Source organism: Nicotiana tabacum, chromosome 12 (assembly GCF_000715075.1).
Source record: "Nicotiana tabacum cultivar K326 chromosome 12, ASM71507v2, whole genome shotgun sequence".
Classification (NCBI taxonomy): Eukaryota; Viridiplantae; Streptophyta; class Magnoliopsida; order Solanales; family Solanaceae; genus Nicotiana; species Nicotiana tabacum.
Window position 1 is genome coordinate 10,500,254 of NC_134091.1, and position 72,089 is coordinate 10,572,342.

At 34.4% G+C, this 72,089-nt stretch overlaps 3 protein-coding genes across 4 annotated transcripts; 1 reads left to right on the top strand and 2 right to left on the bottom strand.

Moving 5' to 3' along the window:
• Positions 1-13,254: 13,254 nt before the first annotated feature.
• Positions 13,255-14,678, bottom strand: LOC107812807 (bZIP transcription factor 44). The gene has a single exon (XM_016637979.2). It carries the CDS (start codon positions 14,090-14,092, stop codon positions 13,613-13,615), a length of 480 nt encoding a protein of 159 aa, XP_016493465.1. The 5' UTR covers positions 14,093-14,678; the 3' UTR covers positions 13,255-13,612.
• A 15,729-nt stretch (positions 14,679-30,407) lies between these two features.
• Positions 30,408-36,629, bottom strand: LOC107789353 (mitogen-activated protein kinase homolog NTF3). 2 transcript variants are annotated; one of them, XM_016611149.2, is made up of 3 exons: positions 36,151-36,629; positions 34,696-35,122; positions 30,408-31,403 (listed from the first exon to the last, which is right to left on the bottom strand). In XM_016611149.2, the coding sequence occupies exons 2-3, from the start codon at positions 35,116-35,118 to the stop codon at positions 30,708-30,710; spliced, it is 1,119 nt and encodes a 372-aa protein (XP_016466635.1). In that variant the 5' UTR covers positions 35,119-35,122; positions 36,151-36,629; the 3' UTR covers positions 30,408-30,707. The 2 variants fall into 2 exon arrangements, with proteins under 2 accessions (XP_016466635.1, XP_016466636.1); XM_016611150.2 differs by having other exon boundaries at positions 34,696-35,138; positions 36,151-36,615.
• Positions 36,630-48,893: 12,264 nt separating this feature from the next.
• Positions 48,894-51,955, top strand: LOC107789351 (alcohol acyltransferase 9-like). Its single transcript, XM_016611148.2, has 2 exons — positions 48,894-49,448; positions 50,843-51,955. The coding sequence occupies exons 1-2, from the start codon at positions 49,020-49,022 to the stop codon at positions 51,791-51,793; spliced, it is 1,380 nt and encodes a 459-aa protein (XP_016466634.1). The 5' UTR covers positions 48,894-49,019; the 3' UTR covers positions 51,794-51,955.
• Positions 51,956-72,089: the final 20,134 nt, after the last annotated feature.

Genomic DNA, 72,089 nt, shown 5'->3' on the forward strand with positions numbered 1-72,089 from the left:
TATGCTAAATTCGATCCGTGCACAGCCCTACGTATGAGGCATCTGACCAATGCTCAATTGCCGGAGTGAGCTCCAAAGTGACCTTCATGTACTTCTTCAAGGAGGCGCCGCATCTGATTTGGGCTTAAGTATTTTGCCAGAGGGCCGCCATGCGTCCTCTTGTACAGGTCGTTATGAATGATGATGTATCTGGATGCTTGCATTCGCAGTTTCTTGGCCTCTTTTTTATCATCTGGAGTAAGCCATCCTACAAATATGTAATAATACGGTTGCTCCAGTCCCAAGTTAGGTTTATAGTTCTTACCTCGATTTGATCTATCGATGAGTTGAGGAGGTGGACCATATTTCTTTGTCCAGTTTAAACATTTTTGGTGGTTGTGGCTAATTTGGCGAGACCGTCCGCCTTGATATTTTGTGCTCGGGGGATCTGGTCGAGTTGGCATTCGTCGAACTCGGGTAGCAACTTGCATATTTTGGTCTGGTACTTTTGTAACCTTTGTTCCTTGATTTGGAAAGTCACTACGATTTGATTGACCACGAGTTGAGAATTGCAGTACAGTCTTAACCGCTTCACCCTGTATATGAGGGCTAGTCTTAATCTTGCAATTACGACCTCATACTCGATCTCGTTGTTAGTCATATCTGGGCATCTTATGGACTGGAGAATCACTTCGCTTGTCGGAACTTCGAGTACGAGTCCCAGCCCAGACCCTGATACGTTAGACACGCCATCGGTGTACAGGACCCAGAGGTCCTGTGTTTAGGGAGAAGCGTGGACAGCTTCTTTTTAGACCTCGGGTATTATTTTTGCACTAAAGTCGGTGACGAAGTCTACGAGGACCTATGACTTTATCACCATTTACGACAGACATGTGATATCGTGCTCGCTCAATTCGATGGCCCATTTGGCCAACCTGCCTGATAGCTCGGGTTTATGCAAAATGCTTCTTAAGGGGAAAGTCGTGACGACCGAGATGTGGTGATATTAGAAATATGGTCTAAGCTTTCATGAAGCTACGACTAAGGCTAGAGCCAGTTTTTCGAGATGGGGGTATCTTGTCTCGGCGTCGACTAGTGTTTTGCTAATATAATAGATGGGAGATTGCGTACCTTTATTTTCTTGGACCAGGACCGTGCTCACAGCTACTTCGTACATGACGAGATAGATGAGGAGGAGTTGTCCCGGTTCTGGTTTCGAAAGCAACGGTAGCGATGATAAGTACACCTTTAACTCCTTCAGGGCTTGGACACACTCAGGGGTCCATTGAAGGCCGTTATCATTTTTGAGTACCCCGAATAACTTATGGCACCTATCAGAGGATCGTGAAAAGAACCTTTAAAGGGCGGCGATACAGCCAGTCAACCTCTGAACCTATTCTTTATTAGTCAAGTGCCCTGGTATCCCTTCGATGGCCTTGATTTGGTCGGGATTGACCTCGATACCTCACTGTGACACTAGGAAACCCAAGAATATTCCTGAGGCCATGCCTAATGTGCATTTTTCTGGGTTCGGTTTCATTCTGTATTGCTTGAGTATGTCGAAGGCTTCTCTCAAGTGGTCGATGTAATCTTCTTTCCTTTTGGATTTGACCAGCATGTCGTCTATATAGACTTCCATCATTTTACCGAGTTGGTCTTTGAACATCTTCGTCACCAACCTTTGATAAGTTGCCCCTGCATTTTCAGCCCGAAGGGCATAACCCTGTAGCAGTATGTCCCCTGGTGGGTGATGAAGGTGGTTTTTTCCTGATCCTCTTCCTCCATGAGGATCTGATTATAGCCCAAGTAGGCATCCAAGAAGCTTAGCAGTTCGTGCCCGGCCGTTGCATCGATGAGTTGGTCGATATGGGGTAATGGAAATGAATCCTTGGGGCAAACTTTGTTCAGGTTAGTGAAATCTACGCACATCCGCCATTTGCCATTTTTCTTTTTCAGCATGAATACGTTGGCGACCCACTGGGGGTACTTCGACTCCTTGACGGAGCCATTTTCCAACAATTTTTCCACTTCTTCGCGTACTGCATCATTAATTGCGGAGTTGAACTTACGCCTAACCTGCCTCACCGGGGGGTAGAATGGATCGACGTTCAATTTATGCGTGACGATCTCCTTTGGGATACCTGGCATATTTGCATGGCTAAAAGCAAACAACTCTGCGTTAGTAGTTAAAAATTCACGAAACTTACCCGGTTCCTAAAGTTTGCAGCCGATGTAAGCTTTCTTGTTGTGGTCATTGTTGTCTAACTGAACGGGGTCAAGGTTCTCTATGGTCGATCCTGCAGCCTCGACTGTATCGGGGTCTCTGATGACGTCCTCGCTATCATCGCATATTGACCTCGACCATGTTGATTGCTATGCCTATTTTTATTTATCCTTGGTTTGTTGGGTGGACGCACAGTCTAAGGCGATGCGGTATCATTCCTCGGACGTGCGTTGTTCCCCTCGTATACTGAATATTTCCCATGGAGTTGGGAACTTGATGACTTGGTACAATCTGGAGAGGGTGGCTCCCATGGTGTGTATTTATGGTCGCCCTATTATGGCGTTGTATGTTGTATCCTAGTCCATGAAATGGAATGTGGTTTCCAGAGTGACGCCACCTGCTAGGACGGGGAGTGTGATCTCGACGGATGTTCGCTCAACTGCATTATTAAAGCATGTTAGTGTGTGCAGCGCGGCACTATCTTATCCTCGAATTTCATTTGTGTAAGTACTCGAGGATGGATAATGCATGTGCCGCTCCCATCATCTACCATAATCCGTCTCACAACGGCATCTAAAATTCGTAAAGTGATAACAAGAGCATCATAGTGAGGGAAAGTCAAATCATTGGCATCCGACTTATCGAAGATGATACTTTCTTCCAGTTCATCATACCGTTCGTGGGTGATCGACCATTTGAGCTTATGGGTTGTGGTGAACTTCACACTGTTGATGGAGGCGTCGTCCCCACCACCGATGATCATGTGGATGGTGCGGGCCGGCGAGGGCAGGCAGCTATGATACCAAGTCCCTCAATCCCTCTCCTGGCAACTGTTTGATAGCGAATATGTCGTTTACTCTCGCCTCTGCCTTCTTAGCCCCAGCATGGGCCGTTACGAACTTGTCGGTCATTTCTTTGAATGTTTCAATGGAACATGTGGGAATCTATGAATACCATATTAATGCTCCTCCATTGAGGGTCTCGCCGAATTTTTTCAACAAAATGGAGGATACTTGTTCCTTGGCGAGGTCATTTCCTTTCACGGCGGTGACGTAGTGGGTCACATGGTCTTCGGAGGTCGGTTGTGCCGTCATATATTTTCAGATAGAGTGGCATTTTAAAGGTCTTTGGTATGGCATATGGGGCGGCATCGTCACTGTATGGCTGCTCTACAAACCGACCGGCATCTCTCTTCGGCAAGAGCTTAGGAGCTCCCGGTATTTTATAGACCCTTTCTTGGTGTTCTCTCATTTGGTCCCGAAGTACCTTGTTCTCATTTTCCATTTTCTCCATCCTTTTCAGAATGGCTGTGAGAGTGTCATCACCTGCATTGTTAACAATATTGTGGGTAATACCTATCGTTACAGGAGGAGGAGGAAGTTGATCATGTTGCTCGTCTACTGGTGGTATAATGCGAGTCCTTACGCTTTCTGCAGCTGCGTCCCGAACGAGCTTATGGAGGACGCTGGTTAGCGTATTAGTTAGCCAAGCCTCAAGGAGCTTTTTTTTACTGCTGGTGGCATCACCTCCATCACTGATGTGGAGGCTCCCTTACCAAGAGATTTCGTGTAACGACCCGGCCTGTCATTTCGAGAGTTATAGCCCCGTTTCTCCTATTTCTACTTATTTGTGTGTTGTTCAGCGGTGTTGAGTTGTTTTGAATTGGTAGTTTGGGTTCGGAGTAGTTTTGGAGTGAAATGAGGCACTTAGACGCTTAGTTAGAAAGCTAAGTTAGGAAAAAGTCAATCGGAAGTTGACCTATGAGGAAATGAATTCGGATTGGGATTTTTATGATTCGGTTAGCTTTGTTGGGTGATTTTAGACTTAGGAGTGTGTCCGGAATGTAATTTGGAGGTCCGTGGTAGAATTAGGCTTGAATTGGCGAAAGTTAGAAATTTGGCGATTTTGGTAGGCAGTGAAAAATTAGGTATCAGAGTCGGAATGGAATTTCGGAAGTTGGAGTAGGTTCGTAGTGCCATTTGTGACGTGTGTGCAAAATTTGAGTTAATTCTGAGTTGATTTGATATGTTTCGGAACGAGTTTTTGGAAGTCAAAAGTTCAAAAGTTCATTTAGTTTGATTTGAGGCGCGTTTCGTCGTTTAAATGTTGTTATGCATAATTTGAGGCCTTGAGTTGGTCTGTGTTATGTTATGGGACTTGTTAGAATGTTCGTACGGGGTCCCGAGGAGCTCGGGTGAGTTTCGGATAGGTTTGGGCTGCGTTGTGCTCGTTTTTAATTATATTTCGACGTCGTTTCTTCTAGCATAAATGGTACCACATTAAGCAAATGAGCTCCGATTTCTGTTTTGATTGAAGAATTAGATCCGTATCATAATTACGGAGCCATAGCAAAAAGAATCGTCGAATTTGGGCATCGTATGAGGAATGTATGGTCATTTTACAAAACAATTAGGTTGCCAGATTTTTCAGATTAATTACGCAATTGCCACTGAATTCGTATTTAAAAATCTGCACTATTTGTAAATATTAAAACCTACATATCTCCTTCATTATAAGGTCAAATTGAGTGATTCAAAAGCCTAACTTGACTGACATTTTACAAGGAATCCATTGGAGGCATAAAAATCGAGTTTCGGGATCGTTGGCATGAGAAACGAGGTAGAATAGCTAGCAGAAAAATATATAAAACGAGGGTTTGTTCATTCGGTCATATTTTGAGTTGGGGAGCTCGGATTTGGGCAATTTTAGGGGCGATTTTCACCATAAGGATTGGGGTAAGTGTTATCTACTTAGTTTTGGTAATATTTCATGAATCCATCTTCGTTTTTAGGATTTGATTGATGATTTTAAAGTGAAATTGAGGGAGTTAGGGTTTTAGTTTTGGAGAGTTTAAGTGAGGATTTGAGGGACCAAACGGAGTCCGATTTTGATGAATTTTATATGGTTAGACTCGAGAGAGGACGAGGTTATTATTCTGCTATTTTTGACTAATTTTGATACGTGGGCCTGGGGGGCGGGTTTTAGCCGATTTCGGATTTTTGGAATATTTATGTAGTTTTTATTGTAGAATTCGATTCTTTAGACTATGTTGATAGTAGTATTCTGATTTTTTGTTAGATTCGGAGCTTTTGGAGACTGAGTCCAGAGACGAGGGCATCCCGGAGTAGGATTTTACGATGTTAAGGTAAGTAACAGTTTTAACTCTGGCTTTGAGGGTATAAACCCAGAGAATTTGATATCGTGTGACTGTTTGAAGGTGATACCCATGCTAGGTGACGGGCGTGTAGGTGTATACCTCGAGGGATTGAGACTTGGTCCGTCCCGTGAGGCCTCATGGCCATCATCTGTGTTTACGTAGTTACTTGTTGTTGAACTTGTCTGCCTTCATGTTAGAGATTATGCTTAGGCTTTATTCATGCTCACATTATTTGTACTCAGTCATAGAAATTATTGTACATGTTTACCTCAGTCTCTATTATTTGCTAATATGATGTGATACTTGATGTGGGTTGTGTTCCCTTATTTGTTGATGATGGTGAGGCTAGTGAGGTACATGATTGAGTGAGGTCGAGGGCCTGGTTGTGAGGATAGTAATACCATAGCCCGCGAGTTATCCGCGTAGCACGTGAGTTGACCGTGCGGGTTCAGGTATTAATACCATAGCGTGTGAGTTGTCCGCGTAGTACGTGAGTTGACCGTGCGGATCCAAATATTGATATAATGGCACGTGAGTTGTCTGTGCTTAGCGCTTGGGCTTTGGGAGCCCCTCTGGAGTCTGTACACACCCCCAGTGAGCGCAGAGTGTTGAACGTTGAGTATTGAGTGCGAGTGCTGAGTGATGGGGTGACATTGCTGTGAGGTTGCATTTACTTTTGCTGTTGCTGCATTTACCTGTTAATTTTCCTTGTAGTCTTACTAATTTATGAAATTACCTGTCTACTCATGTTTGTACTTAATGGTGAAAATAATAATTGGATTATTCTGCTTAGCTCGTCACTACTGCTCAGTTCCTTAGTTATTTCTGTTACTACTAAGTCGGTTGTACTCATACTATACCCTGCACTTTATGTGCAGATCCAGGTGAGTTAGAAGGAGGCGATCATTGAGTTCAGGTCGGCTATATTTGGAAACTGCAAGGTAGTTGTTAGCGTCCGCAGGGCCTTGTTACTCCTCTTGTCATTTCTTCTTTTGGACAGTTAGACAGTTTATATATCTTAATTCATAGTTTTAGATGCTCATGACTTAGGGATACCCCGATATTTGGGGCTCGTTTTCGTATTTTCTATATTATATTTAGAGTTGATTAAGTTTATGAGAAATTCAAATGTTGGTATTGTTTGATTAAATTCTTATAATCGATTTAGTAGTAATATTTTGGGAAATAGGCTTGCCTTGTAACACGATAGGCGCCATCACGACCATGGTTAGATTTTTGGTCGTGACATTTCGTGATGTTACAGTGAGGCGAGGGTGACCCGCCTTGCCTGGGGGAGGCATTGGGCGTTGCGTCCTCGTCCACTGCTTCAGAGCTCTCATTGATGATGCTCATGAGGTTGGTTGGGAGGTCGTTCATTATTCTCACTCTTTCTTCTCTGTTACCTGCCATATTAGATATGTGTATACAAAGAAAGGGAATCTTGTTCTTGGTCCTTTTTTTTATGTTAGCAATCCGTGTTAGTTGTAGATCTAGAGAAAACTAAAAATTTAACTTTTTTAACCGACGGCGCCAAATTGTTTGACCAAAAAATATTAACTTTCGGTTAAATCTTTATATTTATGTAATATTTGGTTAAAACTAGTTAATAATAATATTCCTAAACGTGAATCTTTAAAATACGGATAATGGGGGGTTGATCCAATGAGGGATTAATAATATCGTGCATTAAATATTTCAAAAGTATGAGCAATAATGGAGGAGTAACTAGCAATAAATAACAATAAATGATATTTAAGTAAATAGAAGGAATAATTCACCCAATAATGAATGAGTTAGATGATTGTTCCTACTGACAAGGATGCGTGACAGATAAATCCTAGAATATTCGAATTATCCTCGGATCTGATGGAAAAGTATGGAATAATATGAGCAAGAATCTTGATGAAAATGTAATGTTTGTATCTTTGCTATAGAGAGAGATTCTTCTTCTGAAAAGTATTCTTATCTAGTGCATATCACATGCCTCCATTCCTTATCTTTATTTCCTATTTATTTCGGACATACTCCCAATAAACCCTAATAGTACAAGTACCAAAAATATTCAACGGAATATTCTCTTTAATATCCTACCCTAATAATCTAGTCGTTACAGCTATTTCTGCAATGCACAATATCGGCCATCTGTTGCTTCTCGCCCACGGGCTTTGCCATCTCCTAGACGACCTCGGCTGACTCTTTCCTTAATAATGTATTACCCTAAATATTCTAAGGCAAATTTTGACCTATACAGTAACTAAGGGTGTACAAATAAAACTGACAAATCACACCAACCCGATAATCCCAGTCAAATCGAGAAAAAAAACTCGAATATGGTTTGGTGTTGGAAAAAAAAATCCGACCATATTTGGTTTGGTTTGGTTTTAACTAAAAAAAGTTAAATCGAAACCAAACCAACCCGACATTATATGTATAGAAATTTTAAATATATTTAATACATAAAAATATTTATTGTAGTATAATTTATAAATATTTCTTAATCTTTTTCATAGTTTTATCTTTTAACGTATTATTTCAAGTTTAGACTTATAATTTTTGGATGCTCCAATAAATTTTATAGTCCATAAATGTTAGTAACTCAAATAAATCCTAAACCAAAATCAAATCAATACTAATGCTAATAAAACATTCAATTCAATTGTACTATGAATGAAAATAGTGTTGGATATCTATTTTTAGTTTTTCCATGGTTTAGATAAAATGTATAACTTATTTTTCTTTTAGTGGTTAGTCATCTATATAATAACATATTAGTCGTAATTTTAAATTATGTTTGTTTTCATTATGGCTTATTAATAATATTTATTTTATGCAATTTTATTATCTTTATTGTTGAATATTTCAGTACAATGTCATGACTCATCTCATATTTATGTTATTTTATTGAAAAACACCTTATATAGTTCTGTCTTACTAGGATTAAAGAATTATTTGGAGCACAAATTTTATGTTTTGTGCTATGAAGACTTTATGGGAAAAAACTGGAAAAAAAAACCCGAAAATCCGAAAAACCCGACTTTTATTAGTTTGGTTTGGTTTGGTATTTAGATTTAATAACCCGATACAATTGGTTTGGTTTAGTAATTAGAAAATCCGAATTAACCTGACCGATGTGTACCCCTAACAGTAACTCCAACTTATTCCTACATTTATTGGAGCTGACGCAATTATATTTAATTAACATTGCTTTTTTATTTTAATTTTTTTATATCGGTTTCCCTGAAGGGACAATTAACACAGCTTTTATTTGCAATTCGTCTCTTCAAACCAAAAAACCTGGCGGTCATTTATTCAACCTTGCAACCATGTTATAGTTTATAAATAAACAATAATATAAAATTTAAAAGAATATACTTCAACAAATCAAATTTAAAATATTAATAAAACTTTAATTAATATTTATCCACTTTTATCCGTAACAAGTACCGATCACATTCATGGAGAGCATCACTTGGACAATTGTTTTATTTCTCAAAATAATTAATTAAAAAATCAAAACACTAAAAACATAAACTTACTGTCTTTGATACACAAAACAATGGACCCCACGCTAATCACTTACAAAAACAAATTTGTATAAAATTTTCCAATAATTTCATCTAGACAATTAAAAAGAACAAAACAAAAATAAAACAAACAATTTTTTATCTAAAATATAACTAATGGATTAAGAAATAAATTGGCAATTTAAAGATTTTTTGAGGTCGCTGCCTAAACACATCCCACCAACTTCAGAAAAAGCATGAAACGCACCAAAAATATTTTCAGCATTTTCAGATCATAGGTTAAATTAACATTTCAACATCACATATTACCTAACTCTTGAAAATTATTGTCTTTTCATGGACATCACAGAATATCATGTCGAATATGCCTATTTACGTGTCATACTGCAGTTTGTCCTACTACTGAAATGATAAGATTAGAATTGTATATTTGTGTCTTAGTCTTAGGAGATATGATTAAACTGAGAAGAACTTAAAATTATTTGTTACACTTTGTGTTTCAACTTATTTCAACAACTCAAAGAAGAACTATTTAGGAATTTTTCATCTTTAGTATTAATAAAATATTTAGGAAACAAAAATTAAATTAGGTCATTATTTATGCTAATTTCTTATAGTTGTCCATCCCTCTCTACTCTACCCTTTGGACCACTCTTTAACAATAGTAGTTGCATGTCATTACCATGCCTCCCAACCAGACAACTTTACTTTAACATAATTTAAAAATTAAAAAGAAGTTCAATTTAAGCTTAATTAAATGTTTGTTGCCATCAATTATCTTGTTAGATATAAAATATCCATCTTGCTCTTTCATTAAACATATTGGTCATTTATTAATCTCTATAGCTTTTAGCTGGTTTATAAAGTCATTCAAAGCAAGTTAGGGATCCACTAATTAATATAATGAAGATTAGACCAAGAACAGTGACACCAAAAATTTCTTAATTAATCTGAAGCGTGCCCTCCTTTAATGGCTGGCCACAAGCTTCATCATTTCATAACCATGATATTAACAAATAAAAGTTCTTTAATATTAATGTTTTCTTTATTTACACATTGACGCAATCGTTTCCCTGAAATAGAAAGACTAGTTGCTGCTTTCGTCACAGCCAGTCTTTCTAAGTACATTAGTGAATTTTAAGAAATTCTTGATGGTATATTCTATAGTTTCTACTTTCTAAATATGTATTTGTCTTGTTAAAACGTACCATTTTTGTTGGTAGACCTGCTTTTGCTTTTATATATATATATATATATATATATATATATATATATATATATATATATATATATATATATATATATATATCGTTGCGGCGTGCAGCCCAATCCATATTTGAAAAGTCAAATAAATATTATGTTGAACTAATTCCTCCATTAGTGAATCTCAAGAAGTTCAATTGATGGTTATTTTAAAATTTCTAAATATGTATTTGTCTTGTTCATAATATGACGGTTAAATATACGCACGTTCATAAAGACTAGCACGTATATAGATGAACTCATATATATAAAAGTTATAAAGATTTTGGCTTATTGAGTGCTTATTTCCTTAAGTTTTATTTGATTTATAATAAAGGGGACGTAGACAAATGAAGAAGGATATACTCACTCCGTTCCAGTTTATGTGAACCTATTTCTTTTTTGGTCCGTTCCAAAAAGAATGGCCCCTTTTTAAATTTGAAAACAATTTAGCTTAAACTTATAATTCTACCCTTAATGAGAAGCTTTTATAACCACACAAATACTTTGGGCCCCTTTTTAATTTGTTTAGGACCACAAATTCTAAAAGTCTTCTTTTTTTTCTTAAACTCCGTGTCCAGTCAAACAGGTTCACATAAATTGAAACGGAGGGAGTATGAGTTATGACAGCCACATGAATTCTGTACGTAACGCTATATTAAGAGCAATTATTTGCTCAATATTATGCAGGCTAAGTGCATCTTTAAGACATTAATCAACATTATTAATTTTCCATCAGTGAGACGTAATGTCTGTTTAAAAATAAATTACCTTTTGCTTTACTTCGGCATCCCACTTAATGATTGTAACTTCGAGAATAAAGCAGCAAATTACAGAATGTTAATTTGCTTGAGCACTAAGCATGCACTCTCATGACTGCTCAATTAAGATGAAAAAGAAGTTAATTAAAAGGCAAAAAGGAATTATTTAGAAACATTATTAATGTTAAAACACAAACATTCTACTCTATGATTGAAAGCAAGTAACGAATTATATTTAGTCATGTTCTCAAAGTAACTGAATAAGCCACACTTTTTTTTTTAAGGGGTATTATCACTTTTAACCCGCGGCAGAAACTATTTATATTAGGTAGTCGAAAAAGTGTATAAAATTTGTATAATTTTTATGTATAACATACAAAATATATATATATATATATATATATATATATATATATATATATATATATATATATATATATATATATAAAATATATACATTTTTCGACTATTAGTTTGAGAGCGACTATACAATATCATTTTTTCTTTTCTTTTTTTTAATCTTCATCTACAGTCTGTCACAATGGCGAAGCCATATCTAACCGCGGGTTGTCAACCGAAAAATTGTACTGTATTACTAGGTGAAATTTTAATTTTATACATATTTACTATACGTTGAAGCCCTTTAGATTTTCAATGTGTTTAAATTTTTTATATTTTGATTTCTTGAAAATTCTGGGTGACGACATAACCATATCTCCAATCATGAAATCTTTTAGAAAAGATATCACGTGTGAACAATATTTCCTAACGCTATATAAGTAACTTTGAATCGGCTTGGTAAATAGTACTGTACTAGTAAATATACAATCAATGCTAAGTTCAAGCAGTATGCTCTCTGACTCTTAGTGAAGGACAAAGGACTACTTGATATGTATGTAGCTGCAAGATTTTTAAATTAGAATACGTCTTTCATTTATTATATTTATACCACATGGTTTTGGTACATTAAGCCTGTTGAGGAGTATTAAATTATAACTTAATTTATTGCTTAAAGAAAGTACACCACTAAACCTTCAAATTAATATCAACTTGTATATATTATGATTATAACTCAATGCATGCTTGTTTTGAATTGAAGGTATATCGGACACAGCTTTTCTGTCTGCACAAGATAAAGCTAAGACTGCATACACACTACCCTCACCGAGATCTCACTTGTACAATTATACTAGGTAGTGTATTGTTATTGTTGTACATACCTTTGGAATTCTGTATCGAAAAAATTTAATCACTCAATGCTTATTGTTAAGTGAAAAAATTAAAGTGAAACACGTATTAAGATTAGGAATGATGATATCCGGGAGAAAGTGCATGTGGCTCCCATTGATGACAAGATGCGGGAAGCGAGGCTTAGATGGTTCGGACATGTTCAGAGGAGAAGCCCAGATGCTCCAGTACGGAGGTGTGAGCAACTGGTTGTGGAAGGCACGAGAAGAGGTAGAGGGCGACCTAAGAAGTATTGGGGAGAGGTGATCAGGCAGGATATGGCGAGGCTCCAGATTTCCGAGGACATGTCACTTGATACGAAGATGTGGAGGTCGAGCATTAGGGTTGTAGGTTAAGAGATAGTTGAGTCGTGCCTTACTTCGTACCATTGTGGGACTAGCCATGTAGGATTTTTGTCTAAGATAGCTAGTGGCAATGTTGTGGCTTACTATTTCGCTTTTCAGTACATGTCCTATTTACTCGCTATCGCTTTTGCTTTGCATCTTTCTTCTAGATTTCATGGTGTTCCTATTTTTCTTATGATTGTTGTGGTGATACTAATATTTACTAATATTGTTTCCCTTTGCTTTGTATTTTTCTTCTGGATTTTACGGTGTTCCTATTTATCCTATGATTGTTGTTGTGATACTAATATTGTCTCCTTTTTGTCATTTTGTCTTTTTATTTTTTGAGCCGAGGGTCTTTCGAAAACAGTCTCTCTACTCCTTTGGGGTAGGGGTAAGATCTGCGTACACACTACCCTCCCCAGACACCATTTTCTCAGATCCCATTAGTGGAATTTTACTGGATCGTTGTTGTTATTGTATTAATTAACTATTCATAAGTGATAAAGAGTATATGTAGAAGCCACATGCCAAATTATCATTGATTTGGTGCAAAAATATCTAACTCTGTGTAAATTCTTATGAGATCTTTCATCTTTGTACTTTTTCCAGAGCCATAATGAAAGAGGACAGTAACCGTATTTGTTTGGATCTTAAAGTAATTAAGAATTTCGGAAAATTCTTGGATCTCAAAGTATTAAGAAATTGAAATATATTATGATCATCAGAAGCAATCTGGAGAGGTAAGAAAAATTGGAGAAAATTTAAGGGATCAGATTAAAAAACAAAAGGAATATAGTACATAGAAACAAGGCAACTTGCATTTATTAAAAAGAGAAACATAGTGCATTCACAACCATTCATTCCAATATATCAACACCTACCCTTTTTACATGCCCAAAAGACCAGTCAACCCATCTTAAACCATTCTAATAGTCCTAATAACTCATAATATTACTCAGATCTAATGCTCATATTGCTTAAATAATAAAACCAAATAATAAAGATACTAATAAAACAACCCTTCCATTCTTCTTTCAACTCATCATCACAACCACCATTAATTGAACATTACCACCATTAAAAGAAAACAAAATCTTGACCAATTTGTGCCCTAGTTAATGGTGATAATTATTCCTAATATTTTTTTTAAATCAATACTGATAAAGCATATCAGCAGAAGCCATAATTGGCTGATTAACATACATCAAATTCCATGGATTATTCATCATATCCTCCTGATAATGATGATGAGTTTCAAAAACTCCGTTATTATTATTGTTGTTGTTGGAATTGATGTAACTGAGGATTTCATTAAGAGATTGCAACCTTTGACTAAGTTCCATCATCTGAGCTCTTAAAACAGAGTTCTCTGCTTCAACATTAGCGTACTGTTGACTTGTCAAGTTGATGTTGCTAAGGATGTTGTTGTTTTCCTTTTTCAGCTGCGCAACTTGGCCAATTAAATCATCAAGATGTTTCTGTTTTCTCATCCTTGATCTTCTTGCTGATTCACGATTTGATTGCATTCTCTTTCTTTTCCTTTCATCTAACATTGAAACCTGCAAATCTTCTTCAGAACCTGAGTTCAAAATCTGAGTAGATCCAGTTGAATTTCCACTAGATGTAGCCATCACAATATTTCTATATTTACACCTTTAAATTTTTTAGCCTCTGGTTTATTTTCTTGGGCTGTTGAACAAATATTAGTACCAAGAAAACACAGGACCAAGTAAATAAAAATACAAATTAATGGTAAAACTAGATATAATTAACTATATAGATAACTACGGGGAATTGATGATCTCTGAGAAAACGTAGAACCAGTAGAGGAAACAAACAGAGAAAGATTGAACAAGATGAGTTCTGCGTCTAAGTGAAGAACTGATTATAAAACCGGAACGAAGGATTTCACTAAGAACAGGAGACATGAATTTGGTTCATGAATAACAGCTCGATATTTAGCATTAATTTTTCACACCACAGAAACAGAAAGCCCTTGACAAAATAGGTAAAAAGATTGGATCTTTAATGGGTTTCAGCCAAAAAGACTAAAAACCCAGAAATGAAATAGCTTAAATAGAGCAGAATAGCGGAGAAAACAAGAAAACCAAAGAAGAAGATATCAGAAAACAGAGCAAAAATAGCTTAAGAAACTCAAAATGTAAGCAAAGGAGAGGAGGAGGAGAAGAGGAAGGAATGGTCTTTGAGGTTGTAGGTTAATTTAAAGGCAGAAAAAGGTAGGCAAAAGGAAAGAAAATTATTAAAGAAATAATTAAACAAGTGGGAAAAAATAGGAGGTGGGTGGGGGAAAAAGTGAAGGGCGGGGAATCTTCAAGGACAGTTGACGGTAGTAGTTTTTGGTAGTTTAAGTTGTATGTACTTACCCTATAAATAATTATTTAGATCATTAAATCACAAATAAAGTAATTATAGGTAATTTTTATGACAAATTTTAATTGATTCTTTTGATAAATATTGTGATTAATGTACTCTCTCTATTTCAATTTATGTGAACCTATTTAATTGGATATGAAGTTTAGAAGTCCTTGCATAAAAGTAAATTATTTTCAAATATGGAAAGAGATCATTCTTTTTTACACGAACTAAAAAGAAAATAAGTTCACCTAAATTGAAACGCAAAAAATATTATTTTTCATTTTATGTGACACTTTTTTTCTTAATTTACTTTTAGAAGAATAACATTTCTTTCTATCCGTGTATATTTTTTTTATCAATGTATATATTCTCTCCGTTCTAATTTATATGATATATTTTTTTATTAAATTATTATATATATATATATATATATATATAAACAATTTAATTTTAAATTTATTATTTTATTTTATTTATTCTTAATAAAATAATATATTATTATAACTACACAAATATTCAAAAATCTTTTAACACCACATGGGGGAATTTGTGGGGGTCGAGATGAAAGATCACAAAGTGTACAAATACAGCTGTGTCTGTTGTCTATTTATGAAATCAATGAAGGAGAAAAGTACTGCAGAATCTGACGTTTAATATTTACTTTGTTTTCACCACCCACACAACTTTGTCTCCTTATGATTTCACCGTTGGAAGATCTTTTACTTTAACTGAATGCCGCAAGGGAATCTCTAGGAATGGAAGGTAATACTCCCTCGTTATTCATTTACCTAAACCTATTTACTTTTTATTTCGTACAAAAAAGAATAATTTTTTTTATATTTATAAATAATTTATTTTTATTTAATAATTTATAGCTACACATAATATATGTGTCTCATTTTACATCACATATTCAAAAATTCTTTTTTTTTTCGTAAGTTTCGTACTCAGTCAAATAAATTTACATAAATTAAAACATAGGGAATAATATTCATTTTCACAACAAGGTAGCAATGCTGGAATTTTCCTTTTCTTGGTGAAATGTGCCATAAATAACGAGGAAAAGGAAGAAATAATAAGAAATTTCCTTTTTACCTGCTTATAGTATTTTTGAGTACCTGTTTATAATTTTATATTGTACAGTTAAGTGTATACATTATTTTCAAAAGAAGCATTAATTATTATTTAAAAATGGTGAATATTTCTCAGGAAGAAAATTAAAGACAATCAACTTAGGCAGGAAAATTTAAAAGAAATTTTCCACTTGTTTCACGTTAAGTATTTATGAGTGTCCATAAAAATTTTAAAATGCATGAAGACCGTGCAATTTAAACTTTTAAGTGAAAGTTTGGTACGCGGAATAAGGTAAAATAAGGTGTGAGATTAATTTATTCTATATTTGGTTGAATGTATGAATTTATCACATCTTATCTCATTAAACTTAAGATTATTTTATCTCACCTCCAGGTGAGGTAAATTAGTTTAGAAATTATAATTTCAGAACTATAATCTCAAAATAATTTAGTATGCGTATCAAATATCTACTTAAGGAAGTAAATGTGCTTCACTGATTATTGTAGCGGCACTCGGTAAAGTTCAAAGTTCATGTTTGACACTTTTTAAAACTTTAACTCCGTTTTGGATCATGTTTTGCTAGATTTAGAATCAAGGAACTCTATTTTTACATGCATAAAGTTTTAAACGTAAATCAGTGGGCAACTGGACTTTGTGTAAACATCATTAGCTCCATAATCCATTAAATGAAGGAATATCCATAAGAACCAGACAAAAAATACTTCATTCGATCAATATTATTTGATGTTTTTGTCTTTGGCACATCTGTTAAGAAACTACTTACTTACTCTTGGAAATTAAGAAGAATTTTGACTAAATAGCTTAATTAAATCTGTATTTTTCTAAGTTTGTATTTGTGACGTTGGAAGTATAAACAATCAAGGATAAATTTGAAAATTTAAAATTAATACCATCTTGATTATGTAAAACACCACTTATTTTGGACCGTGTATATAATTTTCTTTTTGTCATTTAAAGATCATGAGTACAAATGTTTTTTGTTAATTTTAAGTCAAGATCATGCTAGACGTTTTTCATTTACGTATTGTTTAGTCTATACCTTTTAATCTTTGTTAAATACTCAAAGTTGAATACTTTGCTTATAATGTACATGCTTTAATTAAGGCCAAATACCAGAGTACACATAGTCAAGATTTCAAGAAGATGTAAACATTGACTCTATAGTTGAAAACATGATCCTAAACTTTAGCACCATTTTGGAGCATGGTAAAGTCAAAGTTCATTAATTACCCACGTTGATGAAAAATGTTAACATTTCTTGTATTCGAACACTAGAAATTAACCTCATTATAAAAAATATTTTCTGAAAAAATGACTTTATGTCACACCAAGCACAACCTATGTGCACATCTTATTCTTTCCTTATATTTTTGTTTTCTTTTATTTCTTTAATTTTCCTTTGGTTTTTTATGTTTTAACGATACCAATAAGAAACAAAAATGGAGGTCAGTATTATTTGATGCCGAGAAAAAACAAAAAACATAATTGTAGAATCAGGATAAGAATTTAGAAAGATCACCAAATATACATTAACGAGAGAAAAGAAAAAGAGGAATGAGCCCTTTTAGAGACCAAAACTGTTCAAAGATTTATGAAGATCAAGGAAATAAAAGTGTAAGTCCCACCATTTAGCTATGTTGGTGAGAGGTCAGTTTTAAGCACGTTGTTTGTTTGTTTGATAACTTGATATGTTTATATGAAAGTCGTGGCTTTAGCTTTGCTTTGCAAATCTCCTTTTTTTGCTTGGGGTAGGGGACCTTCCTTTTGTTTAATTAATTTTACCAGATATTTATTATTTTTCTCCAATATAAATATATGATAACTTTATCCATTAAAATCTAAACATATAAGTAGAAATTACCTAATACTAATATTTTCACTTCTGTTAAATTTGAACATAGATCTAGTAGGCGTTTGGGCATAAAAATTATATTTTATAAAAAATTATAGTGTTTGGAGTTAAGTTGAAAAATTGTATTTGAAATTAGAAATTATGTTTGGACATGCATTTCATTTGAAAAAAATATTACAGTTTTGTGAGAGGGAAAAAAGATTTTTTCTTTTTTTGAAAATTTTGAAAAAATGGTCAAAACCACTTTTTGGTTTTTGAAAAACTCATTTTCGAATTTTTTTGAATAACTTGCAAAATTTCATAGACAGATATATATTAAAAAAAAATTCAAAAAAAAGATTTTTTTTTTTTTTTTTTTATGGACAAACGAATCCCTATTTTTCTCCTCTTTTTTTTTTTTGCTTTGGGTGGGACCTTCCTTTAACAATTTTTTTTTTTTAGGAAATCGCTATTTATCGCTTTTATTGCTAGTCACCATATAGTGGTCTATGACCTAAAAGTTTGTGGTTGGCTATCGATGTTTGTTATGATCTTCCTATTTTACCCTTCTTCTTTTTCTTTTTTTAAGTTTTACCTTAATTTTGGAAGTATTGATGCCTCATGAATCATGATTGCACTTCATTGTCTAAGATAGTTGTTTCTTTGTCTCCATTATATTTCAAGTTTACGACCTCAAATTTATTGATAAGAATTTGTACATTCACAAGGTTTCAAAGCTGAATTGTCCTTATTTCATTTTTGGATTCAATTAATATATGTCTTTCGCCAATATAGTCCCTCCATCATCAAATGGCTAGTTAAGTAGTATAGAAGTATCAAATTTGTTACACTAACGGTTTTTATTACTTAGGGTGTTCAGCAAAACTTTAACTGCAACTATTCTTTCCCATATGCAACTTAATTCCCATTTCTACGACCAAACAATAGGTGGGAAAGGAAATCTAGAAGAAGGCACATAAATGCAACCGGAAAAAAGTAAAGATTTATTCAAACCATATTTTTACTTTAAATTATATTAATTTACTATTGTTACGTGATCAAATGCTTGTGTAAAAGTACATGCCAAATTAATGTTATTTACCATGAAAAGTGAGAATTGAAAATATCACTCGAGGAGATATTGGCAGGAACAAAAGGAATTAAAGAACAATACCGACAAATCATGCAGGATAGATCTAGCCTTCATTAATATTTTTCAGTTAGGTATGCAAAAAAAAAAAAAAAATTACATAACTTGTAAATTTGTAATAAACACACATATATAATATATTGTATATTCGTAGCTGATCTTTGATTTGTGCCACCCTCGTGAAAATGCCATGTATCGGAGCTAAATGATAGTGATAAAGCACTTTAAAGGACAAACATGGAAAAAGTTATATACATAGTGGCGGTACATATACATAGCTAAGACAAGCAAATGTGGGCAAATATATCTACACATGACTTGATCAATAATTGCACGATACAACTTTGTAAAAACAAAATCATAGGTCGATTTTGACGAGGAAAAGAAACTTAACATGCTGGGATTAGTTGTATACCTTTGATTCAAATTTTATATTTATTTTAAAATATTTATTAAATATATATAAATTTTTAATTTTAAATATCACTATTTTTTTGAACTCATAAATTTTAAATTCTCATTTTAGTAACGTCGAGATTGCAAGTTCGAGAAGAATGACATATCAGTGGTTTACTACTGTCAAAATACTAGCTTAGATTCCTATGCTTTTAAAGGAATATGCTTCAAGCCTACGTTTTCTTTTTTGCTTAGCTTTAATTGATGATTTAAATATTCCAAAATGACAACCTACATTAGGTACCACTAATTGTCAAGAAGACAGGTTTTCGTGCTTGGTTACGCGGTGATTTTTTAATTCAATATTGGACCTATTAATTTTCTTTTCTTTTCCTCTTTCTCCTTTTAAAGTAGTACTCTAGCCTTCCTTTTCATTGTACGTACCATGTTAGGAGAATATAAGAGTTGCTTATCTGACAAAAAATAAGTCAGAATATGTAAGCTTATACAGAGAAAAGAAGCCCCTAAATAATAAGAATCTAACAAATTTATGTGAACATGTTTGACTTAGCACGAAGTTTAAGAAAAAATAAAATAAAAAATAGAATTTGTAGTCCTAAATAAGTGAAAAAGGGACCCAGAATATTTGTATGGTTATAAAAGCTTCTCATTAAGGTTAGAATTGTAAGTTTAAGCAAAATTGTTTTCAAATTTAGAAAGGGGTCTTTTTGGAACAGACCAAAAAAGAAATAGATTCACATAAACTGAAACGGAGAGAGTAAATGAATTTAGCTTAATGCACCAAGTTTTTCTTACCCAAATTTAAGTTCTACACACTAATTACACCATCAGATTAAAACTGAGTAACAATAGTAAGTAACTTGGATAAATTAACTAATATGACAACCTTAAAAATATAATTATAAATGATATATTCAATTAAATTGTACTGATATTATAAAACTATTTGCATTAATTGTGTATGTATATAACTTAAATCTTTTTTACTTTACTTTTAAAGGTATCATTTCAAATTTACTATGAGTAATTCTTTTTATTGGATAGAAGTTAATTAAACTCAATAAATAATTGCTCTCATATTGTTTTTCCTCTCTCTTTTGGAGCATGATTAAATATTTGTTTCTTTCAACAACAAAAAATTTAAAACTGAAAAAAACAGGGTGGGTGGGGAAAATGCTTTTTCTAGACTAAGTATAGATGGTCGGTTTGTGGGGTCAGAAAGGACCTACCTGCAAAGAGAAAAATAGATGGTGGCTTCGATTTCTAAGTACTTTTTGATAAATGGGACCCTGAACTTCAACAGAGTATATATTCAGTACAGTATTATACAAGAGTAGGCAGAGATTTCACATGGGCATGAAAAGCAATAAATAGTAAATAGGGGCCCCGAAAAGATTATGAGTAACTTTTAACTACCTCTCATTTCAGATAGTATATAAGGAAACTTTTTCGTTTGCTTCCTCCTTGCAACTTGAAGCATCTATTTAGCTTTATGTCTTTTCCCTATTTTTGCATAATTGTGAATAGGGGTGTTCATAAAAACAGAAAAACCGATCCACTGACACACCGTATGCCAACATTCTAAATACGGCTGTGATTTTTTGTAGAGTAGATAATCCAAATTTACCCACCGCATCAACGCGTTATTCGAAGTACATATCATGACCTTTAATTGCATCAACAATTCGAAGGAACAAATTTCAGGACATCCGATATCTACGACGAAATTGTCCCTCATTAAATCGGGGATTATCTGAAAAATAATCGAGAAATAAATTATTATCAGCACCTTCACGATCTCGATTGATTACAAAATGACCTCGAACAGAGCCAACGCTGGTAGGATCATTATTTTGATTTTCTCGCAAACACTACAACATATAATTGTTCATCTGAATTGTTTGCATGTACAATTGTATCTCAGTTTCATTATCGAAAATTAAAGGTGATGATGAGGAGAAGGAGGAGGAGGAGGATGACGCGTAATTTGAATCATCATTATTATTAGATGAACCTTCCATATAGAAATTCATTTTCAGAAGACAAAAACAATGCTCCCTCTGTTCCAGTTTATGTGAACTTATTTCCTTTTTGGTCCATTCCAAAAAGAATGACTCATTTCTATATTTGAAAATAGTTTTGCTTAAACTTCAATTCTACCCTTAATGAGAAGCTTATATAATCACACAAATACTCTCGGCCCCTTTTTGACTTGTTTAGGACCGTAAATTCTAAAAGTCTTCATTTTTTCTTAAAATTCGTGCCCAGTCAAACAGGTTCACATAAATTAGAACGGATAGAGTAATATTTAATTTATTTAGAAATAAATTTGATGGAAGAATATTATTTTCCTAAATGGTGTTCATTTTTATAGAGTGAAACTTTTTTCCCAAGAAAGCACGGCTATGCTAATATATCATCGGATTGATTCACCCTATCTATATATTATCTCCTAACTTATCATCATTTTTACTAAATTTAAATGAGGATGTTGCAGGTGATTTCACATCATCACAACGGCCTAGTGGGGTGAAGAAAGCAAAAATGAAGAGAAAAATCGATGAAAGTTATATGAAGATAATCCAATCAGAAAATAATTGGATTGTTGAGGCGATAAATAATGCAACTAGGACAAAAAAAGAAGTTTTGACTGTTCAAAAAGAAAAAACTAAGACTAAAATAATTGAAAGAAGAAAATAAAGTTTTAATGATCGATGTGGATTCTATTGTCGATCCGACTCGTCATGAATTTCTGCGACATGAACAACAACGAATAATGTATTTTAATTTAATGTATTTTCAATTTTTATGTATTTCCAATTTTAATGTATTTTCATTTAATGTATTTTTAATTTTCACTTTTCAATTTTAGCAACGTCTAATATTTTATATTTGCACCTTTCAATTTTAGCAACATCTAATATTTTATATTTGCACCATTCATTTTTTGAGATGATTATCTATTTTCTGAACAATTATAACTTATAATAAAATTAACTTATAATTTTACATAAAAATAATAAATGCACGAAAAAATAATTTATCAAAATTATACGCCAAAGCTAAGATATAAAATTAATATTATAAAGATATTACATAAACATAATTAGATATATATATAAAAAAATAAATTAAAAGAGTTAAATAATAAAAATAATAATAATATAAGGATGAATGGAAGATAAATAGTGTCATTCCAAATATGGAATGACACTATTCGCCCCTCATTTTGCAGCAAAAAATGTGGGAGCATTGGAGCCATATTTTGGCAAGGTGAATTTGTCACCACGAGGTCCATTATATAGCCACCATTCATTAGAGACGAATTTAATATTTAAAATCAGTTATTTTAGAGTAAATATATATATTTGTTTATTTATTTATTACGTTTTTTAGTTTACAGTGTCCCGTATCCATATTGGGTCCGATTAAATTCAAAATCGTGCCGGGAGTTCCCATATTGGGAGGTAAAGCGCTTTCTAACAAAAGCGGGGGGTAAAGTGCTCCCTAACAAAAGCGACTACATACCCAGAACTCGAATTCGAGATCTCTGGTCAAGGATGAATGAATACTTACCACTCTATCACAACCTTTGTTGGTATGTTTCTCAGTCGTTATCACATAGCGATGGGTCACATAAGAATACTTTTTTTCTTTTGCTTAAATGATAAGCACCCAAGATATCCTCTATAACTGATCCTCTATCTACGCTTTTAATCAATAACTAGCTCGCCAAATATAGATCAGTTTAACCAAGAATAATATAAGGTAATAGTTCTTTGCCGGAACTCACACCTAAATAAGGTAAGTACGTAAAGACATCTCATACCTTCGAAATTTTCAAAAGGATAATGGGAATTAGGTAATTAATTAATTGTCCGAGAGTTGAAACGCACGTAAGGCATTACGTATGCAGCATGGTTAGAGAGAAAGTATGGGAAACGAAAACCTAGCAGTATTGAAATTTGAATGAAAAGTTTTCGTTTATCTGTTTTTACATCGAAGGAATTACATAAGAAAGTGTTCGTTGTTCGTATTGGAGTCCTACCGATCTGGATTAAAGTCAGGTAAAATTTATTAAAAATATATTTTTTTTTTTATTCCCAAGACTTTAATGCGGTATTAAGAGTAGATGGATCATAATCATTCTATCACTAATCTTGAGTGGTGTGCGTGTCCAGTATAGCTTCAAGGTTTCTTAACCAATCATGTTATTATCTTCATTTAGAAGGAATCTCTTTTTCCTTTTTTTTTTATGTACCTAAATTTAAGTATACTTCACTGTTAGGAGCTTTAGTACTTGCGATAAGCACAGTTCTATCAATTGGCAAACTGATCTTTGCTTCTTGATGCTTTTCTTTATTTCTTAATTATAATTATACACATAGGTAGAGATGTATATAATTATTGTAGTGTATACATTTAATTTGGCATATATTAATGGTTAGACTCCGTTAAAAAAAGAATACATGCATTAGCTCCACTTTTGTCAAAGAATGGATAGATGAGAAATTGAGATTTGAGAACTACAATAATGAAAAGAGCTCAAGCTAGCCGCTTTTATTTCAAATTTCAAATAATATTATCCTTCAGTTATTCTTATGCGATATAATTATATCCATGCAGATAAAATAATTTCGCGTTTACAAGAAAAACAAAGGTTGACTACTAAATGACTGCTAATCCTTTTTCATTTTTTCAGAAATTTCGTCAATATTGTACTGCCCATGAAAATCAGATAAACATTGACTATACGTATGCTTAATTAATTTTTAGGAGTATTAATTAATCCTTCTTTGACTAATAAGGATTTGGTTCGTTCCCCTTGCGTTCTTTCTGTCATTCAAGAAAAAGATCGCAGCCCACAAAAATAACTTTCTCAAAGTGATTAAATCTAGTTTCATAGCTTAAAATTTGAGGTTTATTCTAATAGTGCAAAATCGAAGCACGTGTGATAACAGTTTTAAAAAAACGCCTCCAAACTAGAAGCTGACAGAATCCACATAAACTTTATTTGTTCAACTTTAATATTGTAGTTAGCTTATATGGAAAAATATCTTCCACATAAACTTCGTAACTCCAACTTTAAGAGTTGAGACTCAAATATTCAAACCATTACAAGACCTTAAACTACTTAAAAACTTCCTTCTCAATCAGTAGAGTTAATTATTTAATTAGGTAAGACAAACAACAATTAAAATTCAGATTTTACTTTACTGTTTTCGACAATCTGGTCTGTCTATAGCCGTCATTGTGGGTGAACAAATTGATATTATAAGATTAGGATATGTCTTAGTATGACCGAATTCAATGAATATACAGCAGGCAATATCTTATAATTATTCGAAATCTCACAAATTGATATTTTTGGAATCTGCTAAGCCTCGATTTTGAATTTTTCGTTTTCCTTTTAATTTTTAAATTGTGTACTTATATTTAGATAATTTCGGGTGTAGAGGTAGAAGATTAAGGTTGAAAGTTGACACATAGTCGTGAGTTTGCCGTGGTCTTACTAGTAGTTATTAGTACTATTTTTGTATTTTCTGATTCTTAGATCTTTATTTTTATCCATTGTGTCGTTCACTTATGTTATCTTACTACGTACTTTGTTGTTGTTATTGTTTGTTGCTTCATTTTCACTATCCCTGAGACGAAAATCTATTGGAAATATCATTTCTACATTCGCAAGATAGGACTAAGGTATGCGTAAACATTACCCTTCTCAAACCCCATTTGTAAAAATATACTGAGTTTGTCGTTGTTGTAGTGCCTTCCAAAGTTAGGAATAGCTTTAGGATTTCACACGTTTCATAAGCTAAAAGCCGGAATTATCTAGAATGAGATATTTCAAAGACGAATTGACGTCAAATTAAAATGCTCTATATGTTCAACAATGAACGGACCAAGAAATGCAGATTGATTGTCAATATTAATATAAGCCTCCATTGAATTATACCGAGCACTCGAAAAATATATCTTGAAACAGCAACATTTATACACGTGAATTCGAGACTAAGGGGCAAGTTGATTAAAACGATCAGTCAACTCAGTCTGTCAATAAAAAGTTACGAGCTGTGAATTCAGTTCTTATTTCAATCACATAAAATTGCGTTGGATTTATTAAATATGTTCCATCAATGTCAACGAATTTTCATTTCGAAATCCAATACGACCCACCAAAATTATTGAAGTTGACTGGACGCAAAGTTAAAAGAAAAAATTAACAGAAATTAATACATTTGCATAAGTACAACCTCTTATCTCCAATTCAATAAGAATTCAAAAAACCTAAAACTATACAAAAATAATTTTCTGGGATAATATGCACATGGACACATGAGGGAAAACTAGGTTAAAGAAAATTTGCTGGAGACCGAAAAAACAGGAGATTTTTATTCAGCTACATGTTATAGGCGCGGTTTGACGGGGAACATGTGGGGCAGAATCGACAATATTAAAACATAACTCACTCAATTAATGCAAATCATTTTTGCAAAATGGACCCAATAATTAATTAATGGCCAAAGATTACGGTAAAAATTATTTATATTCGATAGTTATAAAAGTATATATAAAATTTATATATTTTTTATATAATATACAGAAATGTATACACATATATTTTTCGGTTATATTCTGAGTTCGGTTATATAATTTTATTTTTTTATTAATTAATAATTAATATCTACACCATTCGGTTCTTTATGGGGTATGGGATGGACATTTTGCTTAATTTAACATGGGCCAAGGACCAAGAAATCAGTAAAAATTGCACGGAGCTCTATTTGGTCGCCCCTATTTAATTCGTACTCACTATTTATTTATTTTTTAACTTGTACCTGTCACACCTCCTTTTTTTCCGAGGGGGATAGGGGTTTTTCCAATTTAAGTGACATTAATCGAAATTGGATTATTATTTTAATTCAGAGTCGCCACTTGGAATAATTTATGGTGTCCCAAGTCACCGGTTTATTTTTTAGAATCCCAAATCGAGGAAAAAATGACTCCGTTAAAATAATATTAAAAACAATATCTTTCTAAAAATACCTAATACCTAAATTAAATAGAGAAAATAAAACTATTTTTGTATTTTTCAATTTTTGTGCTTTAAAAAATAGAATTAAAATTAATAATAAAGTGAAATCCTATAGAAATGAACTCAAATAAATATTCTAAAACATACTAGGACTATTAAAGGTAATTCTAATATGCGAGTCAAAAATTACGTGCTTACAGTACCCACTTTAAAAATAATTTTAGGTCTTGTGAACATTTATTAAGGCAATTTATGATATTTTGCAGTTGTGAGCTGTTGTAGCGCTTTATTTTTTACTATTGCTTAGGGTTTCTTCTTCTTCTTTTTTTTAATTGCAAAATGGATTCGTTTGATTTATTGTTGTTTTGACAAATTGATGATTGAATTTGTTCTTGATGATGTTTAGAGGTCATATTTCAAATTTGAGCTCATTTGGAGTAGATTTAGGTATTAAATCGTATATTCAATTGTTAAAATTCGAAGAACAAATTTCTGTTTCTTTTCTGGGCAATTTGCACTTAAGGACTATTGTTATAAAAACGTTAGTTGCACTTCAGACCTTTTGGCCTTAAGTACATCTGAAGTGCAAAATGTTACTTCAGACTTATTGGCCTTAAGTGCATCTGAAGTGCACTTTTTCACTTCAGACTTATTAGTCATTAGTTGCACTTCAGAGCTGAAGTTTGTGTGCAGACATAGAACTTAAGTGTATGAAACCATGAGATAAACTTCAGACCTATTTTGCCTTAAGCGCATCTGAAGTGTAATTTTTCACTTCAGACTTATTGATCTTAAGTGTAGGAAAACGTTTGTTGCATTTTAGACCTTTTGGTCTTAAGTGCATCTGAAGTGCAATTTTTCACTTCAGACTTATTGGCCTTAAGTGTATGAAACCATGAGTTACACTTCAGACCTATTTGGCCTTAAGCGCATCTGAAGTGTAATTTTTCACTTCAGACTTATTGACCTTAAGTGTAGGAAAACGTTTGTTGCACTTCAGACCTTTTGGCCTTAAGTGCATCTGAAGTGCAATTTTTCACTTCATACTTATTGGCCTTAAGTGTATGAAACCATGAGTTACACTTCAGACCTATTTGGCCTTAAGCGCATCTGAAGTGTAATTTTTCACTTCAGACTTATTGACCTTAAGTGTAGGAAAACGTTTGTTGCACTTCAGACCTTTTGGCCTTAAGTGCATCTGAAGTGTAATTTTTCACTTCAGACTTATTGGCCTTAAGTGTATGAAACCATGAATTACACTTCAAACCTATTTGGCCTTAAGCGCATCTGAAGTGTAATTTTTCACTTCAGACTTATTGATCTTAAGTGTAGGAAAACGTTTGTTGCATTTTAGACCTTTTGGTCTTAAGTGCATCTGAAGTGCAATTTTTCACTTCAGACTTATTGGCCTTAAGTGTATGAAACCATGAGTTACACTTCAGACCTATTTGGCCTTAAGCGCATCTGAAGTGTAATTTTTCACTTCAGACTTATTGACCTTAAGTGTAGGAAAACGTTTGTTGCACTTCAGACCTTTTGGCCTTAAGTGCATCTGAAGTGTAATTTTTCACTTCAGACTTATTGGCCTTAAGTGTATGAAACCATGAATTACACTTCAAACCTATTTGGCCTTAAGCGCATCTGAAGTGTAATTTTTCACTTCAGACTTATTGACCTTAAGTATAAGAAAACCTTTGTTGCACTTCAGACCTTTTGGCCTTAAGTGCATCTGAAGTGTAATTTTTCACTTCAGACTTATTGGCCTTAAATGTATGAAAAGATTTGTTGCACTTTAATCCTTTTGGCCTTAAGAGTATCTGGAGTGTAATTTTTCACTTCAGACTTATTGGCCTTAGTGCATGAAATTATTGGTTACACTTTAGACCTATTTGGCCTTAAGTATATCTGAAGTGTAATTTTTTCACTTCAGACTAATGTTTTTTAACTTTAGACCTGATAAGTCTGAAGTTGATTGTAAAATAGGTAGACTTGCAAATTCTTTTGCAAAACGGGGTACAAATGCAAAAGCCCCCAAAAAAAAATCATTACTTGGGGCATTTCTGTAGATTTGGGAAATTTTTTAAATATTGTTCTTGGTTTCTGTACTTACTGATAGTATATGATTAAAGAGATACTTGTTGGGTCTTCAATTATTTGAGAAGGAAAATGGCATTAAATATTGTTCCTAATTTTGACGCTTCTTAATAGTGTTATAGCTCAACAATCATTATGACTCTGCGCCGATAGAATACTACTCCAATTCCCTGTACTACGTTCAATAGAGTCAAAGATTACCTTATTAGTACACTGAGGACTCAGAAACGTAACAAGATAATTACCACCTATCACAAACTTCCTAACTTATAACTTCTTTTTCAGGATGCTTTACAATTAGAAAAAAAGGATGCTTAATATGTTTCCCGTGCAAATCTCTTCACTTACAGTTTGTTTGAACAGTTGTTACATGTTATTTCATAATGTATCATATTATATTGTACTGAATTGTATATATATTATTTGATGAATATATCGTTATGATAGATTGTAAAGTTTGTTGTTGTTTCATTATGTCACGTACCAACAAAATGACGAATAAACTTACAACATTACTAAGAAAAAATAGGATATTGAGTAGAATTATTATATAAAAAAGTAGGGTAAAGATAAAATATGATTATTCAATAATAGGGTTAAAATCATTTACACCCCCTAACTTTGCTTTAAAAATCAAATTCCCTCCTTAACTTTGAACAATAGTCATTTTCCCTCATTTATCCTGCAAAATGCATATTTTGCTCTTGAATTTTCAATTCCATCCTCTATATAATACTTTTTTATTCTATGATATTTTTATAATTTATCTTTAATTTAAATTATGTTATACCTTATAATAAATGAATTTCAAAATATAAACTTAGAAATTAGTTCATTAATGGGGTCTGAGGAGGGTAGTGCGTACGCAAAACTTACCCCTACCTTGGGGTAGAAAGGTTGTTTTCGATAGACCCTCGGCTCCCTTCCTCCAAGAACTCCCCATCTTGCTCTTGGGGTGACTCGAACTCACAACCTCTTGGTTGGAAGTGAAGGGTGCTCACCACTAGAGCAACCCACTCGTCATTAATGGTAATCAAAATCCAAAAATATATATCTACAATAGAGAATAAGAGAGAAAGTTAATGGGCGGAGGAGGTAAGAGGATTCAATTGAATCCCCTCGCCAGAATATTAGACTATGCAAATACGACAAAAGTAAACTTTTTAGATGTATATAAAATTTTGAATCCCTTTGACATAAGAAGATGATATTAAAGTGGTATAGATTCAAAAGTTATCTTAGGTCACAAGTTCAAATCCTAAATATGATATTTTAGGCTTTTTTTTCAATCCTCTTATATGAATTTCTGGCTCCATCAAGATGAAAATATAACTTAAATATAGTTAACATGCATTACATTAAAATAACAATCATTAAGATAATAGTAAATTTATAACATTTATAAAAAGATTATTCTACTTATAATTTTAATGAACTTAAATTACAATTTATAATAGATATAACATAATTTAAATTATAGCTAAAACCATAAAAAAAAATATCATATAATAAAAAAGTATTACATAGAGGAGGAAATTGAAAATTCAAAGGGCAAAAAAGGTATTGTGTAGGATAAAAGGGGTAGAATTACTATTGTTCAAAGTTGAGGGGAGTTTAATTTTTAGCGCAAAGTTTGGGAGTGTAAATGATTGTCACCCTTTAATAATAAGGTAACGACGCCACCACATCAAATCCGTCGTTACATAAAGTGACACTTTTCGTCGTTACGACGGATTTAACAATACGATACAATAAAATTTAGGTAACAATCAAAACAAACAGTGTATTTAAAACAACAATACGACACAATACAATAGGTAACAACCATCCAAACAAGCTGTTAAGAACTTTACTTCTATGTGCATAGATTGTTACCACTAGATATGAACTAGTATTTAGGGACATAACTGTAAATGTAATTGCCTTGTAAACTTGTCTATGTCAGTATCTCAAAGGCAGGTTAAAAGAGCCAACATCAATAAACATCACAAACATGGCAGTACAACAAATAAAACTGCCTTACATTCATAAAGCATAAAAGGTCCTTAGACTTGCAAAACCACACCTATATACAGATTACGACGTTACATGCTCAAAAAGTTCAAGCTTATATAAGCAGTTCTTATATGCATCACAGCTCAAACTGTCGATGAATCAAGACTTGATATTATTGAAAGCGCGGAAACCTTATTAGAGATAAGTTACAAAAAGGTCTAACACCACATCAACAACCTTTCAAGAAGCAGCTCATAGAACAACTTCCATAGCAGCTGCGGCCGCTTCAGGATGGTATTCAAGTATTTCCTTCCACATCATTTCCCTTATCGTCTCTTCCCCTAAGTCCTCATCTATGTCAAGATTGATAGGAACCTGCGCTGGGGGGTCAGTGTTTGGATCATACAAGGGAGACATGTATGGATGTTGAAGTGCTTCGATAACACTAATTCTTTTTGAAGGGTCAAACACAAGCATCCTCTGCAGGAGATCGATGGCTAAAGGATGAGCATGGGGATAGAGACGGGAAAAGGGTGTTCCGGGAGAGTATGGAAGTGATTTGATGTACTTTCTCGCCTTTGGGTTATCGATAAATTCAATATCTTCTTCTCGCTGACTGCCAAGGATGTTGATAATCAGTTTAAGTTGGTTAAGGCATTCAGTACCTGGAAAGACGGGTTTCCTCCCTAAGAGCTCCGCGAAAATGCAACCAACAGACCATACGTCAATAGATGTTCCATAGTTGTCACAGCAAAGGAGAAGTTCCGGAGCCCTATACCAGCGTGTAACAACGTATTCAGTCATAAACTGGTCCTTGCCACTGCTCGTGCGTGCCAGCCCGAAGTCACATATCTTCAGATCGCAGTTAGCATTGATAAGCAAGTTCCCAGGTTTCAAATCACGATGAAGAATATTTGCAGAATGGAGATATTTCAGACCTCGAAGCAACTGCATACAAATTACATTAGTTTCAGCAGTCAAAACAGTTAAATCAGCAGAACTGAGCAATAGCATGCACGCAAGTGGACATCTCATTCCTGTTTAGTTTTATGATCCTTTTAACTCCTTTGTTTTTCAGTTCTTACATGTTGCAGCCTGAGGATGCCTACTTTATGAGATTTTTCTCCAATTTATCCTCACAGGAAGAAGATAGAGAACTAATAGGGAAAAGAAAAAAAAGGAAAAAGGACACAAAGCATCCTTGGTCCAGAAATCACCATCAAATAACAAAGCTATTCCATGGCATGTTTAGGGCTGGGGGCAAGAGATGAAGAGTGCACAGGATAACGTCATTTCCCATTTTCATGTGTCACACTCTTGGATCACTAACAGAATTGTGTTCCACAAACAGAAACCAATGGAATAAAACCATAACCAGCTAAACCAAAGCCCAAGCTTGCTAATGGTGGATTCTGGAAAGAGGGTCAAGGAACCAATATTCTGGAATATAGATTAGAGAAATTCGTATAAGTTGATGGATCAAACCAACAAGAAATGAATGAGTAATGTAGGATATGCACGGAAGACAGAGACTCCTAAAAAAGAATTTGCACAAGACTTTAGCACAGTCTTGTCTTTGAAGGGCGAAACTGGGAAACAGGTATAATGTGTCAATTGTTACGTGGTGCTCTACTTTGGCATCTGGATGAGCATATGAACATCTGTAGAACTAGCACAAGCTGAGAATAGGAGCTCATCTAGATAATATTCCTACAAAAATTAGAATACTTTTAAATAGAATGAGCTTCGATTCATGCTTAATGTAATCTTTAATTGAAGGAAGAAGATACTATTAGGACATCATAAAACAGATTTCAAACAAAATTTAACCCAAGACAAGAAAAAAAGAAGGTACTTTTACATTTGTTTTTATAGTTTCACGATAATTGTCGTCATAGGCATGTGATTAAGGAACTACAGCTTTCTGGTACTGGAAAAAGATCCTGCAAGATGCATAACACTTGAGATAAAATGTAGAATGGTTTTTTCCTTTATTTTTTACTTATCCACAACAAGTAGAATAATCTTTCAGGCAAACAAAATAAGAAGAAGAAAAAAACTAAATTCCCACAATAAAATATGCATCAATATAGTTTTATAAGAATAAGTTCTGCAGTGGATTCATTTGCCTAAGAATGGAAGAAGCGATCTTCCAAATATACAAATTCTAGTGAATCTAGCATCAAAGCGGAGTGGCAGGTGAGAATTGGAAGGACAGATGTCCGATTGGAGAAAAGTAGGCTATGTTGAAGGACAGACGACATACAGGGGTTTGAGTGGAATAAAACAATAGGAAGAGTTTGGCTAGGAGGGTGAGCGGCCATGCTGTGTCTCCTATTGGAAGGACCATATCCAGATACTAACAATTTGATACAGAACTACTAATTGTCTGTCTAAGCACAGTAGAAGCTCTAGATTTTACATAGCATCTATATTTTCCTAAGCGTGCAAATCTCCTATTGTTATTCAATCAACATTGAAGTAGCTGTAAAAAATTAATTTCAATGTCGATTTAAGTTATAGCACTGATACTGTAATCATTTTTCACACTATCACTCTAGATTAACCTATTATAGGAGGTTACCTATAATTTATTCTAGGTTACCAATCAATGCTATTAAAAAGAGTTACATGCAGTTACCTTTTAAGCAACCCGTTGTGTAAATATTTTTTTAGCACCGTCACTACATAGAACTCAAACTTTTTCAGTATTATACCCACTTCCATTATAATAGCAATTATGGAAAAAGAACTTTGTCTAGTGATAAACTTGAAATAAGACAAAGTAGGCTAACTTCCTCAATTGATTCAACTATAAAATGATTTATAGCGATAAAGACCAACTAAAGGAAGTTAAAGCTCAATTTGGTTCGAGCTATAACCTCCTTCGGGTTTTTATCACAAAAGATCATTTTATGGGTTGAAAAGTTAACCAACTTATTTCAAGTTTTTCACTTAATCAATTGACGAAGTTTTTCCCCATAATTTCTAGTATAAACGGAAGTGGGTATAATACTGCAACATTTGAGTTCTATGCACCGATAGTGTAAAATATTATTTACACAGTACGGTCACTAAAAAGATAATTGCAGGTAAATCTATTTAATAGGATTGATCGATAATCTAGAATAAATGGCAAGTAACCTGTTGTAATAGGTTAAATTATAGTAATAATGTGAAAAAATCATTACACTTTCATTGCATATCAATTATCCATACTAATGTTATTTTTTACATCTGCTCTGGTGGTGATTGAATAACATTAGAAGATCTGCATGCTTAGGAACATATAGGTGTTATGTAAATCTACAGCTTCTACTATGTTTGAAGACTGACAATGAAACAAAACAATCAGATAATAGCACACAGATCATGTACATAGATGGATATTCAGGAACGTAGACAACATTCACCTTAGTTAAAAACTAGATAGATGCATATTTACGAACCTAGAGAACCCTCACCTTACTTAAGAACCTAGGTTGAGAAAATACGCATTACTACGACAATGACATTGGATTTCCAGGCAGAAAAGAAAGCACCTCTGTGGTTTTAACTGCTTGGACAACTTCTCAGTTACAAGACTATTAAATGAATTAGTCCGGTAAAATGCACAATATTCACTTGATAAACAAAAAGTATGCTGTCACTCTCTTCTACTAATCAAAATTGCCACTTGGTTATTTGTTCAACTGACCTTTAACAGCAGCACTATTAAGTAAAGAAAATTATAAAAGATAAAAAAAGTAATGAAGAGCAGGAGGCCGCCAAATAGCAACCATAGAGTAGATTTTGGCTCACATCGCTATCCATATTATTACACTCCTTCTAAAACTAGCACCACTTGGATGATTGACGCGTCAAAAAACATCACAATTGTCCAAGTTAGAACACAAAAGTCAAGGTCTATGAACTCACCCTCAAATATGGTATACCTCAGTTTAATTGTAGGAACAAGACAATCATGATGAGGATTGAAGCAAGAATATTCCCTCCAAGCATCCACACCACACACTACCTTCTCAGAGTTCACAATGGGAATGCACATTTAAGAGAGAGAGAGAGAGAGAGAGAGAGAGAGAGAGAGAGAGAGAGAGAGAGAGAGACCAATACAAGAAAGAAAAAATAGTCGAATGAGTTCAATGAGAAACTAAAACACAGCTACACAAGCATGAAGCTTCTAACTATCATATCCATACTGTTTGTAACATAGATTGCGCTCCCCACGGGATAAAAGTACCTGGAATAGGAAATACTGGCAATGATCATTTGAAAGTGTTTGAGAGGATTTGATTATCTGATGTAAATCAGTATCCATTAGTTCGTAAACCAAGTAAACATCTTTGAAACTTTGCCTGTGGATTGGCATCATCACATCTTTTAGAGCAATCACATTTTCATGTCTAAGGTGGCGAAGGAGCTTTAGTTCACGCAAAGTTCTCAAAGCATCAATACGGTTCTCAAAAGCATTGTTTATTTTCTTGATTGCAACCTTCTCATTGGTTTCCCTATTAACGGAAGAACAAACAATTCCATAGGCTCCTCGACCAATAGGCTTAATAGGTACATATTTCGTATCAATTTCAAAAAGGGATTGCCACATAGAGTAGTAATGCTTTCCTGGGGTCCTAATCCCATTCGGAGGCTCAACTGGAGTTGCCATATACCTGAAATTGTGGCAAACTAGGCATAATAAGTTAGGAGAAAAATAATATAAAAAATTTATGCATAGTAACTTAGGAAACACGAGACATAAGTTGCTCGTTTACAAAAATATTAACCATTAATAAACTCCAAAACCAGCAAAAACGAGAAAAGGAAAGGAAAGTGCTTGTAAACTGATCACAAAAATTTATGAGCAAACTGAACATACAGAACAACCACCCAAAAATGCAAAGAACTAAATTACATTAGTTTACCTTCCTAATTCTGATGCCTACCACTCTTAGCGAGCGTGACTTTCATAAGTGGCAACTCATTGGTTCACAATAGTTTGAAATTCAGCCAAAGCACTGCTTATGATCTAAATGCTTATCCAAATGAGCAATTCTTTGTTTTCACTGGAGTAAACAATTTGCAGTAAGACGTCTTAAAACCATTCCTGAGTAATAGATTTCCCTCACAGCAGATCACAACCTATTGCAGACCTAAATAAACTAATAAAACTGTCTCCTCTTTAATATCTCCAGCTTTTAAATGAGGCAGTTCACACAATTCAATACCAGTAAGATCATAAAAGTTCTCTCCTGAACAATAACTTCTTGATTTAATGCCATAACATTCCAACCATATGCAACCATTAATATCTTCTAAATCTGTATGACCCATTGTTACTATTTTGGGACTTTTATTAACTACTAATTTTGTAAAGTATTTATTTTTCTGCTTAATCAAATTGGAAAAATCATGGCAAAGGCAGAAGCTTTTTTTATATAAAGATAAACAAGAAAGTTAATTAATGATGCATAGTTTCACTGATCTCACAAAACTTTATAGATAAAATTTGCTATTTAAGAAAAGTTTATAGATAAAATTTGCTATTTCACCGTGTCAAATTATCCCTATTTAAGAAAAGTAGTAAAAAACAAACAAAGAAAGAAACTTTATAGATAAAATTTGCTAATTAATGATGCATAGTTTCACTGATCTCACAAAACAAATGAAATTGAAAACAAAGAAACTAAAAAGCACTCACCTTTAGTGTATACTCTGCTTATTCCGTATCACTTCACTGCAAAAAACCCATCTTATTCAACCCCATCTCACCAAAATTCAAACTTTTGAAACAATTTCTGTTCAATTCAGCTTCAGAAAGCAAACAAAACCCCTTTTGAAGAAAATCCCATTTACATTCAAGTAGAGTTGATTTCGCATTTCCCAATTCTGTGGCTCAAAAAATGGAACCCCAAAAATGAAACCCTAGTTAGCTCACCTAGAAAGCAGCTTCCCAAAAATACCCAACAGGAATCAGATCAGAAAAGATCCAGATTAATTAGCCTCACGTTTCTTTGTTTTCTTCATAATTTAGAAAGGGGATAATATATATAAATATCCAAAAGATTTTGGGATATTCTCTTTTTCTATCTCTCTCTCTCTCTCTCTCACACGCGCGCACACAGTAACTGTTGATCCGTTATCTTGTCGCGATCAGAGTGTAATTGTCTGAAAGTGGATCACACTGTGATGAAGTTGAGGACACATTCACTTAACTTAGTTCTAAAATTGGATATTTTTATAAAATAAATATCGTAAAGTAAATACAAGTATAGAAGAAACTGATATATTATTCAACTTCAAACTGATGTACATAATGAACTGAATTCTCCTCTATTTATAGAAAAAAGAAAGTTGTTGTGTAAGCTGCTACTGCAAGCTGTTGTGTAAGCTGCTACTGCAAGCTGCTGTGTAAGCTGCTTGTAAGCTGTTGTTGTAAGTTGCTGTGTAAGCTGCTACTGCAAGCTGCTGTGTAAGCTGCTGCTCTAAACTGTTGTGCCAGATATAGATAATCTTCTATCATGGGTAATATTTATCCATAATGGAGTACCGAAAGGATAAGCTTATTCAGGAGGCTTATTTCCAATAGAGTACTAAATAGATAAATATATTTATGGCGGAGTCTCATATGGATAAATTTCTTCAGGAAGCTTATTTACAACGGAGTACTAAATGAACATCCATAATATAATATATTCATAACACTTCCCCTTGGATGTTACTGTAAGCTGCTTGTAAGCTGCTGCTCTAAACTGTTGTGCCAGATATAGATAAATCCTCTATCATGGGTAATATTTATCCATAACGGAGTACCGAAAGGATAAGCTTTTTCAGGAGGCTTATTTCCAATAGAGTACTAAATAGATAAATGTATTTATGGCGGAGTCTCATATGGATAAACTTCTTCAGGAAGCTTATTTACAACGGAGTACTAAACGAACATCCATAATATAATATATTCATAACACTCCCCCTTGGATGTTCATTAAAAGATAATGTGCCTCGTTAAAATCTTACTAGGAAAAACCCCGTGGAAAAAATTCCTAGTGAAGGAAAAAGAATACACATATTTAGTAATACGCATTGCTAGCTGCCTCATTAAATACCTTATAAGGAAAACCCTGTGGAAAAAAATCTTAATAAAGAAAAAAGAGTACATCGCATATTTTACTCCCCCTGATGAAAATCTTGTTTCAAATATTTAAGTCTCCGCATTCCAATCTTGTATACCATCTTCTCAAAAGTTGAAGTTGGTAAAGATTTGGTGAATAAATCTGCCGGATTGTCACTTGAACGGATTTGTTGCACATCAATGTCACCATTTTTCTGAAGATCGTGTGTGTAGAATAATTTTGGTGAAATGTGCTTCGTTCTATCTCCTTTTATAAATCCTCCATTCAATTGGGCTATGCATGCAACATTGTCTTCGTATAAAATTGTGGGTCTTTTCTCACATTCTAAATCACATTTTTCTCGAATAAAAAGAATTATTGATCTCAACCATACGCATTCTCTACTTGCTTCATGAATGGCTATTATTTCAGCATGATTTGAAGAAGTAGCAACAATAGATTGTTTTGTGGAGCGCCATGATATGATAGTACCTCCACATGTAAACACATACCCGGTTTGAGATCGAGCTTTATGGGGATCAGATAAATAACCTGCATCTGCATAACCAACAAGATCTGCACTATCTTTGTTAGCATAAAACAAACCCATATCAAGAGTTCCCTTTAAATATCGCAATATATGCTTAATCCCGTTCCAATGTCTCCGTGTAGGAGAAGAGCTATATCTTGCTAGTAAATTAACAGAAAATGCTATGTCAGGCCTTGTAGCATTAGCAAGATACATAAGTGCACCAATTGCACTGAAATAGGGTGTTTCAGGACCCAGGAGTTCCTCATCCTCTTCTGGAGGTCGGAACGGGTCCTTATTCACTTCAAGTGATCGAACAACCATTGGTGTACTCAATGGGTGCGCTTTGTCCATGTAAAAGCGTTTTAAGACCCTTTCTGTATAGGCACATTGATGCATAAAGATCCCATTTGCTAAATATTCAATTTGCAGTCCAAGACAGAGTTTTGTCTTTCCAAGATCTTTCGTCTCAAATTCTTTCTTAAGATATTCAATTGCCTTTTGGAGCTCTTCTGGAGTTCCAACAAGATTTATGTCATCAACATAAACAGCAAGTATAACAAATTCTAATGTCATTTTTTTTATAAAAATACATGGACAAATAACATCATTTATGCAACCCTCTTTCAACAAATATTCACTGAGGCGATTATATCACATGCGCCCAGATTGTTTTAAACCGTACAAAGATCTTTGTAATCTGATTGAGTATATTTCCCGAGATTTTGAATATGCTTCAGGCATTTTAAATCCTTCAGGGATTTTCATGTAAATCTCATTATCAAGTAACCCGTACAGATAAGCTGTAACCACATCCATCATATGTATTTCAAGCCTTTCACGTAAGGCTAAACTGATGAGATATCGAAATGTTATGGCATCCATAACGGGTGAATATGTTTCTTCATAATCGACTCCAGGTCGTTGTGAGAATCCTTGTGCGACAAGGCGAGCCTTGTATCTTTCAACTTCATTTTGCTCATTCCTTTTTCGCACAAAAACCCATTTATGACCAACTGGTTTTATACCAGCAGGTGTTTGGACTACTGGTTCAAAGACCTCTCTTTTAGCAAGTGCGTTCAATTCTGATTGAATTGCCCCTTGCCATTTTGGCCAATCAGATCTTTGTTGACATTCTTCGACAGATCGAGGTTCAAAATCCTCACTATCTTGCATAATGTTAAGTGCAACATTATATGCAAAAATATTATCCACCACTATTTTAGATCGATTTAAATTAATCCCATCACCAGTAGAACTTATTAAAAGTTCTTCGCTCACTTGAGTCTCGGGTTTATTGATTTCTTCAGGAATCTTATAACTAATAAGATCTTGGGTCTCTTCAGGAGATCCCTTCATAATATCATTTTGATCATTTGTCGATTTTTTTTTCTAGGATTTCGATCCTTAGAACCCATAGGCCTACCACGCTTCAGGCGTGCTTTAGGTTCACTAGCTCTCATGCTAATAGATGGTCCTGCTGGGACATCAATTCGGATAGGCACATTCTCTGCAGGGATATGTGACTTAGTTATCCTTTTCAAATCAGTAAATGCGTCTGGCATTTGATTTGCTATATTCTGTAAATAGATGATCTTCTGGACCTCCTGATTACATATAGCGGTATGTGGATCAAAGTGAGATAATGATGAAACTTTCCACATAATTTCTCTTTTGATTTCCTTTTTCTCTCCCCCTAATTGTGGAAAATTTGTTTCATCAAATCGACAATCTGCAAATCGAGCAGTAAATAAATCTTCCGTCAATGGTTCAAGATAGAGAATAATAGAGGGTGATTCAAACCCAATATATATTCCTAACCTTCTTTGGGGGCCCATCTTACTGTGCTGTGGTGGTGCTACTGGCATATATACAGCACATCCAAAAATTCGTAGATGGGCAATATTTGGTTCATGACCAAAAATTAATTATGACGGAGAATATTTATTATAATGTATTGGTCTGAGACGGATAAGTGATGCTGCGTGCAAGATAGCATGGCCCCAAACAATAGTGGGCAATTTTGTTTTCATAAGTAGTGGTCTTGCTATCAATTGCAGTCGTTTAATAAATGACTCTCCAAGGCCATTTTGAGTATGAATATAAGCTACCGGATGTTTAACTTTTATCCCAACTGATAGACAGTAATCATCAAAAGCTTGAGATAAGAATTCTCCAGCATTATCAAGGCGAATAGCCTTTATAGGATAATCTGGGAATTGTGCCCTTAATCGAATTATTTGGGCTAATAACTTTGCAAACGCCAGGTTACGAGATGATAATAGGCACACATGAGACCATCTTGAAGATGCATCTATTAGGACCATAAAATATCTAAACAACCCACCTGGTGGGTGAATAGGTCCACATATATCCCCATGTATACATTCTAAGAAGGTAGGGGACTCAATGCCAACCTTCATTGGTGATGGTCTAGTGATCATTTTGCCTTGATAACAAGCATCACAAGAAAATTCATTATTTGTAAGAATCTTCAGGTTCTTTAATGGATGCCCACTTGAATTTTCAGTAATTCGTCTCATCATTATTGATCCAGGATGGCCCAAACGGCCATGCCAAAGCACAAAAGTATTTGAATCAGTAAACTTCTGGTTTACGATAGAGTGTGCTTTGACTGTACTAGTCTTTGAATAATATAAGCTAGAAGATAAAGTTGGTAACTTTTCTACAATGCATTTCTGGCCAGAAATATTCTTTGTAATACAAAGATATTTCACATTCATTTCATCTATTGTCTCAACATGATACCCATTTCGGCGGATATCTATAAAACTCAACAAGTTTCTTCGGGACTTGGAGGAGTACAATGCATTGTCGATAATAAGCTTTGTTCCCTTAGACAGAAATACAATAGCTCTTCCGGAGCCTTCAATCAAACTTATATTACCAGAAATTATAGAAACATTTGCTTTTTTCTTATGCAAATAAGAAAAGTATTTATGATCTTTGAATATGGCATGAGTTGTTCCACTATCAATTACACAAATATCTTCATGATTGGTCTTTGATCCAAACATAATTTGAGAATTATCCATATTCTTCAAAATTACATAAATAAAATAAATATGATAGTAAACATTATAACTTTTATTTATGTACAATAATTACATAACTATACTATATACTACAAATAACAAAAATTAAAATATTTACATCTCTACGTATTCACTACCGATCACATGACTTGTTTCTCCTTCTGGGAGTGCAAAGTAATCAGCTACATCCAAATGCATGAAGTCTAAATTATCTTCAGAAATAAAATTTGCTTCAGCATTTTTCTCTGTCTTCTTCAGGGAAGCTTGATATAGCTCAACCAGGTGCTTTGGCGTACGACATGTACGTGACCAGTGCCCTTTTCCTCCACATCTATAGCATGCATTTTCTGGCTTTGCTGCTTGCAGCGCTTCATGCTTTTGTTCCTTCCTTTTCCACTGCTGGTAGTGAGGAGGGTTCTTTGGTGCATTATTATTATCACGATTAGAGTTTCCTCCCCGACCACGGCCATGACCACGACAAGAACCAGTAGGTCGGCTTTCATGATTTTTTATTAATAGCCCATTATGTTGCTCGGCTACAAAAAGATGTGAGATAAGTTCAGAATACTTTTTGAATTCCATCTCTCGACATTGCTGCTGCAGGAGCATATTCGAGGCATGAAAAGTGGTGAAAATTTTCTCCAACATATCATGATCTGTAATATTATCACCACATAGTTTCAATTGGGAAATAATTCTGAACATAGCAGAATTATACTCACTGATAGATTTAAAATCTTGTAGCCTTAAATGAGTCCAATCATAACGTGCCTGTGGAAGAACGACCATCTTCAGGTGGTCATATCTATATTTCAAATTACTCCACAGTATGATTGGATCTTTAATAGTAAGATATTCTATTTTCAGGCCCTCATCAAGGTGATGGCGTAGGAATATCATTGCTTTGGCACGGTCTTGGTTTGATGCCTGATTTTTATCTTTGATGGTGTCTGCCAGACCCATCGCATCAAGATGAATTTCGGCATCAAGCACCCAAGACATGTAGCTTTTGCCCGATATATCCAGGGCTACAAACTCAAGTTTAGAAGGATTTGACATTATTTAGAAAAAGAAAGTTCGTACCTCTAATACTTTCAAAGTATTTTCTCGAGATGTCAGAGTCTCGTGCTGATAACGTGTTATAAAATAATGACTGTAAAGTAAAGACACGTATAGAGAGAAACTGATATATTATTCAAACTTCAAACTTATGTACATAATGAACTGAATTCTCCTCTATTTATAGAAGAAAGGAAGCTGCTGTGTAAGCTGCTTGTAAGCTGCTGTATAAGCTACTTGTAAGCTGCTATTGCAAGTTGCTGTGTAAGCTGCTTGTAAGCTGCTACTGCAAGCTGTTGTGTAAGCTGCTTGTAAGCTGCTGCTCTAAACTGTTGTGCCAGATATAAATAAATCCTCTATCATGGGTAATATTTATCCATAACGGAGTACCGAAAGGATAAGCTTTTTCAGGAGGCTTATTTCCAATAGAGTACTAAATAGATAAATGTATTTATGGCGGAGTCTCATATGGATAAACTTCTTCAGGAAGCTTATTTACAACGGAGTACTAAATGAACATCCATAATATAATATATTCATAACAATTTGTTATTTATTTAATTTTTTAAAGTTAATTGTAGAAATTTTTTATCACACTCTCCTCTTTCCCTTCACTTTTGCCAATTTTGCTTGCTATCTATTTTTAGCTGTATCACTCCATTAATATTACTATATCAGTATAAGCTAAGGAATTAAGAATATTGTTCATCTTTCAATTTCAACTTTTTTCTCACAAATATATTTTCTATTGTCAAAAAATGTGCTCCTTTCGCATACTTTTGGGACTATGGGTGCTTCACTTGTATTATAAGGGACTATTTTTAAAATTTTTGAAAAAAAAATATAAGTGAATCATGTGAAGATGTAAGTGACCAATTAGTTCCTTAAGAAATAAATTATTTTGTGATAATGGAGTGAAATTGCTCCACTTTTGTGACCTTTATAAGCTCCAATAATATATAACATAGATCCATTTTGAATGTGCTTGTTTAAGTAGAAAACAATCAAATCTTCCTTAATAAGAAGCGAACAGGTCAGAAAAATGGGGTGAATATTGGATATGATATTAATAAAATGAAAGATGTACATGTTTCTCGTCCTAATAATGTTGGCTCTTATTAGCCCGAACATTTTCACTTATCAAACTATTTAAGTGCAATCAAAACTCAAATTTAAAGATTTATTATTGAAATCAAATGAAAATGACTACTACAATTTAATCATATAGGGGTTTTGCAGTCCCTTCAAGAACCTCAAACTCTAGGTGAAAAGCTCTGGTAAAAGATGAAAATGTCCCAAACTTATTGGACTTCATTTAAATTATTTTGGGCTTTTGGGACCTGATCAATTGAGTCCAATATCTTAGGAATATTTGCATAAATAGCCAGCTAAATTCTCTGTTTATTTTTTCTATCCCACATACATAAATTATACATTATACAAGGTTTTATAAATATTATATATGAATAATATATATATTATATATTCGTCAGCTATTTTTAGGTTAAGCGGTTGAGTGATCGGAAATTGGGCTAATTATTCAATATTATCAATATCTTAAGCTCACTGACTGCCCTGACTCCAAGTCCATTAGCCAAATTGATATTGGGCTTTGCACAAAAGTGCCAAATTCTTATCAGTTGGATTTTCTCAAGTGGCCATTAGCATGCATCATATTTATTTACTGTCATAAAGAAAATTACTTGCTAAAAAATTATCAGTTTTTTGCGTTTAGAGCTGAAAATTACCAGAGAGTACTTATGAAGTAAAACAAACAAAAAAAAGTGGGGTTTTAATCGCTTTTTTCCTATTTTAAAAAAAGATGAACAGTGTAGTGTAATTATTCCTTTTTATCTTCTGAACCAAACTTTACTTGATTGCGAAGAGTTCATGCGATAGGGATAATATTTATAGTTGTATAATATCTATGCAGATTATCACACTAAAACAGAGATATAATACTATCAATTAGGAAATATGGGCCTCGGCTTAACTATAGTAGAGGTTGAAATAGCACGGGCTAGCCAGTTTTTGGACTGGTCATTCAAAAATAGTCGGCGTTTGCCAAATCATTGAAAAATAGCCACTATTTTGTTGCAACAGAGACCGGTCCAGCATAATATACTGGAGTTCGGTACACCTGTGTATGAACTTCCAGCATATTATGCTGGACCGGTATACTTTGCTGGCTCCAGTATAATATACTGGAGTTTCGATATACTTTGCTGGAACTCCAGTATAATATTGGAGTTCCAACAAAGTATACTGGAACTCCAAACTCCAGTATAATATAATGGAGTTTCAGTATACTTTGCTGGAACTCCAATATATTATGCTAAAGTATTTTCTGGATTTTGAACAGTGTTTTCATTCAGATTTATCTTTACATGAAAAGTGCCTAAATTTCGATGACTTTTGAAACTGTGACTATTTTTTGAATGACCACTTATAAATTTTGCTATTTTTGAATTTCTCCCATAGTAGAGCCATAAGCTAAAGCCCAATTATCTGGGCCAATCCAAATCTCGGGCTAATCTATATTTTGGTTAATTGAAGTCTGGTGGCACAACGAATTAGCATACAAAATTAAGCAAAATACAAAATCGACTTAGTCCATCGAAACTACCCATATTCGTTAGTCAAAAAGTATATAAAATATGTATATTATTTATATATATATATATATATATATATATATATATATATATATATTAAAAAATATATTTTATTGACTATTATTATTGTAAGCAGATTAAAAAGATACCTTTCGCTAAAAAAATCTATTGCTGGGATATCAGAATGGGATATTAATTGATTTGGTGCTAGATACATTTCTAACTACACTTAGAATTTTGAAATAGTTGACGAGACATATTGATCCTTTCTTTTTTGTTAGAATATTGTGGAGAAAGAAGAGTGAACCCATTCAAAAGCTATCAAATTCCTAATGAAAGTTTAGTCAAAATCATATCTTACTGCGATATTCGCAAGCTTTGGACTTAGAAAAGAGGTTTATTCTTTTAACTTCCTTTCCGCCTCTAAGTTCGTTGAAAGTAAAACATTGCTTTTGGAAGGATTAATTTATTGTCTTTTTTTTTTTGCTAATAATTTAATGTCAAAAAGTAGGTGTTTGCTATAGGACCATTATTTTGAGCTCATATACTGGCATATTTTACAGTCCTCCTTGTCATCACTTTCCTTTCGGTGGCCTTGGGCATTGTGGCTAGTACTTTCTTAAAAGTTTAATTTTTATACGGTGATAATTATAAATAATCATTCATGAGTTGTGGAATTAATAATCTAAGAAAAAAGGTGTACGTTAGGACAATAATTTACAACATACCTAAATCACAGAGAGAAACAGTCAGACCTCTCTATAACATCATCCTCATATAACAGTCATTCACTATAAAAGTCATATTTTTCTCGAAACCGATTTTTATATTATGTTAATAATATATGTCACTTATAACAATACTTCACTATAACAACCAAAAAGTATCGGAATAAACGAGATTGTTATAGAGAAATTTGACACTATAAGTTTTATTTCTTAAAGAGTGAATAATTAGTAGGTGGGTTAGCGTCAAAAGGAGGCCATTAGGTCCATATTAATTAGTGCACCGTTATTAAAATTGCGCATCTTAATGGATAGACTGTCTTGTCGAGAATAATACCTTATGATTAAGATAAAAATAAGAGCGCAGTTCACTTTTTTATTTTATCCTTTGATTTTCTCTATTATTGTTTTCTACGTAAGAAACAATTATAATTCTCGTATATGTATTTTCTAAATAATACTAATAGGAACTGAATGAGGAAAAAGGTAGAGTAATATAATTGGTTAAATCAATTTGTGCGCACAACATAACAATAATTCCTTTTCTAGTTCGACATCAAGACAAACTTGTTGACTCAACACTCGATATACATTAATTAATATGGAATAGGAAATAATTTTCTTTTCTCTTTTTCACCGAATACCGAATGAGTATGCGTTGACAACATTGAAGATGCGGTTATATTATATCATGAATTATTGAAAATAAATAGGTGGAATGTCTTTAGAAGGAATTTAGTTATAGTGCTCCTTCCATTCTATTTCTTTGTCTTTTATCAACGCACTACTTTGGTATTACCCTAATGTAATAACCTATTAAAATTATGCTCGTGTCATTTCACTTCGATATGGTTTCTAGTTACTTCTTGCATCTTACTACAATAACCATGTCAAATTATTTCTGTAAGGTCAATATCATTAAAGATTTGCACCTATGTTTGCGCCAGGAGATTTTCTTCTTTGTTCTTATGTGGAAATATATACTTTCACGTTTGTATTTTTCGCAGTGGACATGTACGTATTAGGAATAAAAATATGTAGTCTACTCATCATTCTTGATGCTTCTTGAGTTCTGTCATACTTTTTTGGATCACCTTTACTTCTTCATTGTGTGTTCTCCTATCATTTTGAAAAGATATTATATCACTGTAAGAAAGGGAGTTTTGAAACAACGGTAAAGTCATTTTCGTGTGAACTGTAGGTCATGGGTTCACGATGTGGAAGCAACCAATTGCGACCCTTCCCCTAACTCAGTGTGAACGTAAGATGCTTTGTCCACGGGGCTGCCCTTTTATTATATATATCAGTATATAGTAGTTTAAAATAAATAGTGTGAAATTATTTATCGATCAGCTACTCTGCTTGAAGAATAGTTTCACAAAAATACAGCTTAAATAGTCTGATCTTGTTTTGCATTTTCATGTATCTACTCATCAAAAAGCTATTTCATTACGATCCACAAAACCATAATTTGTTGATATATGATGTAGCTTTGGATGATAATCTTAGTTTTAGAACACTAAATATATTCCAAATGTCTCTCTGCAGCTCATATATGTAAACTAATTATATATATGTGCTACAGAACTAGAATAATAGAATTTCTTTTGCCACTTCGTGTAATGAATGGAAAAACAAAACTTTCTTTTAATTAATTCCTTGACAAAAAGTAAGGAGGAAAGGACCGAAAAGGGCAGGTCTAATAAATAAATGCACACGCATGAGCTCTCTCCGTTCCAATTTATGAGAACCTATTTCCTTTTAAATTCGTGCCAAAAAGAATGATCTTTTTTCCTATTTGAAAACAATTTACCTTTATGCAATGATTTATAAACACACAAAATATATGTGACTCATTTTACACCACAAGTTTAAAAGTCTTCTTTCTTTTCTTAAACTCCGTGCTCAGTCAAATAAGTTTATATAAATTGAAACTAGTATATATATATTGAGAAAGCACTATTTTATATAATTAAAGTGTGACATATACTTGTGGTTTACACATTAGATTTGCCCTCCATCAGCAAATTAAAGTCACTAGCCATCATATACAAATCCTAGATTGCTTACTCATTACCTCATGTCAACTGTGGATAGGCTGTAACATTTTCCTACGTGGCCCAATATGTTTAAAGCTCGTAATTAATATTTAATTAATGAGCAAATCTCATCCGTCCGATCGGTTAGTTGACGGACGTATCAGATTAAATGAGAATCTCTATAAATTGATCTTCTCCCCACCCATTAGAGTTACCGTATTTTCTATTCTCTCTTCCATCACTAAATTCGGTATTAACGAAAGTTAGGGCAAGGGGCGAGAAACCAATTCTAGTTAACGCTTCCGCTTCGTGATAATGGCTTCCGTTTCAGGTATGTTTTCTGTATCGATTATATGTAAAATTATCATGTTCAAGATTCTGATATGAATTAAAATTTATGTTTACATAGGCTACTCATTTATCAAGAATTCACATACATATTAACTAAAGGACACATGAATAAATTTCTATATATAAAAACTACTACGTGCAATTCTAGCTAAGTTGGTAAAATGAATTATTTGCAAATACCTATAATAAATTATGGTGTACCAATTATTCTATCAAATTTATAATACTTTTTACCTTGTGTTTAACTTCTATACTGGACACTGCATAAGGATTTTGCATTTATCAAGTCCTAAAAAATAAACCACTGATAATCGTACACATAAAGTGATAGTAATAACCTAAGGGGTGGTTTCGTAGGATGTATATGTTAGTAATGCTGACTTTAGTAATTGTGTGATTAATTATGCTAGTATTATTTCTTATCGACTGTTTGGTTTGGTATATTAAAGATTTTAAAATTAGGATAGTTCTATCTTTATACATACTTATTCTTGTATTAAAAATTATAATATTGCTTATGTCATGATTTACTATGTATAATAATAGTACTGAATAACGTGTATAACTAATACAAGATTGAAAAATACTACTCCAAACAAGGGACTAATAATATCAAAACAAATACATCTATTATTTTCTTCAATACATCCTACCAACCGACCCTGACTGTTATAACATATTAAAGTACATGAATACTACTGTACTACTTTTAATGTATAGAAGTTAAATTCTTTTAACCACATGTGAAGATAGACATGGTAAGGGTGAAAGAATGTGGGAAGCACATGTAACTGCCTTAAAAGCATGCAAATAATAGTAGAAGAAATTCAAAAGTGTGAGCTCATATAGCAAGAATAATGAAAGCTTCACTTTTTTGTAGTCTTACTCTTTGGGGAGAAATCTCTCATACAGTACTTCCCCACCCCCCACCCCAAGTAACACCCCCAACAACCATATCCAACCATAGATCTTTAACTTGTAAACCATTTATAAAGCACATCCTTTAGTTAGATCTTCTCCAAAAACCTTATTCTTCCATTAAAATTACCTTCTTTAATTTCTCTCCTTTACTTAAAAAACAACCATGTTAGGCTCAATAGAACTCCCAGATTGTGTTTATTCAAAAGATCCCATTTTCATAACTCCCATTAGCCCAACACCAAATCACTCCCTTTATTTATCAAATCTTGATGATCAAAAGTTCCTTAGATTTTCCATCAAATATCTCTATCTTTTTACTAAGTCCATAAATTTGGACAGGCTTAAATCTTCTCTTTCAAGAGTTTTAGTTGATTATTATCCTTTAGCAGGGAGATTAAGAACATGCCCAGAAAATAATCAGAAACTTCAAGTGGATTGTAATGGAGAAGGTGCTATATTTGCTGAAGCATTCTTGGATTTAACAGCTGATGAACTTCTTGTTGTTTCTAATAAGCCTGATAAATCTTGGAGGAAATTATTGTATAAGGTTGAAGCTACCAGTTTCTTGGATATTCCCCCTCTAGTTGTACAGGTTAGTTTCTAATTTAGCGTTTAACTTTTATAAGTTGGCTACCAGATTATCATTAAAAATTCTATGGATAATCGTTCAAAAAGAATAAAGTTTATAATTTGGAAAGTAAGACATCTTAGTTGTTATAACGAAGTTAATATACTCTGATAAGTGTAATTTTTTTTATTTATTACAAATGTGCCTAAGTTGATTCCTTTGTCCTTGATTTTAATTTTAACATTAGTTCCTTCTATATGTTGTCTTGTCAATTGCATCCTTAAGCATTAGGTGAAATTCCACTATGATCATAATAATGGAAACTAAACACACTTTTCCTATGGTTCCACGTACCTAGTTAGAGTTTTACGACCAGTGAATATCTAATTAAAGATGTAACCTTAAAAATATATATGCTACTGACTAATATCCTCTCAGTTTACCAATTGGTGGTATGCTGTTCCCAAGGCAACATCTCACATTTCCTCCTTTCACCCATTAACCTTAACACAAAGGTCACTTTTCATAGGTTAGTGACCTAATTTTGGTCAAATTCTTGATATTTTAAATTAATATTAGCAAGGAATATAGTGAAACATACCTCTTATACGTACCACTGAGCGCTTAGCATGAAAAGTCGATACGTATGTTTTAAATTAATAATTTGAACGAAAATATTGTACATATTGTTTAGAATTGGGAAGTTAACTACTTTACCTGTCAAGAAATTAAAACCAAATTTCCTTTTTCGTTTTTTAACAAAATGGCACATATGGAACGTGACTAGATACAGTATAACAATACATTCATATTTGAAAGTAGCATTACTAGGGTTTCAAGGTGATAAATCATAGTCAAACGTCATAACATAAATTGTAATAAGAGGCAAATCTTACGCGTAAGCAACAGAGACCAGGGGCGGAGCTAGCTCATGACATGTATGTTCGGACGAATTTAATAGCTTTGGTCCAAACCCTCTATATCTTATGAAATTTATTAAATATGTACTAATTATTAATTTAAAACTCATTAACTTAAAAGGATTAGAACTCCGAACCCATAACATTCAAATCTTGGCTTCGCCTCTGACGGAGACATGTATATTCACCTCGCGGAGATCGGATTACAAGTGTATATATCTACTTTACAGAAAAATTTAAATTCTAAATTTTCCCTAACTGTAATATCATGAAGTCGAAGCCAATAAGTACTATAAAAAAGAAGTAATATTGCAAATTGTATGGATAATCTTGTGGAAAACGACTTAAAAAAGATAGTAACTCTACGCCTCTTTCGTATTGGCTTTCTCCCTTTTGTTCCTTTCACTTAGTTTTGGTTGGGTGCTTTTTCTATTAACGTCATTCTTTTTTCTAAAAGACGAAACTACCCTTCCTTGCTCACTTTGCTTCCCATTACAGGTAACAAATCTCGGCTGCGGGGGAATGATCCTCTGCACCGCCATCAACCATTGTCTATGCGACGGCATTGGTACTGCTCAATTCTTACATGCCTGGGCCCACTTTACCAAGGACCCCACCGGTAGTTTACCAATCACTCCGTTTCATTCACGCCACGTGTTAAGATCCCGTGATCCTCCACAAATAACCTCCATACATTCTGCATTTACGAAAATACCCCTTGACATTCAAAATTCCCAGTTTGGCCTCAACCTTCACCAATATTTACAATCCCAGCCAAACACCCCTGCATCCATAACATTTTCACAGTCCCAAATTCTTCACCTGAAAAGACAATGTTCTCCCTCGGTAAAATCCACCAGCTTTGAGGTTCTAGCTTCTCACACGTGGCGTTGTTGGGTTAAATCCTTAGATTTACCATCGTCCATTAAAGTGAAGCTCCTATTTTCTGTGAATATTAGGAAGGCAGTAAAACCAGAATTACCAGAAGGTTATTATGGGAATGGATTTGTGCTAGGTTGCGCTGAAGCACCAGTAAAGCACGTGGTAAATGGTAATTTACAAGACACGGTAAAATTGGTGCAAAATGCTAAATCTGAATTAACCAGCGGCTCAATAAAATCAGTAGTCGACTTGTTAGAAGATAAAACAGTAAAAACTGATTTATCGGCTAGCTTGGTAATTTCACAATGGTCAAGATTGAGCTTGGAGAAAGTAGATTTTGGTGAAGGGAAGCCAATTCAAATGGGTCCTTTAACTAGTGATATTTACTGTTTATTTTTACCGTCAGTGGGTGAATTTGATGCAGTTCGAGTATTGGTTTCTATGCCAGAAAGTGTTGTGAAGAAATTTGAATATTACATGACAGAACTTTGGGACGTAAAAGATATCAATGGAGATATCATCAAAGGGCATCTTCAATTCGAAAATCCTAAAATGATTTCTGCTTGAATTTCCTTATGAAAATTAATTTCAGTTTCTTTTTTATTTCCTTTTTTGAGTGTGTCCTCTAGTATTTGTCACCATCTGTAATTTCTTATATAGAGGGTGAACGTATATTAAACAGCCGATGTGAATACCTTCATCTTTTGTTAAAAGAAATTGGGAATGCAATGATTTTCTACTTCCAATTACTTAAAATCTTGCAAAAATCAATCTCTATAGAGTTAGACTAATAGCCTGTATAATCAAGTTTTTAGGAGGTTAAAAGTCTTCGTTTATATACGTATATATGTGTGCAAACAATTAATTATTTTCTGCAAATTTTATGCAAATTTTTTAGGAGGTTAAAAATTTTATGCAAATTTTTTAGTTTCATTCTAATAGTTAAATTCCGCCTCAAGTAAATTGTGGTAAACTTATTATAACTAGACAATAACTAAATAATGTAGTGATTATAGAGAGAATGAAATTCAATTGCATCGCATTATCGTATGACAATCGATCAATATGACCAATCCGGAACCAAAAATTGTATGATCGTTGCGGTAAATGTTTAGTCAGATCGTGTAGATAAAAATTTACATGCATGTGATGTTTTTACATAAACCAGCATAACATTTGCGTATTAACTTTTATTACTTAATCATTATTAATTTAAAAAATATATTCTTATATTATTCTATCACCTAACTTTGATAAATGACTTTATTTTGGTGTAAACACCAAGCGTGAATAAGTATTATTCTTTCTAACGTGAGTGGTAAGGGTGTACATACGAAACCGACAAATCGTACAAACCCGATCCGAGTCAAATCGAGAAAAAAAATCCGACTATGATTTGGTTTGACTTGGTTTGGTGTTGGGGGAAAATATCCGACCATAATTGGTTTGATTTGGTTTTAACTAAAAAAAGTCAAACTGAAACCAACCCAACCCAACATTATATGTATGGAAGTTTTAAATATATTTAATACATAAGAATATTTATTGTAGTGAATTTTATAAATATTTCTTAAGATATTTCATAGTTTTATCTTTTAGCGTATTATCTCAGGTTTGGACTTATAATTTTTGGATGCTCCAAAAAGTTTTATAATCCATAAATGTTATTTACTCAAATAAATCCTAAACCGAAATCAAATCAATACTAATGCTAATAAAAGACATGCAATTCAATTGTACTATGAATGAAAATAGTGGTGGATATTTAGTTTTAGTTTTTTCATGGTTTAGAAAAAATGCATAACTTATTTTTCTTTTAGTGTTTAGTTAAGTAAATAATAGTAGTACTTATTGGTCGTACTTATTTTAGCAACTTAATAATTTTAAATTATATTTATTTTCATTATGACTTATTAATAATATATTTTTTGTAATTTTATTATATTTATTGTTGAATATTTTAGTACAATGCCATGTCTCATCTCATATTTATGTTATTTTATTGAAAAACACCTTATATAGTTCTGTCTTACTAGGATTAAAGAAATATTTGAAACACAAATTCTATGTGTTTGTGCTATGAAAACTTTATGGGAAAAAAAAACAAAAAACCCGAATATCCGAAAAAATCCGAGAAAATTTGAGATTAAAAAACCCCACATTTATTTGTTTGGTTTGGTCTTTAGATTTAATAACCCGACACAATTGGTTTAGATTGATAATTGAAAAAATACGAACCAAACTGACCTATGTACACCCGGCGAGTAACATTATTCTTTTTGTGTGAAGCTTATTATTAGATTAATATCATATTCTTTTTTTTTGGGACGAACAATTTCATATTCAGTACGGCAAAGGACCAATTATACCACTCTACTTTCGAAACTGGTGTAAGAATACTTCTCATTATACTATTGGGTTATCTATACCCCTGCAGTCATACTTTGGGTTCAAATATACCCCTCATTTAAACGGAGTGACACGTGTCACCGTCCTGTTGGTCAATTCTAAATATTTCCTAATTAATTAAAAAGACTCATTACTCATACCCGAAAAATAATATATTTTTTTTGTAAAAACTGAAAAAAAACTGAAGTTAGGAACTATAACTCCGTACTCTTTTTTATGATAATTGACCAAATATAATGATTCAACTTGCCACTCAATTCTTTTCCATTTATGCCTAAACACAGCTACAATTGAAGAAGATAAATTTGAAAAACAATAAAAGAAACGCAACTTGTATATGTAGTGCATCTTAATTCTTTTCCAACTAATTCCCTCCACTTTTTGAATGACAGAGATGCACTGTATGTACTAGCTATTCTTTATTCGTCAAAGAGCCATATATACCTTTCTACTTTTGACAATAATCTAAGAATACCTCTCGTTATACTATTGAGTTATATATACCCCTAAAATCATATTTTGGGTTCAAATATTCCCTCATTTAAACGGAGGGACACGTGTCATCGTCATGTTGGTCAATTCAAAATATCTCCTAATTAATTAAAAATACCCATTACCCATACTCAAAAAATATTTTTTTTTTTTGGAAAAACTGGATAAAACTAAATTATTTTTTATTAAAAACTGAAAAAACGAAAATATATTTTTTTCCAGTTTTTACAAAAAAACTGCTTTAAAAAAAGCTGAAAAATATTTTCTAAAACAATATTTTTGTAAAAACAGAAAGAAAAAAAAAATTAAAAAATAATTTTCTAAAGCAATTAAAAACTGAAAAAAACTGAAATAATTTTTACCTAAAAACTGAAAAAAAAAGAAAATATTTGTGTTTTTTTTCAGTTTTTACAAAACATTGCTTTAGAAAATTACATTTTAATTATTTTTTCGGTTTTTACAAAAATATTATTTTAGAAAATATGCAGTTTTTTTGTAATTACTGAAAAAAAATATTTTCGTTTTTTTCAGTTTTTAGTAAAAAAAAATTCAGTTTTTACAAAAAGAATTGCTTTAGAAAATTGAATTTCAGCCTTTTATTTTCAGTTTTTACAAAAATATTATTTTAGAAAATATTTTTCAGTTTTTTTAAAGCAGTATTTTTTTGTAAAAACTGAAAAAAAAAATATTTTCGTTTTTTTCATTTTTTAGTAAAAAAATAATTTAGTTTTATCCAGTTTTTCCAAAAAAATAAAATAAAATTTCGAGTATGGGTAATGAGTCTTTTTAATTAATTAGGAGATATTTTGAATTGATCAACAGGACGATGACACGTGTCCCTCCGTTTAAATGAGGGTATATTTGAACCCAAAATATGATTGAAGGGGTGTATATAACTCAATAGTATAACGAGAGGTATTCTTAGACTATTGTCAAAAGTAGAAAGGTATATATGGCTCTTTGACGAATAAAGAATAGCTAGTACATACAGTGCATCTCTGTCATTCAAAAAGTGGAGGGAAATAGTTGGAAAAAAATTAAGATGCACTACATATACAAGTTGCGTTTCTTTTATTGTTTTTCCAATTTATCTTCTCCTATTGTAGCTATGTTTAGGCATAAATGGAAAAGAATTGACTGGCAAGTTGAATCATTATATTTGGTCAATTATCATAAAAAAGAGTACGGAGTTATAGTTCCTAACTTCATTATAGTTAGCATAATTAATAAAGTATAATTACTTTTTTGGTAAGTGCTATGATATGATATTATCCAATTATTGTATAAAACGATAAGTTAAGGAATAAAACATAAGCTTCCAAATTTGACAAGTACGCACTAATTTTAAAATTATGTGCTTTTAATTTTAATTTTAGAACTGATGTTACAATATAATGTCGATTTAATTATGTAATACGAAGTATATATACTTGATCTAATATCCATGTGAAATGCTAAAAGAAAAAGGGATGCGACCACTTGTAAATCTCTAAGGACGGGTTAATAATGAATGATTAAGTACATTGGAAAGAAAAATAGACGCCTATAAATGCCATTGATTGGTTGAAAGAAAATTAGCCAAAAGCTTATCTCTTGAATATACAAATAAATTAATTATAGCTTTAAGCTCCAAAATTTTCAAATGTTGACCTAAATTATGCAAAACGATCACATTATCTTGTCGAAAAAAAGGTGCTTTCTTCAAGATGTCAAAAGAATCAATGCATACATGTATAATTGGTGAATCAAAGATAAAATTCCTTTCAGGTTTTTTCTTAATTAATTAAAGGAAAAGCAATTAGATATGAGTTTTATCCACAAAAGTCAATGGCATGATGAGGAAAAGTAGAAGACAATGATGCATGGAAGTCTAGTGTTCAATGGTGGGACGGCAGTTATTAAAAAGATGTCAAAAGGAATGATGCTAGTACAATAGTTATTAAATCACACGAGTGGATATGAAGAGGGTAGTGTGTATGCAGCCCTTATCTTTATCCCGAGGGGTAGAGAGGCTGTTTTCGATAGACCCTCGGCTCAAGAGAACGAAAAAAGACTGCTCTTCCTTTAATCAAAGATCTCAGGTTCGAGCCTTGAGTTTAAAAAAATCCTTGTTATAAACCGCACCTTTTAAACGACGCGAATCCGGGTATAGGTACCGGAAACGGACGAGGACGAAAAATAATCATACCTATAACGCCACGAGTCGACAACTAGACTTGCTTTTTAGATCCACATGAAAGATACTCATAATCTATTTGTCCAAATCTAGGATTCCAAAACGTATTGCTTATTAGGCCGACACTCGCGCATGCTCCCGTTTTCTTTTTAGCGTGATTTGACATTTCCACTATTCTCTAATAAACAAAATAGCAGGTATTTGATGAAATAATGTGCATGAATTTATTTATTTTTTATTGTGATTTGATATTCTCAACATTCTCTCACCAAAAAAGGTAGTATGTATATTTAACAAAATAATCACACCAATTGATTGAAGCATTATTATTATAAATAAATACTCCTAAATAGTGATTGCTTTAGTTCTACTACTAAAGCAACGCCCATTCATCACGCTTAATTTCTACTTAAGCCTAGGAAATGGCATGAGACTAATTTGCCTTTAAACTATGGTAACTTTTCTTAGGGAAATTTTCAGTGGATATATTGTATGTTTGACGAAAGATAAAACATTAACCTATTGGAGGAAGTTATAACTTTAGCATCCTATGATATACTAAATCATTTGTAACTACAATTTTGCCTTTAAGTGAAGGGAGTATAATATTAAACAAAAGAGAAAAAATGAAAATGTAAAAGTTGGTTGAGGAACTAAAATCTAAATGATTTAATTAAGAAAGAGAATTGAATAATCTTCTCGAATATTAATGGGGGAAATACACAAATAGCCATTTTTAAGGATGCTATTTAGGGATAATTCAGTACTTATTTTGTCCTGAAAATCTTAATTTAAGGAATTTGTGTCCTGAAAAATTGAACTAAAAAACTAAAATTCAGGACATATTGGCTAATTTTTAAATAGCAGCCCTCTAGAATGACTATCAATTCTACAATATTAATGGATCTGGAATCAGGCTTAAAAAAAATGATGACTATGTGGGGAATAAAAAGTTGGATCGGATCAGATATAATTTTGTTTTTCAAGTCGTTCTAAAGAGGGCTTAATAAGCTACTCATTGGGCCTCAATAAAAAATCTTAGGCCGTTTTCTATGGGTTGCTTAGTGTTTACAGCAAAAGCCTTAGTGGGCTATCGTAGTTTTTAGCCCATACTTTTCTGCAATGGGCTTTACAAACCAAGCCCTTAGTAGTTCAGAAAAATGACATTGTATAATCGCTCTCAAAATAATAGTCAAAAAAATTATACAAATTTTATACACTTTTTCGTCTATCAAACGTAAATACTTTTTGTCGCGGGCTAAAAGTGATAATACCCCTAGTAGTTCAGTCATCTAGTCTTTATCCTGTAGTTGTCAAATTTATTGGGAAAATGACAGTGTATTGTCACTTTCAAAATATATATATATTGTGTTCATTCACGTCGCTAAAAGGAAAATATCCATTATCGCATGTGGTTTTCTTTTTAAATTTTTGGGTTCCTAACAATTAATTTCATCTGTCAACACATGAATATTTCAAATATTCAGATACTTAGTTCCAAATTTTAATTAATTGGCCAGAGTATCATTTACTGGCTTACACGAATATGAATCATAGGAGTTCTTTAGTAATGCATACGAGGTTAGAGGAAGGCACAGACAGTATAGATTTAATAAATTCTAGTAGGTGACAATAGCACTTTTGTATCAACATATATAATACTAAGCATACAGCATTAAAAAGCAAATGAACTGTTAAAAACTTGAAGCATCTCATTACCTTAGAATTTCGAAAAATTCTCTAAAACTGTGCTCTCGTAATGAATTGAAATTGCGATGCCATAGACTACTATATATGCTGTTCGAGTCGACTTTTGAACATCTCGTTTAATCCACTGAAAACTTATTATCTTGTTGGTGTATATAGTGAATAACTCTATTCATCAAAGCTCACACAATCACACGTAGTGGACATGTTTTCACTTAAGTCTGAAAAACATCATACCTTAGTGCATGCAATATATGTCTAGCTGCAACTAGAAAACAATCCACAGAGAACAACATCTCCGCAGGATTTCAGGCTTTTGAAACCACTAGAGATTTCTCGTAGACTTGTAGTGGACATGTTTTTTCCTTCCTTAATTGCAAGAATCACTTCTTCAAAACTATATTCAACCTCTTTAGTTTTACTCTTGCTATAATCTCTTTTTGAACTTATTCTGTGTAAATGTTAGATTATTGCTTTTCTGTAGCCAATGTATTGTCTACTACAATACGTGAAGATTCATCATACTCGAATTCCTATTAAAGATACTTTCTTTCATCCTCTACAACCCCTAATTATATGCACTAATGACTTCAAATTAAAGTTTTCTTTGAATAGATTTCCACCCAAGTCCTACAATTTTCCTTGACAAGAAACGTGCATTTCATTTAGAAGAAATTCTTTTGGTCAAGTACATGCACAAGACATTTGGTCAAGAGGGTCTAATCTTGAAAGGCTATGAACAATTATTGCTTTACAATATCTTTAATTAGTTGCCTTTAATTTTTTATATAGAGCCTTGTGAAAGCAAAATTTATTGGAGGAATCCTTGATATAACTTAACGAAATGAATCTTTATATGGGATAAGAGTATATAGTTGACCAAGATGGGCAAGACGACGGGCCCTACACTAGGACGGGGTTCGATCATGACTAGAATAGACTTATCGGTAATATAATTTGTAAACGTAATAAAAGACAATAAAAGTCATTATCCTTACTTAAAAATATATATATAATTACGCTTTTAGGTCGCGTCTCCCTTATATTGATCACAAAACATACATCACAAAGTGAGAAAACCATCATCCTTATTGTGTATATAAATTAATCATTTGATCACGTATTGGATATAGGTCTTAAAAGAGGCAAAAATGTGCAACTTCTTGTAGATTATCAGATCAATAATTAGGTTTTTTGATACAGAAAGCAAGAAGAGACAGGACCCTACTGTTGGATTTCATTGCTCTTTAATTTAACAATTGCGAAAGGCATATATTCTCCAGACTTCAATGCTTTGTCTTCTTCTCAAGACACCCCTTTAAATCCTGCAACTTTAGACCCTCCTTTTAAGGGCTTTTCCAAATCTGCGTAACTTTGAGTTACATAATTTAATCCAATGAGAAAAAGTTGTCTTCAAATATTATACACTGTTGTGACCAAAGCCAAAAGTATTGGTCTTTGGGTCAAAGTGATTCTTTTCACTTTAGATACACCACACCAATATATCTTCCTTTATGAATCAAAAAATATATATTATATATATTATAGCACAGAGAGTTAGCCTGATTTCTGCTAAGGGATTCAAAAAAGAAAAAGTAAACAAATTTAAAAAAATTGTGGCCAGTGAGAATTGAACTAGCAACCACACAAAAATTTTAAACTCCCTTGACAATTGAGCTATGCTTTTGGGCTATGTCAAAGTGATTCAAAATATAATATATATATAGGTACAAAGCGGATTTTTGCCACATATAAAATGCAATTTTCACCTACCATGGAGTAAGGAGTAAACCCGGAGCTAGAATTGAAGTTTGTGGGTTCTGAATTTGCCATAGAACTCATAGCTCGTCTTAATTACTAGGTTTATAATTAATAAATATATATATTTAATAAATTTTTAATACAAATACGACATTCAAGCAAACGTCCGAACCCGAATGAAATAGGCTAGCTCCACTCCTGGAAGTAAAGATAATTTTCTGTGATAAATCTCGAATCATGTTGAAAACACCATTCGAATTCAGATGATTAGCTAGGTTTAGACAGTTTTCAAGCAATTATTTAAGTAGAAATCTCTCAACATTGATAATGATAGTGCTAATTAGTACTCGTACTATAGTACTGATGGTTTTGACTTCAAAGTTGACCGATTATTACTTGCAAATAAAGAAGATTGTTTTTATTATGTGATGGGGATAGAACCCTAAAGTCATCAATGATGACAAAAGTGCTTTTGATTGGGTAATAGAAATGAATTAAATACTTCATATTCTCAAGATTTGGAAATTTAAAAGGAAAACAAAAAAACACAAGCAATTGGTGTTTGAGTGTGTGACAGTAGATGCACAGATCGATAGGAATATTCTGTTTTTTTAATCTTATTTTATTTCTATATTCAGTTATTTTAAATGATTTTCTTGTATTAAATTGGGGATTAATGTCATATGACTTTTTAATCAATCAACCATTAACAATTATGTTTTTTAAAATGCACTCACTTTGAATGAAAGGCCAAATGTTTACTCAATAATTTGGCACTTGTGGGGACCAAAGGGTATGTATGGAGTTCCCTACTTGAATTTTCTAATGTTAACTTTTCATGTCTAAAAGAATATTAAGTACAAGGCTCATCTTCTTTGGGCTGTTTATTGTAACCTTTTCTGAAAGTTAGTTGTCTCAACTTGTCAAATTTGTATTTCTCTTTCCTTTATATCTTTAACCTCGAATTAGTGGTGAAACTTCACATTATTAATTTGCCGCTACTGCATGATTATATGCTTTTTGTTGTAAAATTTTATCATCTGAAAAATATTAAAAATAACTGTCAATAATAAGGAGAACTAGTTTCCTAAAAAAAAAAAAAAACATGAAAGGTTAAACTATATTGATAGTTGGGGTGGCAGCACGAACCCATTTAATCCGGCTAACTCGCTCAAAGTTGGACTGGTTATTGACTAATCCATTTGTTGAACTCCGTCCATTTTGACTCAGCCATGTTGACCCAGCCATCTTAGCCTATTTAAAGTTGGGCTGATTTTTAGCCCAAATTAATCAATGAGTAACTTTGCTAAAATATCTTTAAAATAATTCTTTTTTGTTTGATATGTTATCTATGACCATAACAAAGAAAAAAAAAGTCTTATTTGATAATTAAATAATTCATAAAAATATTAATACACATTAATTAAAGCTTGATAAGAGTTGTGTGGGCAGCGCTATGACACAAATTTTAGCCATCTTGACCCCGTCAATCTCACCCCACGTAACTTTTGGGTGGGTCATTGACCCGTCCATTTATTGACGCGGCCCATTATGACCTGCCCAAAATCATTCCAACCCGCCCAAATCAGTCCAACCAAGGCACGCGGAATTGATAGTGCAAAATTCTTTACACTATTTCTTAATATAGACACAGGGGCGGCTCAAATACATATGTGGACTAAAGCTAAAATTTAATGTAAGACCTACATTTTTTTAAAATGTTATAATATATATATATATTTATTTGAAGTCTATTTTTCTAGGTTATTGAGATGCAAAGTTATAATAAATTTTTTATAATCGATTTCTTTTAATAATATTTTTTCAATTGATAATATAACCATCTTAATTAATATTTCTTTAAGAAATTTTTGATCTTAGATAAGATTATATCCTAGGGAAAGAAACCTTCTTTCCACATCCTTCTATTTAATTAGTTCTAGAAATCTACTGAATCGACTTTAAAGGGAATGAAAAGTGACAAGGCAAAGAGTGGATCTTAAAACCATCATTGAAAGCTAAGGTTTAATCAAAGTTTGAAGGAACGTTTGGTAGGAGTAAAACACAAAATGGTGGGGGAAAATCTGAAGCAGAGAAACAGCTTTTTTATGAAATCAAAATCTTGGAAGATAGTGATTACTGAGATTAAAGATTATGAAAAGGTGATAAGCCAGTAAAAAGAAAAGCTAATAAATTAACCAGAAAGCTATTATAATTTATAACTATTACTATCAAAATGTTCTTTTTCTTTTCCCTATTTTTCTAAACGCATGCACGCATCTTCGTCATGTTGTTGTCTCTTTCAGTGTTCGTGTGTCAAAATAGTAATACCAGCATATTGTATAAAGGGATTTTTTTTTGAAATGCAGACTACTACAATTTCAAGAAAAGAAAATAAGAAATATTAAAAGTCTTTCTCAATTAAATACATGTTGTTGATCTTTTCCTTTTCTTTATGTGATCATCCACCGGAACTGAATTCTCTCCACTATATTCACATATTTTCATAAATGAGTTGATGAGATATTCATTTTCTGGTTCCTTTTGAATCTTTTTTGTTTCCTAACACATGGTACATTATGCGGAGTCAGGATACGATGTTCTAAACTTGATTACCTATTAAATTTATATTCTAATCCTTGATCTATATATCTTTCTATCTAAGGTCATGTCATAATCGTTAAACTACATTTATTTATTTAAAAAGTACGAGCCGTGCGAATACAGACCTCCGCAGCCACAAATTATGACATAGGCTCGGTCACTTGGGCAATATAGGTCACCAACCTAGGTCATGAGCCTTCTTGAACGCCCATTAACCCCATAAATTTTTAGACTTGAATAATTTTTACTTCATAAATTAATTTCTGGAGTTGAATTAGGTTGAACAATACTTTAAGTTTTGTTCTTTTCAATGCGAAGGATGTGTAATTTTGGAAGATAATACCTCCTCTTTCGATAGTAGTGAGGACATGATAGAAATAGTATAAGCAGTGAAGGGATGTGTGGGGAATAGGGGCATACTGCTGAAAGGGTAAAAGCAAAAAGGGTAATTGGGATAAAGCTTGCCCATACTCTGATTATCTCACATTCTCCCATCAACCTTTTCCTCCGATTTGAACTTTTGTGGGGCCTTATCTTCTTATATACAGTATTACAGTATATATTAATTAATATGTTGCGCTTAATTCTTTGATGGAATATTGACAGCTTAATCAAGCTTTATAATACTTTATTTATGTGTGTTATAATAATAAACTCTGCCTACTTTATGTCATCTTACTCGATAAAAATATACTATCTCAGTTTGATCAGTAAGCACAAAGAGACAAAATCCTCAGTTTAAGAGAATAAAAAGAAGTATCTCCCCCCAGCCCCCCCTCTCCCCCTCCTTGCCCTTTCCTATAGAGTAGTAATATATACTATAAGTATGTATTTACACCCTTCTTGAAGTTTCAGAGAAGATGCATAAAACAATGAATATCTGCCGGCAAGTATAGATCTTAATATAACACGTTGTACGCATAGAAAAGAAAATAAACAAATGGATATATAGGTTGTTTATCGAAAAAATCGGATAACGTTAGATTTGTGGATGGTTCTAAGGATATGCGATACAATTTGATATAAATCGCGTAGAGAAATGGAAATATGTGTATTGTTGACTATAAGAACGAAAATAATAAGCAAAAAGAATAAATAAATAAAACAAGCACAAGGGGATTACTATCAATATCTAGAGGAAGTGATCTTTTTTTTTTTATGTTCCACCCTCCTAGCTTACAAGGATTCCCCTTTTTATAGAAGAGGATCATTACCAAAAAATAATAAAATAAAACATGTAGTGGAAGACCCATGATGACTTGTCTCTTCCTTGATTCCCGCAAAGATTCTCTTTGTTGGTGTGGTTGCAACGGCTCTTGTCTATGAGCTCGATACTAGCTCGAACTCGTTACTAGGTCGGGCCCTTCGGTCTTGGATCGAGTTCGACCTTCGAGATGGGTGTCGCGCATTTCCGACTTCGAAGAAGTGCCTTGCGGATCGATTCGGTCACGGGCTCGATAGGATTATCGAGTCGCCTCCTCGAGCGACCTTCGGGCTCGAGATTCGTTAGTACCGACCTCAGAGCTCACTCCCAAAATCTCATTCCGTCTTCTTAACACTCGAACTCGATCGAACGTAGGAAGACCGAAATCTATTTCGACCGTATACAGATAGTCCTCTCGTTTCTCGGAAAAGAATGTGGCGAGAAACGATATGATTTCCCAGCAGCTCGATCAGATATACACTGATATTTTTATCGATCCCGACCATGACGTATGTAATGCTCGATCATCTTATGTGTCTTTATAATCCCCGACTTTATCGAGGATACCCGAATTTTTTCTTCCCCGGTGGGAATTGCCAGTTACCTTCGGTCTTTGGTGACCGGAGAAGATCAATCAGTGATGAATACGGAGGGGCTTCCATCTTTTAAACGAGGCCCAACATGCTTTGAATCGGATAACTTCTGATGGCGTTTTCGCCGTTTCGATACAAAATATTTTGTAAATACAAATCTTTCTTCTTCTTTTTTGAAGAAAAATGGCCTTTCAAACTAAATAGACAGTTTGAATTTAAATCTCTGTTGGCTTCGGGCCTCGTGGGTAGTCCCCTTTGCTTTATCGGGCTCGAGCGTCCTTCAGCTTAAATAGTAAAGTGTTTGTTTTAATTCGAAGAAATGAGTAGTTTTGCTCGAAATAATGTAGCCCGTAGGCGTAATAGTCGAGCGAGTGATGGCTCGAACTCAAAATAAAGGTAGCCCGTAGGCGTAGCAGTCGAGTGAATGATTCGAACTTGATGCAATGTAGCCCGTAGGCGTAATAGTTAAAGTAGCATGTAGGCTTAATGGTCGAGTGAGTGATTGCTCGAACTCGAAATAAAGGTGGCCCGTAGCCTTGGCAATCGAGCGAATGATTCGAACTCGATGCAATGTAGCCCGTAGGCGTAATAGTTAAAGTAACCCGTAGGCTTAATGGTCGAGTGAGTGATTGCTCGAACTCGAAATAAATGTAGCCCGTAGGCTTGGAAATCGAGTGAATGATTCGAACTCGATGCAATGTAGCCCGTAGGCGTAATAGTTAAATAATCCCATAGGCTTAATGGTCGAGTGAGTGATTGCTCGAACTCGAAATAAAGGTAGCCCGTAGGCTTGGCAATCGAGTGAATGATTCGAACTCGATGCAATGTAACCCGTAGGCATAATAGTTAAAGTAGCCCGTAGGCTTAATGGTCGAGTGAGTGATTGCTCGAACTCGAAATAAAGGTAGCCCGTAGGCTTGGCAATCGAGTGAATGATTCGAACTCGATGCAATGTAGCCCGTAGGCGTAATAGTTAAAGTAGCCCGTAGGCTTAATGGTCGAGTGAGTGATTGCTCGAACTCGAAATAAAGGTAGCCCGTAGGCTTGGCAATCGAGTGAATGATTCGAACTTGATGCAATGTAGCCCGTAGGCGTAATAGTTAAAGTAGCTCGAACTCGAAATAAAGGTAGCCCGTAGGCTTGGCAATCGAGTGAATGATTCGAACTCGATGCAATGTAGCCCGTAGGCGTAATAGTTAAAGTAGCCCGTAGGCTTAATGGTCGAGTGAGTGATTGCTCGAACTCGAAATAAAGGTAGCCCGTAGGCTTGGCAATCGAGTCAAAGATTCGAACTCGATGCAATGTAGCCCGAAGGCGTAATAGTTAAATTAGCCCGTAGGCTTAATGGTCGAGTGAGTGATTGCTCGAACTCGAAATAAATGAAGCCCGTAGGCTTAGCAATCGAGCGAATGATTCGAGCTCGAAGCAATGTAGCCCGTAGGCGTAATAGTTAAAGTTGCTCGTAGGCTTAATGGTCGAGTGAGTGATTGCTCGAACTCGAAATAAAGGTAGCCCGTAGACTTGGAAATCGAGTGAATGATTCGAACTCGATGCAATGTAGCCCGTAGGTGTAATAGTTAAAGTAGCCCGTAGGCTTAATGGTCGAGTGAGTGATTGCTCGAACTCGAAATAAATGTAGCCCGTAGGCTTGGCAATCAAGTGAATGATTCGAACTCGATGCAATGTAACCCGTAGGCGTAATAGTTAAAGTAGCCCGTATACTTAATGGTCGAGTGAGTGATTGCTCGAACTCGAAATAAAGGTAGCCCGTAGGCTTGGCAATCGAGTGAATGATTCGAACTCGATGCAATGTATCCCGTAGGCATAATAGTTAAAGTAGCCCGTAGGCTTAATGGTCGAGTGAGTGATTGCTCAAACTCGAAATAAAGATAGCCTGTAGGCTTGGCAATCGAGTGAATGATTCGAACTTGATCCAATGTAGCCTGTAGGCGTAATAGTTAAAGTAGCCCGTAGGCTTAATGGTCGAGTGAGTGATTGCTCAAACTCGAAATAAAGGTAGCCCGTAGGCTTGACAATCGAGTGAATGATTCGAACTCGATGGAATGTAACCCGTAGGCGTAATAGTTAAAGTAGCCCGTAGGCTTAATGTTCGAGTGAGTGATTGCTCGAACTCGAAATAAAGGTAGCCCGTAGGCTTGGCAATCGAGTCAATGATTCGAACTCGATGCAATGTAGCCCGTAGGCGTAATAGTTAAAGTAGCTCGTAAGCTTAATGGTCGAGTGAGTGATTGCTCGAACTCGAAATAAATGAAGCCCGTAGGCTTGGCAATCGAGTGAATGATTCGAGTTCGATGCAATGTAGCCGGTAGGCGTAATAGTTAAAGTAGCTCGTAGGCTTAATGGTCGAGTGAGTGATTGCTCGAACTCGAAATAAAGGTAGCCCGTAGACTTGGCAATCGAGTGAATGATTCGAACTCGATGCAATGTAGCCCGTAGGCGTAATAGGCTTAATAGTCGAGTGAGTGATTGCTCGAACTCGAAATACATGTAGCCCGTAGGCTTGGCAATCAAGTGAATGATTCAAACTCGATGCAATGTAACCCGTAGGCGTAACAGTTAAAGTAGCCCATATACTTAATGGTCGAGTGAGTGATTGCTCGAACTCGAAATAAAGGTAGCCCGTAGGCTTGGCAATCGAGTGAATGATTCGAACTCTATCCAATGTAGCCCGTAGGCGTAATAGTTAAAGCAGCCCGTAGGCTGAATGGTCGAGTGAGTGATTGCACAAACTCGAAATAAAGGTAGCTCGTAGGCTTGGCAATCGAGTGAATGATTCGAACTCGATGCAATGTAGCCCGTAGGCGTAATAGTTAAAGTAGCCCGTAGGCTTAATGGTCGAGTGAGTGATTGCTCGAACTCGAAATAAAGGTAGCCCGTAGGCTTGGCAATCGAGTCAAAGATTCGAACTCGATGCAATGTAGCCCGAAGGCGTAATAGTTAAATTAGCCCGTAGGCTTAATGGTCGAGTGAGTGATTGCTCGAACTCGAAATAAATGAAGCCCGTAGGCTTAGCAATCGAGCGAATGATTCGAGCTCGAAGCAATGTAGCCCGTAGGCGTAATAGTTAAAGTAGCTCGTAGGCTTAATGGTCGAGTGAGTGATTGCTCGAACTCGAAATAAAGGTAGCCCGTAGACTTGGAAATCGAGTGAATGATTCGAACTCGATGCAATGTAGCCCGTAGGCGTAATAGTTAAAGTAGCCCGTAGGCTTAATGGTCGAGTGAGTGATTGCTCGAACTCGAAATAAATGTAGCCCGTAGGCTTGGCAATCAAGTGAATGATTCGAACTCGATGCAATGTAACCCGTAGGCGTAATAGTTAAAGTAGCCCGTATACTTAATGGTCGAGTGAGTGATTGCTCGAACTGAAATAATGGTAGCCCGTAGGCTTCGCAATCGAGTGAATGATTCGAACTCGATGTAATGTAGCCCGTAGGCGTAATAGTTAAAGTAGCCCGTAGGCTTAATTGTCGAGTGAGTGATTGCTCAAACTCGAAATAAAGGTAGCTCGTAGGCTTCGCAATCGAGTGAATGATTCGAACTCGATGCAATGTAGCCCGTAGGCGTAATAGTTAAAGTAGCCCGTAGGCTTAATGGTCGAGTGAGTGATTGCTCGAACTCGAAATAAAGGTAGCCCGTAGGCTTGGCAATCGAGTGAATGATTCGAACTTGATGCAATGTAGCCCGTAGGCGTAATAGTTAAAGTAGCCCATAGGCTTAATGGTCGAGTGAGTGATTGCTCGAACTCGAAATAAAGGTAGCCCGTAGGCTTGGCAATCGAGTGAATGATTTGAACTCGATGCAATGTAGCCCGTAGGCGTAATAGTTAAAGTAGCCCGTATGCTTAATGGTCGAGTGAGTGATTGCTCGAACTCGAAATAAAGGTAGCACGTAGGCTTGGCAATCGAGTGAATGATTCGAACTCGATGCAATGTAGCTCGTAGGCGTAATAGTTAAAGTAGCTCGTAGGCTTAATGGTCGAGTGAGTGATTGCTCGAACTCGAAATAAAGGTAGCCCGTAGGCTTGGCAATCGAGTGAATGATTCGAACTCGATGCAATGTAGCCCGTAGGCGTAATAGTTAAAGTAGCCCATAGGCTTAATGGTCGAGTGAGTGATTGCTCGAACTCGAAATAAAGGTAGCCCGTAGGCTTGGCAATCGAGTGAATGATTCGAACTCGATGCAATGTCGCCCGTAGGCGTAATAGTTAAAGTAGCCCGTAGGCTTAATGGTCGAGTGAGTGATTGCTCGAACTCGAAATAAAGGTAGCCCGTAGGCTTGGCAATCGAGTCAAAGATTCGAACTCGATGCAATGTAGCCCGAAGGCGTAATAGTTAAATTAGCCCGTAGGCTTAATGGTCGAGTGAGTGATTGCTCGAACTCGAAATAAAGGTAGCCCGTAGGCTTGGCAATCGAGTGAATGATTGAAACTCGATGCAATGTAACCCGTAGGCATAATAGTTAAAGTAGCCCGTAGGCTTAATGGTCGAGTGAGTGATTGCTCGAACTCGAAATAAAGGTAGCCCGTAGGCTTGGCAATCGAGTGAATGATTCGAACTCGATGCAATGTAGCCCGTAGGCGTAATAGTTAAAGTAGCCCGTAGGCTTAATGGTCGAGTGAGTGATTGCTCGAACTAGAAATAAAGGTAGCCCGTAGGCTTGGCAATCGAGTGAATGATTCGAACTCGATGCAATGTAGACCGTAGGCTTAATGGTCGAGTGAGTGATTGCTCGAACTCGAAATAAAGGTAGCGCGTAGGCTTGGCAATCGAGTGAATGATTCGAACTCGATGCAATGTAGCCCGTAGGCGTAATAGTTAAAGTAGCCCGTAGGCTTAATGGTCGAGTGAGTGATTGCTCGAACTCGAAATAAAGGTAGCCCGTAGGCTTGGCAATCGAGTCAAAGATTCGAACTCGATGCAATGTAGCCCGAAGGCGTAATAGTTAAATTAGCCCGTAGGCTTAATGGTCGAGTGAGTGATTGCTCGAACTCGAAATAAATGAAGCCCGTAGGCTTAGCAATCGAGCGAATGATTCGAGCTCGAAACAATGTAGCCCGTAGGCGTAATAGTTAAAGTAGCTCGTAGGCTTAATGGTCGAGTGAGTGATTGCTCGAACTTGAAATAAAGGTAGCCCATAGACTTGGAAATCGAGTGAATGATTCGAACTCGATGCAATGTAGCCCGTAGGCGTAATAGTTAAAGTAGCCCGTAGGCTTAATGGTCGAGTGAGTGATTGCTCGAACTCGAAATAAATGTAGCCCGTAGGCTTGGCAATCAAGTGAATGATTCGAACTCGATGCAATGTAACCCGTAGGCGTAATAGTTAAAGTAGCCCGTATACTTAATGGTCGAGTGAGTGATTGCTCGAACTCGAAATAAAGGTAGCCCGTAGGCTTGGCAATCGAGTGAATGATTCGAACTCGATGCAATGTAGCCCGAAGGCGTAATAGTTAAATTAGCCCGTAGGCTTAATGGTCGAGTGAGTGATTGCTCGAACTCGAAATAAATGAAGCCCGTAGGCTTAGCAATCGAGCGAATGATTCGAGCTCGAAGCAATGTAGCCCGTAGGCGTAATAGTTAAAGTTGCTCGTAGGCTTAATGGTCGAGTGAGTGATTGCTCGAACTCGAAATAAAGGTAGCCCGTAGACTTGGAAATCGAGTGAATGATTCGAACTCGATGCAATGTAGCCCGTAGGTGTAATAGTTAAAGTAGCCCGTAGGCTTAATGGTCGAGTGAGTGATTGCTCGAACTCGAAATAAATGTAGCCCGTAGGCTTGGCAATCAAGTGAATGATTCGAACTCGATGCAATGTAACCCGTAGGCGTAATAGTTAAAGTAGCCCGTATACTTAATGGTCGAGTGAGTGATTGCTCGAACTCGAAATAAAGGTAGCCCGTAGGCTTGGCAATCGAGTGAATGATTCGAACTCGATGCAATGTATCCCGTAGGCATAATAGTTAAAGTAGCCCGTAGGGCTTAATGGTCGAGTGAGTGATTGCTCAAACTCGAAATAAAGATAGCCTGTAGGCTTGGCAATCGAGTGAATGATTCGAACTTGATCTAATGTAGCCTGTAGGCGTAATAGTTAAAGTAGCCCGTAGGCTTAATGGTCGAGTGAGTGATTGCTCAAACTCGAAATAAAGGTAGCCCGTAGGCTTGACAATCGAGTGAATGATTCGAACTCGATGGAATGTAACCCGTAGGCGTAATAGTTAAAGTAGCCCGTAGGCTTAATGTTCGAGTGAGTGATTGCTCGAACTCGAAATAAAGGTAGCCCGTAGGCTTGGCAATCGAGTCAATGATTCGAACTCGATGCAATGTAGCCCGTAGGCGTAATAGTTAAAGTAGCTCGTAAGCTTAATGGTCGAGTGAGTGATTGCTCGAACTCGAAATAAATGAAGCCCGTAGGCTTGGAAATCGAGCGAATGATTCGAGTTCGATGCAATGTAGCCGGTAGGCATAATAGTTAAAGTAGCTCGTAGGCTTAATGGTCGAGTGAGTGATTGCTCGAACTCGAAATAAAGGTAGCCCGTAGACTAGGCAATCGAGTGAATGATTCGAACTCGATGCAATGTAACCCGTAGGCATAATAGTTAGAGTAGCCCGTAGGCTTAATGGTCGAGTGAGTGATTGCTCGAACTCGAAATAAAGGTAGCCCGTAGGCTTGGCAATCGAGTGAATAATTCGAAGTCGATGCAATGTAGCCCGTAGGCGTAATAGTTAAAGTAGCCCGTAGGCTTAACGGTCGAGTGAGTGATTGCTCGAACTCGAAATAAAGGTAGCCCGTAGGCTTGGCAATCGAGTCAAAGATTCGAACTCGATGCAATGTAGCCCGAAGGCGTAATAGTTAAATTAGCCCGTAGGCTTAATGGTCGAGTGAGTGATTGCTCGAACTCGAAATAAATGAAGCCCGTAGGCTTAGCAATCGAGCGAATGATTCGAGCTCGAAGCAATGTAGCCCGTAGGCGTAATAGTTAAAGTAGCTCGTAGGCTTAATGGTCGAGTGAGTCATTGCTCGAACTCGAAATAAAGGTAGCCCGTAGACTTGGAAATCGAGTGAATGATTCGAACTCGATGCAATGTAGCCCGTAGGCGTAATAGTTAAAGTAGCCCGTAGGCTTAATGGTCGAGTGAGTGATTGCTCGAACTCGAAATAAATGTAGCCCGTAGGCTTGGCAATCAAGTGAATGATTCGAACTCGATGCAATGTAACCCGTAGGCGTAATAGTTAAAGTAGCCCGTATACTTAATGGTCGAGTGAGTGATTGCTCGAACTCGAAATAAAGGTAGCCCGTAGGCTTGGCAATCGAGTGAATGATTCGAACTCGATGCAATGTATCCCGTAGGCATAATAGTTAAAGTAGCCCGTAGGCTTAATGGTCGAGGGAGTGATTGCTCAAACTCGAAATAAAGATAGCCTGTAGGCTTGGCAATCGAGTGAATGATTCAAACTTGATCCAATGTAGCCCGTAGGTGTAATAGTTAAAGTAGCCCGTAGGCTTAATGGTCGAGTGAGTGATTGCTCGAACTCGAAATAAAGGTAGCTCGTAGGCTTGGCAATCGAGTCAAAGATTCGAACTCGATGCAATGTAGCCCGAAGGCGTAATAGTTAAATTAGCCCGTAGGCTTAATGGTCGAGTGAGTGATTGCTCGAACTCGAAATAAATGAAGCCCGTAGGCTTAGCAATCGAGCGAATGATTCGAGCTCGAAGCAATGTAGCCCGTAGGCGTAATAGTTAAAGTAGCTCGTAGGCTTAATGGTCGAGTGAGTGATTGCTCGAACTCGAAATAAAGGTAGCCCGTAGACTTGGAAATCGAGTGAATGATTCGAACTCGATGCAATGTAGCCCGTAGGCGTAATAGTTAAAGTAGCCCATAGGCTTAATGGTCGAGT

What these genes read in the sequence shown, in the direction of transcription:
- LOC107812807 (XM_016637979.2), bottom strand. Translation starts at nt 14,092, where the DNA reads ATGGCTACATCTAGTGGAAATTCAACTGGATCTACTCAGATTTTGAAC.
- LOC107789353 (XM_016611149.2), bottom strand. Translation starts at nt 35,118, where the DNA reads ATGGCAACTCCAGTTGAGCCTCCGAATGGGATTAGGACCCCAGGAAAG. An exon ending in GCCAGTATTTCCTATTCCAG is followed by an intron (nt 31,404 to 34,695) that starts GTACTTTTATCC and finishes ATTTGTATGCAG; the next exon opens with TTGCTTCGAGGTCTGAAATA.
- LOC107789351 (XM_016611148.2), top strand. Translation starts at nt 49,020, where the DNA reads ATGTTAGGCTCAATAGAACTCCCAGATTGTGTTTATTCAAAAGATCCC. An exon ending in TTCCCCCTCTAGTTGTACAG is followed by an intron (nt 49,449 to 50,842) that starts GTTAGTTTCTAA and finishes TTCCCATTACAG; the next exon opens with GTAACAAATCTCGGCTGCGG.